This window comes from Tamandua tetradactyla, chromosome 14 (assembly GCF_023851605.1).
Source record: "Tamandua tetradactyla isolate mTamTet1 chromosome 14, mTamTet1.pri, whole genome shotgun sequence".
NCBI classification, from domain to species: Eukaryota; Metazoa; Chordata; class Mammalia; order Pilosa; family Myrmecophagidae; genus Tamandua; species Tamandua tetradactyla.
The window spans coordinates 44,103,238-44,175,326 of NC_135340.1; the positions used below are offsets into that span (position 1 = coordinate 44,103,238).

A 72,089-nucleotide genomic window follows, 5' to 3' on the forward strand; every position below is an offset into this window, starting at 1 on the left:
TTCAGCCCACTCAGAAAGGTCTATCCACATACTTCTTCCCCAGACCTCTTTGTCACCAATTTTCCAATTATGGTCTTTCCAAGTCCCTGACCATCCAGCAAAACCATTAGCAACAGCCCATGAGTCAGTATACAAACGCACCTCTGGCCAGTTTTCCTTCCAAGCAAAATGAACAACCAGGTGCGCTACTCGAAGTTCTGTCCACTGGGAGGATTTCCCCTCACCACTGTCCTTCAAGAACACCCCAGAAAGGGGTTGTAATGCTGCAGCTGTCCACTTTCGGGTGGTACCTGCATATCGTGCTGAACCATCTGTAAACCAGGCCCGAGTTTTCTCTTCCTCAGTCAATTCACTGTAAGGAACTCCCCAAGAGGCCATAGCTCTGGTCTGGGAAAGAGAAGGTAATGTGGCAGAAGGAGTGGAAACCATGGGCATTTGTGCCACTTCTTCATGTAACTTATTTATGCCTTCAGGACCTGCTCTGGCTCTATCTCGTATATACCATTTCCACTTTACAATAGAGTGCTGCTGTGCACGCCCAACTTTATGGCTTGGTGGGTCAGACAACACCCAACTCATGATAGGCAACTCAGGTCTCATGGTAACTTGGTGGCCCATGGTTAAGCGTTCAGTCTCTACTAAGGCCCAGTAGCAGGCCAAAAGCTGCTTCTCAAAAGGAGAGTAGTTATCTGCAGCAGATGGTAAGGCTTTGCTCCAAAATCCTAAGGGTCTGCATTGTGATTCTCCTATAGGGGCCTGCCAAAGGCACCAGACAGCATCTCTATTTGCCACTGACACTTCCAGCACCATTGGATCTGCTGGATCATATGGCCCAAGTGGCAGAGCAGCTTGCACAGCAGCCTGGACCTGTCACAGAGCCTCCTCTTGTTCAGGTCCCCACTCAAAATTAGCAGCTTTTCTGGTCACTCGATAAATGGGCCGGAGTAGCACACCCAAATGAGGAATACATTGTTGCCAAAATCCAAAAAGACCCACTAGGCGTTGTGCCTCTTTTTTGGTTGTGGGAGGGGCCAGATGCAGCAATTTATCCTTCACCTTAGAAGGGATATCTCGACATGCCTCACACCACTGGACACCTAGAAATTTTACTGAGGTGGAAGGCCCCTGTATTTTTGTTGGATTTATCTCCCATCCTCTGACACACAAATGCCTTACCAGTAAATCTAGAGTAGTTGCTACTTCTTGCTCACTAGGTCCAATCAACATGATATCATCAATATAATGGAACAGTGTGATGTCTTGTGGGAGGGAGAAACGATCAAGGTCTCTGCGAACAAGATTATGACATAGGGCTGGAGAGTTGATATACCCCTGAGGTAGGACAGTGAAAGTATATTGCTGACCTTGCCAGCTGAAAGCAAACTGTTTCTGGTGGTCCTTACTAATAGCTATTGAGAAAAAAGCATTTGCCAGATCAATAGCTGCATACCATGTACCAGGGGATGTATTGATTTGCTCAAGCAATGATACTACATCTGGAACAGCAGCTGCAATTGGAGTTACCACCTGGTTGAGTTTACAATAATCCACTGTCATTCTCCAAGACCCATCTGTTTTCTGCACAGGCCAAATAGGAGAGTTGAATGGGGATGTGGTGGGAATCACCACCCCTGCATCTTTCAAGTCCTTAAGAGTGGCAGTAATCTCTGCAATCTCTCCAGGAATGCGGTATTGCTTTTGATTTACTATTTTGCTTGGTAGGGGCAGTTCTAGTGGCTTCCACTTGGCCTTTCCCACCATAATAGCCCTCAGTGCACGAGTTAGAGAACCAACGTGGGGATTCTGCCAGTTGCTCAGTATGTCTATGCCAATTATACATTCCGGAACTGGGGAAATAACTACAGGATGGTTCCGGGGGCCCACTGGACCCACTGTGAGACGGACCTGGGCTAAAACTCCATTGATCACCTGGCCTCCATAAGCCCCCACTCTGACTGGTGGTCCAGAGTGACGTTTTGGGTCCCCTGGAATTAATGTCACTTCTGAACCAGTGTCTAATAATCCCCGAAATATCTGATCATTTCCTTTTCCCCAATGCACAGTTACCTTGGTAAAAGGCCATCGGTCTCCTTGGGGAAGACTTAGAGGAAGGTTAACAGTATAAATTTGTGGCAGTGTAACAGTTTTCTTCCCCATAGGGACCTGGCCTCCCCTTCATTCAAGGGGCTCAGGGTCTGTAAACTGTTTCAAGTCTGGAAATTGGTTAAGGGGCCGTGACTCTATGTTTTTGTAATTCAGGTTAGACTTCTGCTCCCTTAACCTAGAACTCTTTTGTTTATACAGCTCCAACAAGAATTTAGTAGGCTGCCCTTCTATTGTATTTCTAGGCACCCCATGATTTACTAGCCAATGCCACAAATCTCTGCGTGTCATATAATTTTGATGCCTCCTTTGAGTTTGTTGTCTATTATAATACCCACGTCAACCCTGTCTTTGGTGATTAAGTGCTGCCACCTGGCTTCTGCCAACTCGGGATCCTGTCATCCCCATTGAGTTTAAGGATTCCAGCTCAGTGACAGCAGTTCCTACAGTAATATCTGACCTACAGAGAAGTGCAACCACAGAGCTCTTGAGGGATGATGGTGCTAGTCTCACAAATTTATTTCTCACTGTTCTGGTAAAAGGTACATCCTCTGGACATTCCTGGGGTGTAAGAGCAGGCTTTGCATGATAAATCCACTCTAACATCCCAATCTCTCTAAGCCTCTGGATCCCCTCATCTACATTATACCAGGGTAGTTCTGGCATTTCAACCTCAGGTAATGTTGGCCACCTTTTGATCCATGTTTCAACCAACCACCCAAACAAGCTGTTAACACCTTTTCTAACTGCTCTAGCTATAACATTGAATGCAGAATCTCTGTTTAGTGGGCCCATATCAATAAATTCAGCCTGATCCAGCCTTATATTCCTCCCACCATTATCTCACACTCTTAAAATCCATTGCCACACATATTCCCCTGATTTCTGTCTATATAAATTGGAAAACTCACACAGTTCTTTTGGAGTATAACATACCTCCTCATGTGTGATACTTTGTACCTCACCTTTAGGGGCCTGTTGGGACTTTAGTTTAGTTATAGGTCTAGAAGAAATGAGGGGTGGTGGGGGTGGGTCATGAAAAGAATTAGAAATTCTTCCAAGCCATTTGCTTCAGGGCTTTCATTTGCAGTTTCATCTGGTGAAACAGGATTAATAACTCTAGGGCTAATCCCTTCAGGAGGAGGTTTGGTGGCCAATTCCTCAAGGCAGGCTGGAGGTGGGGCGGCTATGTCCTCAGGGCAGACTATTACAGGGTTATCTAAAGAAGGCTCAGCATGGTCTAGGGTTTCAACCTCACCCCCAACATCATTATCAATCCATATGTCACCATCCCATTTTTCAGGGTCCCACTCCTTTCCAATCAATGCCCTCACTTTAACGGCAGACACCATGCAAGACTGAGATTTCAGTTTACGTTGTAAAGTTGCTACTCTAACAATAAGATTCTGAGTCTGATTTTCAGAGATCTCAAATCTACGGCTACAGGAAATAAAATTTTCCTTCAGGATACTCATAGAAACCTCTACATCTTTCAGACGGCACTTAAGCTTCTTGTTTGAAGCCTTAAGCCCATCCCTTTCACCCTTTAATGTAGACAGTGTATCTAACAACAACCAACCAACATCTCTATAACTCTTATTTCTACAAAACTCTGTAAAGGTGTCAAAAACATTATCCCCCAGAGTCTGGCTTCATACAAGCGAAGCATTAGGAGAATCGAATGATGATATTTTAACTATCTCCTTTGCCAACTCAGTCCATGGATTGGGAGTGTCATTCTGATTACGGGAATCAGAGTCCTTAGTGTCTCTGAGCCCAGTCAGAGTAGAAAACCATTCATAAAAATCCATTTTTAAGATTCTGTTCCTCAAGAACCACTCCTGGTACCAAGATGTATTAGTTAGGGTTCTCTAGAGAAACAGAATCAACAGGGAACACTTGCAAATACAAAATTTATGTAAATGTCTCACGTGACCATAGGAATGCAGAGTCCAAAATCCACAGGGCAGGCTGCGAAGCCGATGACTCCGATGGATGGCCTGGATGAACTCCACAGGAGAGGCTCACCAGCCAAAGCAGGAATGCAACCTGTCTCCTCTGAGTCCTCCTTAAAAGGCTTCCCATGATTGGATTTAACATCACTAATTGCAGAAGACACTCCCCTTTGGCTGATTACAAATGGAATCAGCTGTGGATGTAGCTGACGTGATCATGACCTAATCCTATGAAATGTCCTCATTGCAACAGACAGGCCAGCGCTTGCCCAATCAGATGAACAGGTACCACAACTTGGCCAAGTTGACACCTGTCCCTAACCATGACAACCATTATAACAAAAAAGCACTACTGTTGAATTATTCCATCAATCTACCTTTTTCTCTTCTCTTTTTACCTAGTACTACATGCATTTTTCCTAGTTTCTACTGCCCAATGCATTATGCTTGGTTGGAATAGATATTTTTGACAGTGATTACATATACATGGATGTGATATCAGCCATTCACGTGAGCCTCCTCACAATTACTCATGTGCAACACACCAATTTCAGTGTCTCTACTCTAAAGATCATATTGTTCAATTAGAATCTGAGTTTACATTTCTTTCAACTTCCGGCATTTCTCTTGTTCTATTCTCCAACCTTCAAGAGCCGGTTCTCAAAGACCAAACTCAGAAATCGTTTGTGAATTCTCCAAATCTGCCTGAGTCTCCCAATTCCTACTATGCTATTTATTTCACTCTGTCTCTCATGATTATATAATGCTCATCTTTCCAATAAAAATGTGGATTCTCAGGAGGAAAAATCATGTCTGGTTCATATCAATAACCCCTGCCACATTCACAATCACCAACAGTGATCAACAGAAAAGTTTCATACTTGTTGAATTAGGAAGAGATTGATGGAAATGAAGAATGATGCTGGAATCTAAACAGTGTGTGTGTGTGTGTGTCTGTGTGCATGTTTTTATATACCTGTATAGTTCAGTGAAGTTTTTATTAGTATTATGTTTTGTGATGACAATAAGGAATTATCACCTGATTCTAGGTCTCATACCTTTATTGTTAAGCAAAAAAAGTAACATTCATACACGATAATTATCATAAAAAGAATAACTTAAGGTCACAATTATTAGTTTAAAATAGTCAAGAAATGGTTAATGTGTTTCAAAATGAGATAAATCATTTCATTTTATAACCACATATATACCCTCAAAAAAATCTAATTTGTTACAGGAAATACGTCATGAGCAAAAATAAATAACCTCCTCTTCAAATATATGGTCTCTTTTGGCCCCAAAGTTAAAGACTCTGTCACCAAGGTAGTCTTGATATTTTTCAACTACTTTTGCAGTGGATGAAAGAGTACAGAATTAAAATATTGAGTGAAAAGACACAGTACAGACAGTGTTTGCACATGGGGTGAGGAAAGCAATTGAGCCATAAAAATAAAGTCCATAAAAGGAACTAAAGGACAGTTGCCAGTTCTCAGCATGCAGAAGTAACAGAAGATCACAATTCTTCATGGCTAAACTGCCAGAGGCAAACCATCAGAAGTCTCCTGTTCAATGAGATGTTCATGATTTAGTGCAATATCCATGGTTTTTCCATGAAATCATTTATAAGGAAAAGATATAGGAAGTGACCTGTTCTTTACTACAAAGATAATAAGTGGCAGATTTTTATAACAGAATCAAGAATCCCTGATTCCTAGTGAAAATTCTTGGCCTTACTTAGCTTTTGAAATAGTTTCCTACTGCTGCTACAAGAAATTAACAGAAATAGTGGCTTAAAATAACACAAATGGTTTATGTTACAGTTCTGGAAGTGAGAAGTTTAAAACAGGTCTTATGGACTAAAATCAAGGTCAGGGCAGAACCATATTCCTTCTGAAAATTCTAGGGGAGAATCTGTTCCCTTGCCTTTTCCAAGTTCTAGAGGCTACTTACATTCTTTGTCTTCTACCACTGTCATCTCATTTTCTCTTTGAATCTGACTTTCCCACCTTTTCTTTTTTTTTCGCTTTTACCTTTTTTTATTATATTGTATAACATATATACAAAGCAAAGAAATAAAAATGCAATAGTTCTCAAAGCACTCTTTAACAAATAGTTACAGGACAGATCCCATTTTGTCATGGGCCACCACCACACAATCCTCTCGTATTTTTCCTTCCAGTTGTTTCAGAATATAGGAGGCTAGAGGGCTTAAATATTTTTCCATCACCACAATCGACTTTTTCCTTCTTTTTCCTGAAAAATAACATGCAAAAAAGTTGTAAATTTCAAAGCACAGCACCATAGTTAGCCATAGAACACATTTCAGAGTTTAACATGGGCCACAATTCCACAATTCTAGGTTCTTACCCCTAACTGCTCTAAAATACTGGAGACCAAAAGAGAAATCCATTTAATGACTCAGCAATCATATTCATTTGTCAAATCCTATCTCCTCTGTGCAACTCCACCATCACCTTTGATCATTCCATCCTTCTCTTTAGGTATGTTTGGACTATGGCCATTCTAAATTTTTAATATTGGAAGGGTATGTCACTAATATGAGGTAGCGAGATGAAATTATCTGATGTTCTGGAGAGGCTGGGCTATGTTTCAGGATTTATCTGAACTAGGGACCCATATGGAGGCCTGCTTTTCTCTTTTTAGGCGCATTTGATAACTTTGGGCCAAACCAGATAACCCTGGAAAATCTTCTTAAATACCTAATTTAATCAAATCTGTAAAGACCTTTGCCCTTCTGCGTAAAGGGTAAGAACACCTAAAGGAATTCCAATGCATCAAATAGCTGAGGGGTCAAAAACACTTACTTGCTTCCAGTTCAAGTTCCACCCTAAGGAAGACTCACCTCAATGTACTGACTTTTTCCTTTTCTGAATTATTGCATACATAGCTTTATTTTGTTATTTAATATATTTTAGTGTTGGTGAAACCAGGAGCAATGCTCTACAAGAGCTTCCAGGTACGTTAAGCAGAACACTAAAGAAATTGGGACCCAGGCTCCAGAGTTTCAGGAAGCAAGATTTTATTCGTCCATGTGCATGGGGTCCAGCCGAGTCACCTCAAAAGTCTAAACCCCGCACAAAAGGTTACAAGAGATTTTTAGTCAGAATGAACTGGTGGTGTGGGAAGGAAATGATTGGCAGATTTAAATTGGGAAAGGCATGAAGCTGGGTTTACAGAAGTGGATGAGCTAATTACTAGGGAAGCTTTGATTAGTTAATTCAGAGATCATGATGTAAATTTTGGTTATAAATCTTAAAAATGGTTTATACAAAACTCATTTAAGTTGTTCTGGTAGACTTCAAGTCTATCAGAAGCAAGGGGTTTCTTTACAGGAATTTGTCTTACCTTGCCTACATACAGTTTTACCCATTCTCAGGGCAAGTATCCTGTTTACGTGTAGTTCTAACTGCTCAGAGGAATTGGGGGAATTTTTAAAGAGGAGGTAGTTTAAATGAGCAAGGAGGGGTGAGGGGCCCGCCTGCTGCAAGGGGAAATGGCTTGGCCAACCAGGGGCTTGCATGCTGCCAGAGGAAATGGCTTGGGCAAACAGGGGTTGCCTACTATATAAGTGGCTTTCTATTAGGCATGCATTGGTTTTATTGCTCACCATATAATATTAAATATTCAGGGGGAGATTTCATGGATCTTTGTGCTGATTGTAAATTAACTGAAAATTAATGCTGGGTGGAATATTTCTTGGCTTATTCACTCATTCATTCAAAATATTTTTATGGAGCATCTATAAAGTACCTACCATTGTGTTAAGCCTTGGAGATAACAAAAAGGTAGAAATAGAATAGATGTCAATCTTTTTTTTTAAAAAAAACAGTTATTTATTTATTTATTTATTTATTCATTCATTCATTCATTCATTGCATGGGCAGGCACCAGGAAGTGAACCTGGGTTTCTAGCATGGCAGCTAAGAACTCTACCACTGAGCCATGGTGACCCAGATGTCAATCTTGAAAGAGCCCACAATCTAGGATGAATTCTATATATGTTGAATAAATTGAAATAAAAAAGTAAATGCATATATATATGATGGGACAAAAAATAAAAATAAATAAAAATAAATAATAGGGGGAAGAAATGTTAAAATAAATTTATTTTGAAATGCTAATGGTAAATGAAAGCGAGGGATAAGGGGTATGGTATGTATAACTTTTTTTCCTCTATTATCGATTTATTTCTTTTTCTGTTGTCTTTTTATTTCTTTTTCTAAATCGATGCAAATGTTTTAAGAAATGATGAATATGCAACTATGTGATATATTAAGAATTACTGATTACATATGTAGAATGGAATGATATCTTATTGTTTTGTTTGTTTGTTGTTAATTTTTTAATTAATAAAAAAAGATATGTAGTAAGAACCTAGGCAGAACACAAGATAGATATAAAGAAAAGTAAGTTAAAACATGTTTTAAAACAGGAAAGAAAATTGTAGAAAGATGAGTGAAAGGAAGACAATGGGAAATTAATATATCAAATTTGCAAGAGATGCCAGTTACACGTGAAACAAAAAAAGGAAAATAATGATAAAAGAGAAGAGGTGGTGGTGGTGATACAGGTGATACACAATATTAAAAGCCCCCGTGCTCAAAAATATTTTCTCTTCAGACCCAGGATTTGAGTCACTTTAAGTTAATGAACTGTGTGTCCTTGTTTTATATACTGCTAAGGAAAGTTCCTCCCTTAAGCTATTATAGGCAAACAAGTCATCAGATGGCTTTCCTCAGTTCAGATCTTATGCAAGAAATGAGAGTTTCAAAGTTGAAGAAATAAGTGATCTATTTTAACCTCTCATCACTTGTCGGGAGGATATAGTTAAAGCATTTGTAAGCTTGCTCTGTGTTTGCATGTCCTCAAGCAGTGGAAAACCATTGCACTTTCTGCCTGTTTGTTTGTCTTAAGCAGCTTAAGATGTTTGTCTGCTTTGTTGTGTCACTTCCATAACTGTCTGCTTTGCTTATCTCTGGCTTTTGTTATCTGGAACATAACTTCCTACTCATGGGAAAATTCCTACTTTGTCCTTCAAATTAAAGATACCTCCTCAAGGCAAACAGGAACATGCCATGGTGTTCAAAGGATAGCTTAACTACAGATGGCCACTTTACCCAATAAATAGCTAGCAGAAAATAAACTAAAGGCTCTGGCTCTCTCTTGGGATAGAGACTTCCTCACTTTCTGACTTTGTGTCAAAGGTTTTTAATTCTTTTGCTGATTCTTTGCAGGTCAAAGAATAACTGACATAGGTGGTATCAGACACAATTACCCAAGGAGGATGAATTTTGATAGGATGAATTTATGCAGGAGACAGGTTTTGAGAAGTTAAATTTTATGGGAAAAGGGAAAACCCCAGGCATGAAAGTTGGAGATGAGAAAAAGAGGTGAAATGGTGTCAAAGACAAAATGCATATTCTTTGTAACTACTTAAAATACAGATGAAGAGAAAGCAAAATAAATAGCAAATATCAGTAGGTCAGGAGACTTACTCAACTCCTGTTTTCAAGACTTCACATTTTCTGAGTATCCATCTTTGGGCGGGCCGCGGTGGCTCAGCAGGCAAGAGTGCTTGCCTGCCATGCCGGAGGACCCCGGTTCGATTCCCGGCCCCAGCCCATGTAAAAAAAAAAACAAACAAACTAACAAAATATAATAAAATACGAAAATGTTTAAAGATGTTTCCCTTTCTTCCTCCCTTCCTTCCTTCTCTGTCTTTCTTTCTTTCCTTCCCTTCCTCCCTCTCTCTTTAAAAAAAAAAAAAAAAAAAAGATATCAGTTAATATTTTAAAAGTTATTATCATCTGGGACAACTAAATATCAGTAAAGTATCCTGGAAAATCAAGATTTTTAATAATATAAATTTTATGTGCCTACATGTCAGTAAACTCACACTTTTCTCATTTAAGAAATCTTTCCATATATAATAAGTTGGCTGAATACTCTTCTCATTGCCATCTTCATGTCTTAGAGAGCAACAGAAAAGGTTGTAAAGGAAAAAGAACTTGAGACAGAGGTAAAAAGTGAGAAGCAGCTTCTATTTACCCGGCTTCATGAAATGAAGGATGTAGAGGTTTTCATAAAATTCTTAACAATTGTTAAATATTGTTTATTAACATTTGCCATAAATAAAAAGGTTACCAAGCAGTCGTGATAATCTCGTCAAAGATGGATATTATGAACTTGGAGGAAAGCTGCAAGGAGTGTTTTTGTGAAGCCATTCAGAAATGCTCAAGAACTCAATACTTAGAGTTTTAATGTGTGTGTGTGTGTGCACGTGTGTGTGTGTCCATATGAGCAGAATGGGGTATCCCAAAACAGACAGAGACCATAGATAGCTAGAGGTCACATTAAAATTGTTTAAACAAATTACATGCTTGATGATACTGCAAGGAAAGCCCAAAATAATGTAAGTGCAAATTTTATAAAATAACTGACGCTCTTAAGTAGAGAAAATAGGAAGAAGTTGCATCAGAGAACTTAAAATCAAAGTCAGTAATTATAAGGTGAGGGTGAAATTCTTTCCCCCACACACTGATTCTAGTAAATCTGGATTCCAGTAAAAACTCAACCATGCTGTCTTTCATAAGCTTTTCTTTAGAAAATTCCCCCCAACTCTCCCTTCCTATGAAATTTCTGTTCCTTCTGCTCTTGCTATTACATCCTGCCTTTCTAGAGGGACCAGAACCTGAGGATGCAGTTGTGTCTGAGGGAGAGGGTGGTCCACCACATCTTAGGACCCCCTCCACCCCCATCACCACACACTCATATTATCAAAAGTCCTCAGCTGGAGGAATGGTGAAGGAGCCAGAAAATTTACCCAGAGAAGATTTTCTCCTTTACATAAGCATTAACCACTTCACACCACCCACCTTCCATAGGACAAGAAGCTTTATACAACACTGTTATTTTAAGAGAAGTGACTAACTTACTACTGTGGGAGGTGGTGACTGAGTAAGGCTTTAGAGTCCTGGGATTCTGGGATTCTCAGACTGAGATCATAGACAGGGGAATTGTCTGTTAGGAGAGTAAGAGGTGAGAAAAGAGGGGCCTAATTTACTAATGTAAAATAAAGATTTGGTATTTTACTTGTATGCTCCATATCTCTTTTTTCTTATATGACTGAAGGGAATAATTAATGAACAAGAACATGCTGTGTCAACCTTTTCAATGGAAGAAATTGGAAACATTCAAAAAACGGTTTTAGATCTTAAAAATATTGACATACCTGTCAACAAAATCCATTTTTGTGTGCTCTAAACTCCAAGGGATAGCTAAGAGAGGCAAGCATGAGTAATCAAAGGACACTTAGGAAGGGGAATTGTCTGTTAGGAGAGTAAGAGGTGAGAAAAGAGGGGCCTAATCTACTAATGTAAAATAAAGATTTGGTATTTTACTTGTATGCTCCATATCTCTTTGTTCTTATATGACCGAAGGGAATACTTAATGAACAAGAACATGCTGCATCAACTTTTTCAATGGAAGAAATTGGAAACATTCAAAAAACCATTTTAGATCTTAAAAATATTGACATACCTGTCAAAAAAGTCCATTTTTGTGTGCTCTAAACATCAAGAGATAGCTAAGAGAGGCAAGCATGAGTAATCAAAGGACACTTAGGATAATGGAGAAAATGTGAAGGTTCTGGAGCAGCCCTGAAGGGTGAGAAACAGGAATCTCTGGGTCATTTTTTGCTTTGGGTAAACTGAGCTTGTTCTAATAGAACCCACTAAAGCTTTGTTCTTAAAAACAAAATGTTGGGTGGGCCGCGGTGGCTCAGCGGGCAAGAGTGCTTGCCTGCCATGCCGGAGGACCCCGGTTCGATTCCCGGCCCCAGCCCATGTAAAAAACAAACAAACAAACAAAATACAATAAAAAATAAGAAAATGTTTAAAGATGTTTCCCTTTCAAAAAAAAAAAAAATGTTTTCTTAAAGGACATTAAATTACAAAATGGGACTCTTCAACATTGGCTCTGGATATACCACTTCTGTTTCTTGGACTTACATGGATTTGATCATTCTTGCAGGACATATTCTCATCCATTTTGAAGATTATTGTTAAAGAAAATGGAATGAATGTATCTCACTAATAAAGTCATAGAAGTAAACCAGTCAGTAAACAAATAGAATTTCTGATCTTGTCCATAAAATTCATCAGCAGCATATCTAAATCATCTAGGGCATACCACTTGACAATTTAATATCTCTCTTGCTTGACTATTTCTATGCTTTATCACTCTGACAGTACAAATCTTCTTCACTGCTTCCAACTGAGCTTTGTTTATTTATACTAAGCCTACTTCTTCTTTTCTATTATTCCATTGAATTAAAATTACAGATATTATAAGGAACACTCTCATATAAGTCCTGACTCTACTTAAATTCAGGAATCAAATTGTTACCTCATGGGCGGGCCGCGGTGGCTCAGCGGGCAAGAATGCTTGCCTGCCGTGCCGGAGGACCCCGGTTCGATCCCCGGCCCCAGCCCATGTAAAAAACAAACAAACAAACAAACAAAAAAATAAAAATGACATTCCATTAAAAAAAAAAATTGTTACCTCATCCTTTCATCTTTCCTCTTAGGTCTATTTCCAAACCCCTGGATTCCAAAATTTGTCATTCTCTCTTAACCTTATTTACATCTGTTTTACATTATGGTGGCCAAAATTAGAGAAGGAATAAAACACTAAAATCTAACACAGATCATAGCAGATGGATTAATTCCTAGTTAATACCCTTATAGGGGTTTTCTGACATCCAGTTGAAAATGATGGTAGGTCTCTAATTAAACCTACATGTGATTCATATGGATTCTCAGGAAGACAGTTTACAATTAATCCTTTTGCAAGCTCTGTATGTAATTATTGGTGTTAGTCACAAGAATTACTAAATAAATAGAGAATATCTATCATAGCAGTTTATCTAACCAGCCCTCCATTGGTGGGCATTTAGGATTCTTTTCCAACTTGTTGATTTTACAGTATAACAGTAAAAGTTTTAGATGTCATCTTGTTACACATGTGCAAATGTTTCCCAAGAATATATAATAATGAGTGGATTTTCTAAAAATATTGCATGCATATTTTAATATTTGATATAGTTTGCTAAATAAACAGCCTCATATGGAAGTCCCATGGCTATAAATGTTTTAGTTGGTCAACAGAAAGCATACATACAGATATTTTCACCTGTAATATACTCACTGGTTAAGGCAAAGGACAAATTAGATTAGTAACCACTTAGTAATTTCAGCTTGTGGATGCCTTCCTTTCCATGAGTTTGTGGATTCATGTGGCCAGTAAAACGTGGAGCTACAAGGTCAGAGGAGAACTGGATCTCATCATTTTAGGGCTTGATTCCCTTATGTACTGAGAGCACTCATCACCATCTTAGCCTATAAACCTGTGTTCTAGCTACCATATCACTTGCTCTGTGTTCAGGTTCAAAGAATGGAATCTCTCATGTCAGAGAGATTAGGAACTTTCCAATCCAGGTTTTATAAGATACATATTTTCTACACAGCTGTTCTAGTTTGCTAGCTTCTGGAATTCAATATACCAGAAATGGAATGGCTTTTAAAAGGGGGAATTTAATGGGTTGCCAGTTTACAGTTCTAAGGCCAAGAAAATGTCCCAGTTAAAACGAGTCTATGGAAATCTCCAAGCAAAGGCATCCAGGGAAAGATACCTTGGTTCAAGAAGGCGGATGAAGTTCAGGGTTTCTCTCTCAAGTGAGAAGGCACATGACAAACACAGTCAGGGCTTCTCTTTCAGCTGGAAAGGCACATGGCAAATACCGCATCATTTACTAGCTTTCTCTGCTGGCTTCCTATTTCATGAAGCTCCCTGGGAGACGTTTTCTTTCTTCATCTCCAAAGGTCACTGGCTGGTGGACCCTGCTTCGTGGTGCTGCAGCATTCTATGCTTTCTCTGAGTCTCTCATTCTCCAAAATGTTTCCTCTTTTATAGGACATCAGAAACTAATCAAGACCCACTCAAATGGGTGGAAACATGTCATCCCCTAATCCAGTTTAACAACCATTCTTAACTAAATCACATCAACCAGGGAGATGATCTCATTACAGTTTCAAACATACAGTATTGAATAGAGATTATTCTACCTTTACAAAATGGGATTTATATTAAAACATGAATTTCTTAGGGGGCACATATCCTTTCAAACCAGCACAACAGCATATGGGCTTCTCAACTTGGAGACTGGTTTTAACTTGAAATTATGAGAGTAAGAAATAAACTGGGACTTCCGGAGAAGATGGCGGCTTAATAAGACGCGCGGATCTTAGTTTCTTCTCCAGGACAGCTACTAGGGGAGTAGAAACGATACAGAACAGCGCCCAAAGCCACAACAGAGATAAAAAAGACAGCATACCCCATCCTGGAACAGCTGGCTGGCTGAGAGAAGCCGCTTGGGTGAGATCGCCGAGGCACGCGGGTGGCGCTCCCTTCCCCCTTCCCAGGCCGGAGTAACTCCCTTCCCCCTTCCCGGGCCGGCTGGGAGAATTGGAGAGGCGGTCCCCTGAAACTGCGGAGGCTGGCGCCCACACCACACGCGGCCCCCCGGACCAACTGAGAGAATTGGATCGGAAATCCCCAGGCCGTGGAGAACGGTGACGGGCAGGGGAAGCTCCTTCCAAACGCGTGACTCCCCGGAAACATGCACTCTCCTGGGTGGGCTGCTGCCACTGGCGCCCTCCCGCCATGCTTGTCGCCCGGGCCCGACTAGGAAATTCGGACGGGCGCTTTCCCGGGCTGCGGCGGCCAGCAACCCTCTCTGCGTTTGGACCCCGGGCCGGCTAGAACTCTTCCAAGCCGCTTCGGCTAGCGAACCTCCTGGACAGCGAGAGTTTTCCAAAGTTAAAGGTCCCACAGCACCTTTTACTGGTGGGACCCGCAGACAACTGTGTGCCACGAGCGCCACCTACTGGGCAGGATAAGAAAAACAGAACCCAGAGATTTCACAGAAAAATTTTTCTAACTTTTGGATCCAATACCCAGGGAAATCTGTCTAAATGCGCAGACGCCAACAGAAGATAACGGATCACGTTCAAATAATTGAAAATATGGCCCAGTCAAAGGAACAAACCAATAGTTCAAATGAGATACAGGCGCTGAGACAACTAATGCTGAATATACGAACAGAAATGGTAAACCTCTTCAAAAACGAAATCGATAAATTGAGGGAGGACATGAAGAAGACATGGGCTGAACATAAAGAAGAAATAGAAAAACTGAAAAAACAAATCACAGAACTTATGGAAGTGAAGGACAAACTAGAAAAGATAGAAAAAACAATGGATACCTACAATGATAGATTCAAAGAGACAGAAGATAGAATTAGTGATTTGGAGGATGGAACATCTGAATTCCAAAAACAAACAGAAACTATCGGGAAAAGAATGGAAAAATTTGAACAGGGTATCAGGGAACTCAAGGACAATATGAACCGCACAAATATACGTGTTGTGGGTGTCCCAGAAGGAGAAAAGAAGGGAAAAGGAGGAGAAAAACTAATGGAAGAAATTTTCACTGAAAATTTCCCAACTCTTATGAAAGACCTAAAATTACAGAATCAAGAAGTGCAGCGCACCGCAAAGAGATTAGACCTAAATAGGCGTTCTCCAAGACACTTACTAGTTAGAATGTCAGAGGTCAAAGAGAAAGAGAGGATCTTGAAAGCAGCAAGAGAAAAACAATCCATCACGTAAAAGGGAAACCCAATAAGACTATGTGTAGATTTCTCAGCAGAAACCATGGAGGCTAGAAGACAGTGGGATGATATATTTAAATTACTAAAAGAGAAAAACTGCCAACCAAGACTCCTATATCCAGCAAAATTGTCCTTCAAAAATGAGGGAGAAATTAAAACATTCTCAGACAAAAAGTCACTGAGAGAATTTGTGATGAAGAGACCAGCTCTGCAAGAAATACTAAAGGGAGCACTAGAGTCAGAACCGAAAAGACAGAAGAGAGAGGCATGGAGAAAAGTGTAGAAAGAAGGAAAGTCAGATATGATATATATAATACAAAAGGCAAAATGGTAGAGGAAAATATTATCCAAACAGTAATAACACTAAATGTCAATGGACTGAATTCCCCAATCAAAAGACATAGACTGGAAGAATGGATTAAAAAACAGGATCCTTCTATATGCTGTCTACAGGAAACACATCTTAGACCCAAAGATAAACATAGGTTGAAAGTGAAAGGTTGGGAAAAGATATTTCATGCAAATAACAACCAGAAAATAGCAGGAGTGGCTATACTAATATCCAACAAGTTAGACTTCAAATGTAAAACAGTTAAAAGAGACAAAGAAGGAAACTATATACTAATAAAAGGAACAATTAAACAAGAAGACATAACAATCATAAATATTTATGCACCAAACCAGAATGCCCCAAAATACATGAGGAATACACTGCAAACACTGAAAAAGGAAATAGACACAAATACCATAATAGTTGGAGACTTCAATTCCCCACTCTCATCAATGGACAGAACATCTAGACAGAGGCTCAATAAAGAAATAGAGAATCTGAATATTACTATAAAGGAGCTAGACTTAACAGACATTTATAGGACATTAAATCCCACAACAGCAGGATACACCTTTTTCTCAAGTGCTCATGGATCATTCTCAAAGATAGACCATATGCTGGGTCACAAAGCAAGTCTTAACAAATTTAAAAAGATTGAAATCATACACAACACTTTCTTGGATCATAAAAGAATGAAGTTGGAAATCAATAATAGGCGGAATGCCAGAAAATTCACAAATACGTGGAGGCTCAACAACACACTCTTAAACAACGCGTGGGTCAAAGAAGAAATTGCAAGAGAAATTAGTAAATACCTCGAGGCAAATGAAAATGAAAACACAACATATCAAAACCTATGGGATGCAGCAAAGGCAGTGCTAAGAGGGAAATTTATTGCCCTAAATGCCTATATCAGAAAAGAAGAAAAGGCAAAAATTCAGGAATTAACTGTTCACTTGGAAGAACTGGAGAAAGAACAGCAAACTAATCCCAAAGCAAGCAAAAGGAAAGAAATAACAAAGATCAGAGCAGAAATAAATGAAATTGAAAACATGAAAACAATAGAGAAAATCAATAAGACCAGAAGTTGGTTCTATGAGAAAATCAATAAGATTGATGGGCCCTTATCAAGATTGACAAAAAGAAAAAGAGAGAGGATGCAAATAAATAAGATTAGAAATGGAAGAGGAGACATAACTACTGACCTCACAGAAATAAAGGAGGTAATAACAGCATACTATGAACAACGTTATGCTAATAAATACAACAATTTAGATGAAATGGACTGGTTCCTGGAAAGACATGAACAACCAACTTTGACTCAAGAAGATATAGATGACCTCAACAAACCAATCACAAGTAAAGAAATTGAATTAGTCATTCAAAAGCTTCCTTAAAAGAAAATTCCAGGACCAGATGGCTTCACATGTGAATTCTACCAAACGTTCCAGAAAGAATTAGTACCAATTCTCTTCAAACTCTTCAAAAAAATCGAAGCGGAGAGAAAACTACCTAATTCATTCTATGAAGCCAACATCACCCTCATACCAAAACCAGGCAAAGATATTACAAAAAAAGAAAACTACAGACCAATCTCTCTAATGAATATAGATGCAAAAATCCTCAATAAAATTCTAGCAAATCGTATCCAACAACACATTAAAAGAATTATACATCATGACCAAGTAGGATTCATCCCAGGTATGCAAGGATGGTTCAACATAAGAAAATCAATTAATGTAATACACCATATCAACAAATCAAAGCAGAAAAATCACATGATCATCTCAATTGATGCAGAGAAGGCATTCGACAAGATTCAACATCCTTTCCTGTTGAAAACACTTCAAAAGATAGGAATACAAGGGAACTTCCTTAAAATGATAGAGGGAATATATGAAAAACCCACAGCTAATATCATCCTCAATGGGGAAAAATTGAAAACTTTCCCCCTAAGATCAGGAACAAGACAAGGATGTCCACTATCACCACTATTATTCAACATTGTGTTGGACGTTCTAGCCAGAGCAATTAGACAAGAAAAAGAAATACAAGGCATCAAAATTGGAAAGGAAGAAGTAAAACTATCACTGTTTGCAGACGATACGATACTATACATCGAAAGCCCGAAAAAATCCACAATGAAACTACTACAGCTAATAAATGAGTACAGCAAAGTAGCAGGTTACAAGATCAGCATTCAAAAATCTGTAGCATTTCTATACACTAGCAATGAACAAGCAGAGGGGGAAATCAAGAAATGAATCCCATTTACAATTGCAACTAAAAGAATAAAATACCTAGGAATACATTTAACTAAAGAGACAAAAAACCTATATAAAGAAAACTACAAAAAACTGTTAAAAGAAATCAGAAGACCTAAATAGATGGAAGGGCATACCGTGTTCATGGATTGGAAGACTAAATGTAGTTAAGATGTCAATCCTACCTAAATTGATTTACAGATTCAATGCAATACCAATCAAAATCCCAACAACTTATTTTTCAGAAATAGAAAAACCAATAAGCAAATTTATCTGGAAGGGAAGGGTGCCCCGAATTGCTAAAAACATCTTGAGGAAAAAAAACGAAGCTGGAGGTCTCATGCTGCCTGATTTTAAGGCATATTATGAAGCCACAGTGGTCAAAACAGCATGGTATTGGCATAAAGATAGATATATCAACGAATGGAATCGAATAGAGTGCTCAGATATAGACCCTCTCATCTATGGACATTTGATCTTTGATAAGGCAGTCAAGCCAAGTCACCTGGGACAGAACAGTCTCTTCAATAAATGGTGCCTAGAGAACTGGATATCCATATGCAAAAGAATGAAAGAAGACCCATATCTCACACCCTATACAAAAGTTAACTCAAAATGGATCAAAGATCTAAACATTAGGTCTAAGACCATAAAACAGTTAGAGGAAAATATTGGGAGATATCTTATGAAACTTACAATTGGAGGCGGTTTATGGTCCTTAAACCTAAAGCAAGAACACTGAAGAAGGAAATAAATAAATGGGAGCTCCTCAAAATTAAACACTTTTGTGCATCAAAGAACTTCATCAAGAAAGTAGAAAGACAGCCTACACAATGGGAGACAATATTTGGAAATGACATATCAGATAAAGGTCTAGTATCCAGAATTTATAAAGAGATTGTTCATCTCAACAACAAAAAGACAGCCAACCCAATTACAAAATGGGAAAAAGACTTGAACAGACACCTATCAGAAGAGGAAATACATATGGCCAAAAGGCACATGAAGAGATGCTCAATGTCCCTGGCCATTAGAGAAATGCAAATCAAAACCACAATGAGATATCATCTCACACCCACCAGAATGGCCATTATCAACAAAACAGAAAATGATAAGTGCTGGAGAGGATGTGGAGAAAGAGGCACACTTATCCACTGTTGGTGGGAATGTCAAAATGTGCAACCACTGTGGAAGGCAGTTTGGCGGTTCCTCAAAATACTTAATATAGAATTGCCATACGACCCAGCAATACCATTGCTGGGAATCTACTCAAAGGACTTAAGGGCAAAGACACAAACGGACATTTGCACACCAATGTTTATAGCAGCATTATTTACAATTGCAAAGAGATGGAAACAGCCGAAATCTCCATCAACAGAAGAGTGGCTAAACAAACTGTGGTATATACATACAATGGAATACTATGCAGCTTTAAGACAGGATAGAATTATGAAGCATGTAATAACATGGATGGACCTAGAGAACATTATGCTGAGTGAGTCTAGCCAAAAACTAAAGGACAAATACTGTATGGTCCCACTGATGTGAGCAGACATTCGAGAATAAATTTGGAATATGTCATTGGTAACAGAGTCCAGCAGGAGGTAGAAACAGGGTAAGATAATGGGCAATTGGAGTTGAAGGGATACAGACTGTGCAACAGGACTAGATACAAAAACTCAAAAATGGACAGCACAATAATACCTAATTGTAAAGTAATCTTGTTAAAACACTGAATGAAGCTGCATCTGAGCTATTGTTTTTTGTTTTGTTTTGTTTTGTTTTGTTTTGACTTTACTATTATTACTTTTATTTTTGTCGCTATATTAACATTCTATATCTTTTTCGGTTATGTTGCTAGTTCTTCTAAACCGATGCAAATGTACTAAGAATTGATGATCATGCATCTATGTGATGATGTTAAGAATTACTGATTGCATATGTAGGATGGTATGATTTCTAAATGTTGGGTTAATTTCTTTTTTTCCGTTAATTAAAAAAAAAAGAGAGAAGGGGTAATTGGAGCTGAAGGGATACAGACTGTACAACAGGACTGGATATAAAAGCTCAGAAATGGACAGCACAATACTACCCAATTAATGCAATTGTGTTAAAACACTGAATGAAGCTGCATGTGAGGTATAGGGTTTTTTTTTTCTTTCTATTAATGTTTTAATTCTTATTCTGTTGTCTTTTTATTTCTTTTTCTAAATCGATGCAAATGTACTAAGAAATGATGAATATGCAACTATGTGATGTTATTAAGAATTACTGATTGTACATGTAGAATGGAATGATTTCTAATTGTTTTGTTAATTCTTTTTTTAATTAATAAAAAAACTATTAAAAAAGAAATAAACTGAACATCTAACTTACTGCTTTTCTATTTTAAACTGCTTAAATGTCATAAAATATAAACTGCTTCTATATTTTAATAGTCTTAGTATATATTTATTTCAAGAATCTTTTTACTTTTAGTTTAAAAATCAGTAGGCATGCATTTTTTGAATAAGAAGTAGTCTAACTCTAGTTTTTTATTTCCTTAGATTTGGTTCTTAATAGATCTGAAGTGGCCACTGTGCTTCAACACAGCTGTGAAACACAGGCACAAGTTAGAATTATGGACTTGGTAAAATCAAGAGTTCTTGAAAACCATTGAAAGGGATATTGAGTCTTAGAACCTGATTCCTTGGAAACATAATTAGAACAAGTTTACCATAATGCTGGTTCCCTCATTAGTGAATGATATAATTGACATATGCTCACTTTATATATCAGTCATGTTTTTAACTTTTTGACATTTATACTTTGTTTGGGGGGGGACACATCAAAATATCCAAGTGGACTCACCTTCTGGGGTCTATTACACAAACTTTACTGCCCAAGAAAGGCACATCATGGGGTTATTTCAGCCTCTTCATGCCTCTTCTTTTTATTATAGTAAATCCCAAGCAGCAATAAACTTTTACCTTCACTGACTTCACTGACTCAGATTTCTGCGTTGTTTTTCTGTGTTGGTGTTTTATTTTATTTTTTCCTGATTTTGGCCAAGTTTGGTTTCTATTCTAGTTTTCTTATGATCAATAAGTTATTCCTCATTGTTGCAGAAAAGATTGAGAATTTTTTATTTAAGATTGAGAATTTTATATCACAATTTGATATCAAATTTTGGTAACCTCTATTGGGATGGTGGGGACCTATCTATCAAATGAGAAATAATAGAAAATATAGTTTGTTTCTGTTTTCTATTTGTCTATTTGTGCAAGGTTATATATTGTTTCTACTGGAAATAAAGCAGCACTTTGAGATCTGGTGGACTTTATGTGTATCTGTTTCTACTTTTGATTTTTTGGCAAGTTTTATTCTATAGTTAAACTAGAGTTGAAGTTGTAGAACTGAACCTAAATGTTTGTCTGTGGTTGTGCTTCTGTAATTAAGAAGCCTTTTTCTCTCATTGTGTGTGAGTGAAATATTTGCCTACCTCAAAGAGACATTAAATTGGATATAATCTTAAAATAAAGGAGTTCTATTAATACTGGTCATAGAAATTAATGAAAACAGGAATCTATTGTTCCCCAAATTCCAAAAAAGTAAAGAAAGAAAATGAACTTCTAAAATTTCCACTATGCTAACTTTTTTCAGGAAACAACATTTTTTCATAGAAATTTCTAGCTTAGAAATATTTTTATATAAAAATTGAAATTCACATAATCAAAATAAATTCTTGGGAAATTCAGAGTGTTTCGATAATTTTTTTATAAAACAATTAAAATATATCTCCAAGATGTCATTAGTTTGGAGGATACAGCAAACATTAAAGGTTATGAAAAATGTGGTTATATGGGTGGGCCACGGTGGCTCAGCAGGCAAGGATGCTTGGCTGCCATGCCAGAGGACCCAGGTTCGATTCCTGGTGCCTGCCCATGTTAAAAAAAAAAGTGGTTATATGTTCAATCAATTTGGATTATAATTCTGACAGTCCTGTAATAAGCTCATTTGAAAAAACTTATAATTTTAATGTTATTTTAAGACATTCTTAATGTTAAATACAGCTGATTAGTAAATATTCTTCATATAATTTTTTAATGAAATTGAATATTGGATCTTGATTCATTGGTCAGGGTGTGTGTGTATCACTTTACCTATTCCTTTACTGAGTGTCTGTATTCTTGGAACATTTATGAATGTGTTCGTTTTTGCTACTTTAAGAATGATACATTTTGTGATGAAGAAGGTGTAAATAGGGTGCATGTAGCTGTAGGTACTTATATTTTGTGTGTTCTTGAGTTTGCTGATCTACTAAACAAAATGTATATGACAGAAAATTGTCAGTACCCACCTTCAGGTTCTCTCTGTGAAACAGAAGTCAGTTATTTTGGTTATAAGTTATTATTTTGGGTGATGGAAATTGTACAAGAATTAATAGTGGCCAAAAAATATGACTGAGCATGCAAAGTATTATGATCTGGTTTTGTTTATCAAGGAAAGTAGAGTAGACATTCTAAAATAAAATATGTTTATTCCAGAACATGAAAGACAATAGTAGAAGATGAAAATGAGTGGCTATACAACTTTACAAGTAAACTCATTGCCCTTCCCTGCTATGTGGGGCACGATTCCCAGGGGTGTAAAACTCTCTGGCAATGTGGTTCCTGACTCCTGAAAATGAGGCTGGCCCTGGCATCATAGGATTGAGAAAGACTGCTTGACCAAAAGAGGGAAGATAAAAGAAATAAAACAAAGTTTCAGTGGCTGAGAGATTTCAAATAGAGTTAAGAGGTCATTCTGGAGGTTATTCCTATGCACTATATAAATATCCCTTTTCAGTTCTTGGTGTACTGGAGTAACTACAGGGAAATTCCAGAAACTGTTGAATTGTAATCCAGTAGCCTTGATTCTTGAAGATGATTATATAACTATATAGCTTTTATAGCATGAACGTATGATTGTGAAACTTGGTGACTAACAGTCCTTTCACCCAGGGTATAGACAGATGAGTAAGAAATAAAGTCAAAATTAAATGAATAAGGGTGCATGGGTGGTTCCATGGTAGAATGCTTACTTCCCATGCGGGAGACCTGGGTTCGATTCCTGAACCATGCAACCCCCACACACAAAAAATTAAATGAATAGTAGGAGTGGATAGGTATACTTTGGATGTTTTTTGAACATGAATTTTTATTTTTATTCTTAATTTTATTGTGCTTAGAGTAATGAAAATTGTTCAAAATTCTATTATGATGATGAATGCAAGACTATATCATGATACTGTGAACAAATGTCTGCATACTTTAGATGATTATATGATCTATGAATATATCTCACAAAAACTGCTTTTATAATAGGAAAAATTAGTGGCTACAGAAAGCTATAAAGGTTTTCAGAAGGTAAATTCTTTTTTCCCTGGTTTATCTAAGCATCAAAAAATTAGTATGAAAAAGAAATAATGAGATATGCTAAAATTTCAGCAAAGTTTTCACAGCTCAGCTTTGATGGGTTTATTTTTTAAAAACTTAGACATACATTACTGTCAAATACATTAAAGCCACCATAGAAATCAGATTTTCTCTTTATAATAACATGAAAAAATTTATCTTGGTATTCTCATTTTGTTTTAATTAGAGGCAGTAAATGTTCTTCTTTATGTTCTGGGTAATCTTCCTAATTTAAGAGAGTTCCAACTCATGAGAATAATATTTTGCCTTTTATACTGATTTTATGTGCCTCATTATTTTTTTATAAAGTTAATTGCCTATGAAAGACCTAAGGTTCCTTATGTTGTTTATTTTCAAATATTATATTGTCACTCTTATAAATAAAGTGCTACAAACTGTTCTTGTTTCCAGATATTTATACTACATACATGACTACCTCATCCAGGTGACCATTCTTTTTTTTTTGTATGGGCAGGCACTGGTCTCTGGCATGGCAGGCAAGAACTCTGCCACTGAGCCTCTGTCACATCGCCCCATTCTCTTTTGATAAGTAATTTCTGATAGCTCTCTTTATTTTGCCTTCCCAAGATCAGACCCTAAATTCAGGAAAAAGTAAAGACTATAAAAGCAGTAAGGAGACCAAGGAGATGTAACAGATCACAATGAAAGCACAAGATAATTTAGTGGATGTAACAGGACATTCCACAACGAATACGCATGCAGGGAATTTATCAGAGAGTTCAATATTTGCTCTTCTAAGCATCTCCAATCATTTATTACATCAAATACATTTTCTCTAAATTAACCCCAGCCTGCCTTTTATCTTGGTGACCTATTTACCCACAGTAATGAAAAGAAAAACAAGACACAATCCTCTGCACATCCACAACATTACTTCCAACCAGGTCCTCCAAGGCAGTCACATTTCATTCATGAATTATGAAGTCAATTTAGTGGTTTTGTGTTCACAAGTTTTTAACAGAAAAGAAAGGGGAAGTAAAAAAATAAAATATAATAAAATTTCCTAAACATAGGTATTATAAGAAACTTTATTTCAGATACATAAGTTTGCAAGCAAGGGAGAGGAGAGATACTATATTCCTGAATATAGGTCGCTGTCAAAAAGCGTGAAAACCACTGCTCTTAGTGACTCCCCCTTGCCATTTAGCCACTCTCCCCTCACACTCCAAAAGCTGAATCCTTCTGACAAACACCCAAAAGTTTATCAGGACATGAGCTTGTATAATAAACATTGTATAATAACTAAAACAAAGCAATTTAAAAGGGGCAGCAGTAAAGGAAGGTTAGAAAGAAATAGAGCAGGGAATGAAAGAGATGAGTGGGAAAAGAAGGGAATAGAACCGAGCAAGGAGGAAAAGAAATCCTGGAAGAGGAGCAGAAAAGAGAAAGAAAACCTTCCTAGTCCAGAGACCACTGAGCTATTGAGTGAGAAGAAAATGGAAGAAAGGGGGAATGAAACTTTAATAGGTTTGAATAGTATGATGCAAATTGTATTAGATAGGGTTCTCTAGAGAAACAGAATCAACAGGAAATATCCATAGATAAAAAATTTATAAAAGTGTCTCATGTAACTGTGGGAATGTAGAGGCCAAGGTCTGTAGGGCAGGCTGCAAACTGGCAACTCCGATGAAAGTCTTCAATGAACTCTGAGGAGAGGCTGGCTGGACAACTGTGAGAATGGAAGAGTCCAAAATCCACAGGACAGGCTGTGAAGCTGGCAGCTCTGATGAACAGTCTGGATGGACCCCACAGGAGAGGCTCACTGGCTGAAGCAGGAAGAGTGACTGTTTCTTCTGAATTCTTCTTAAAAGCCTTCCAGTGATTAGATTAAGCACCACTCATTGCAGAAGAAACTTCCCTTAGCTGGTTACAAATGCAGTCAGCTGTGAATGTACCCAACAGAATCATGACTGAAATCCATGAAATGTCCTGAGATCAACAGACAGGTGGGAGCTTGCCCGACCAGACAACCAGGCTCCACCACCTGAACAAGTTGACACATGAACCTGACCATCACACAGAACATGGAGAAGCATCATGTTTCCCACTTCTTACTTTGTATACCAAGAAGAGCTCACACCCCCATTGACTGCAGTGTGTAAACTCTAAAGTGTGGTAGGGACCAATAGCTATTTTCAGCGAGGAAATTCAGTTCAAGCTCCCTTAGCAAATGTCCCATTGATTACTGACAGGAATTCCTCTTTATAACACATACTCCTATTTAAAAAAGACTTCTCCCTGTGAGAAGACCTTAAAGAAGCTTGCCTGCTTTTGCATTTCAAATAATTGCTTCATATAAATGCTATTCCCTAGGAATTGAGACTCAGATTTGAGACTCTTTGCTTTGTAAATACTCTATATGAACCCCCTTCTCTATTTTCAGGAGTGAATGCCACTCACTCCTAAATGAATGGCAAAATAAGACTCTTTATTAACATGAATTACCAAATTAAGATAGGGGAAAGAGAAGCTTCTCTCTGACTTTGACCAACAACAATGGAACTCCAGTAGTCAAGGAAAAGACTTCCAAAGGCAGGCAATCACTTAAGAGATCTTCCTATAACTTACTAGCTGTCTGCACACTTTCCTCATTGCTAATTTCATTTCTTGATTCCTGAATGTATAAATCATAGGATTCAGGAAAGAAGTGAGAACTGCATCAAAAAAGACCAGAAACTTATCCAGAGGTATGGAAGGAGATGGCCATGTATAAAGGTATATCAAAGGACCAAAAAACAAAACTACCACAGTGGTATGAGCCGAAAGTGTAGACAGAGCCTTGGATGAACCAGCTGAAGAGAGTTTCTGAACACTGAAAATGATGACAATATAGGAAATGAGCAATATGAAGAAGGAACCCACAGAGATGAATCCCCTATTGGTTGTGATCATAAACTCCAGTTGGTAGGTATCTGTACAGGCAAGTTTGATTAACTGAGGAAGGTCACAGTAAAAGTTGTCCAACACATTAGGGCCACAAAACAGTAAGTTTATTACAAAAGCCAACTGAACCACAGAATGAATGAGGCCAACCACCCAGGCAGCCACTTAAAAGAAAATGCACATCCGTGGGCTCATGATGGTCAGATAGTGGAGGGGCTTACAAATGGCCACATATCTGTCAAAGGCCATGGCTATGAGCAGCACCATCTCCACACCACCAATAACGTGGATGAGGAAGATCTGAGTGATGCAGCCTCCAAAGGAAATGACTTTTTCTTTCTAAAAAGGTCAAAAATCATCTTGGGAGATGCAACAGAAGAAACACCCAAGTCAATCAGGGAGAGGTTGGCCAACAGAAAGTACATGGGGGAGTGTAAGTGAGGGTCAGAAGTCACCGTGAGCAGAATGAGGGAGTTTCCCACCATGCTTGCCACATAAAACATGGAGGAGGATACAAAGAGGAAAAGTTGCATTTCCCATTAATTGGTGAGTCCCAGTAATACAAACTCTGACACCACAGAGTGATTTACTCCATCCATTGGCTTTGTTACCAGGGCTGCCTGAAGAAAGAGAATGGGAAAAAATATAAATTATGACAATGACACTTATGAATATCATTTCTATAAATGACTAAGAAGGAGAAGCCAAATTTTGACCGCCTGAAGCATTATATATGAGCTTATATGCTTATAGCCTCTGAAATTGTGTTCACATCAATAAGGTAGTGACTGTCATGTGCAGCTGCTTAAGTTTGTATTTTACAAAAGAATCATTACCTGAAGAAGTAGAAACTAAAAACAAAAAACAAAATACCTGGACCTTCACCATACATGATTTGGTATGCATTGCCTGAGAGCAATCTGCACATGATCTCAAAAGCTTAAAACGTTGAAGAGCATCAGAGTGCGTGGAAAAAGATTTTATTCAAAACTCTACATGAGTGTTCACGGTATCTTGTTTTGTTTGCTTTTATTTAGGAAATCATAACATAGTTTACCCACTGACAGATCAACCTTGGGTAAGTTACCTATACTCTTTGAGCTTCAGTTTATCTATGAAATTGCAACTAGTAAAATAAATTGTAAAATAAATTATGTATTTTAATTATAAGACTACATTAATATTCATTTGATGTTAATTATGCTTCACTTTCTTTTAGATGCACAAAATAGCACTGAATATATGAGATTAAATTAATGAATGATAAGAAAATGTGGACGTACTGGCCAACAGAAAGCATCAAAATTCTGTTTCAGAAAAGATATTCCAATAATGAATTATGGTTATCTCTTTCTATAAATGCATATACTTTTAATGATATAAATTAAAACCATCTTGTACAAATTAAATTAATTTTGTCTTAAAAAGCTATATATTTCTTAATTGTATCTACCACGAATGTAATTTTGGGAATATACCTGTCTTATTCACTAATGCATCCTGAAAGTTTGAATCACTCCGATTACATAACAGGGATAAATAACTGTTAGCTGAAAGGATGAATGCAATTTTCATCTGCTTTAGATTAGAGACTGACCAAGTCAAAAAAGGTCAAGTCAATAGAACACAGAAAAAGGGAAAAATTTGTCTGAAAGGAGGACCAAAAGTAGGAAAATGACTAAAATGAAGTATCCTAAACCTATTCAAGAAGAATGAAATCAATGAGATCAACTTTGGGTCCTACTGATAAACTCAAGATCCATAATTCAGGAAAATCTCTACTTATTATACAAGAGTAAAAACATATGTAAATGCATTAAATAAATTGACCAAAACCAGACGTTTACTTCATGTTAGAGCTTAGACTAGAACACAGATTCACTGACTCCAAGATCAATACCCTCACCAAATCCCTAATTTACCTCAGTTAGCCATGGCTCCCTGAAAATTCAGCCTGAACAAAAACATGTGATAGAGTGATGACAGAAATTGTTCATGAAAGATGAATGCTTTGAATAGCTGATGACTGCCACATATCATTATACCAGTGCCAAGTACCTCAGCCTACATGATGATAATCATCTCTGACAACTGTCTGTCAACAAATGAATGCAGCTCAGTGTTTGGGAAACTTGCATTTGTTAAAACACTTATTCTTATACTAATTGTTCAAGAAAATACTCCACAGTGTATTGATATTGATCATCAATCTCAATGTGGATGGAGGAACTCCAGACTTAATCTAGGGTTTCATATGAAAGATTTTCATGTGTGGCTGTACATTCATTGATTTCATCTCTCAGGGAGTTTGAAAATAGCAAACAAAATCTAATAGAAACTATTTCTATTATTTTGAAATAAGTTTCATGGCATAATGAAATGAGTTTAAGCTTCAGTATCTGAAAGACCACATTTCAGATTTCACATCCAGCCACCTAAAAACTCGGTGACATTGTGTAACATATATTTCATTTTTGTGCCCTCTCTTTCTTCTATCTGCAATATGGAAATAATTCATGCCATTTAATGCACCTGCCATGTATCTGCTCCTTTCTCTTCTCACTGACCCTGAATTTATCAGCTCTCACAAGCAAAGCCTCACCAGAATGCTCACTTTCCTACATAGTGCCAATGGTTTAATTGGTTCTTTTTGCTTCCAGATGAACAGCAAACTCCTAAAAAAACATTCAAACCCCTTTCAAATGTAGGTCTTTCCAACCTCATTTCTCCTACTTTTTTTCTTTCCTCTTATGATGCAACATGATTATATGAATGATTCTCCACCCTGCCTTTGGTAACAGATGTAATTCCAGGCTCTGCTGAATTCAAAACATGACAAAGCCGTTGGCCTTTTTCAAGTATCTGTAACATAACTCTAGAAACAGTGTAGTTCTAGTTAAAAATCAAGGGCGGGTGGGCCACAGTGGCTCAGCAGGCAGAATTCTCGCCTGCCATGCTGGAAACCCTGGTTCAATTGCCAGTGCCTGCTCATGACAAAAAGAAAAAGAAAAAGAAAAATCAACATCAATTAGCCTTTTCCAAATATCAATTCTCTCACTATTATCCAATTGTACTACTCAATTCCTAACTCCAGACATCATCTAAAATGCAGAAAGAAAACACCCATGCCCCTTAGGATGTGATTTATGTACACAGCATTCCCAACAAAAGAATTCTATCTGACACTAAATCTATTCCTACTGCTAAATTTACACCCATAATTCCATTTTACCTGTTAAAGAGAAGAACATATTCACAGAGACCATGATTTGCTTGTACTATCTAAAACAAAACGCCATATTAAATATTGTCATTGGAAGAAATGAAAATAATTAACAGCTCTAGAAGACAGTGACCAAATGATAACTGTAAAGACATGAGTTTACCAGGAGCTCATGGGTCAAGGGATTTTTGCCTCTAGGGATATAACTGTTTTGACCAGAGCAACCAACGTTTCTGCAAACTTATAATAAGACACTAGAGAGGAAAAAGGAAGAGTGAAACATTTCTGCGTAATATCTTTGTGCTGTTTTGTTGACTAATTTACAAATATTTGTTATTGCCCAATAAAAGAAACCTCTCAAAATGGATAAATATTAACTCAAATAACTTCACTCTAAACGTGTTGAGTATCCCTAGGAAAACAAAGTGCATAAATTTTTTTTATTTGCATGGGCAGGCACCCAAATCTCCAGCATGGTGGGCAAGAATTCTACCTGCTCAGCCACCATGCTGAGCCCTTGCATAATTTCTATATACTTTAAAGGTTGGAAGCATGTACACATATGTTTCATACTTAAACAAGCATATATTGAGTAATTATGGATGTGCACAAAGACTTACCAGTAGAGAAACCCATTCCAGTGAATAGGACTTAAAGCTGGAACATCTAACAACTGATGACATATTATGCTACACCAATACACTGAAATTTTCTGCAACCACTAAAAATCATTTTTAAACTTTGTACAGTTAAAAGACAATCATAGTTTGATTCTCAGTGCCTGCCCATGCAAAAAAAAGAAAACAAAAAAAGAGACAACCATAATATATTGTTGAGTGAAACAGTGGATAGCTAAACACCATAGGTAATATGTTACCAGATATATAGAAATATAGACAAATAGATAATCTTTTTCCATAAGTATGGTAGGACAGTTGGATTACCAGTTAAGAAAACAAAGATTTTTTTTCCTCTAATCTTTGTACACTTGTATCATTTAGCATCCTGCCAGGGCAAGAGATGGCACATTCAACTAGATAGCCTAAGGAGAGCTTAAAAAGGAAACCTTGATGAAGCAATGTGTTAAAAAACAAAGAATGTTACAGTACACCAGGTTTGGAAGAACAGAAGCAGACATTACTATTCTTAGGACTAATTGTGCAAGATCAGAGTAGATTAAAACCTAGAAATAAAGAGCTTTGTAGAAAGGGCCACTCACAAAAACCACAGCCAGCCCACTGAGATCCTGCATAGAAGGAATAAATGCAAATGACCAGATCTCAGTCACCACCCTCCCTCATTTGGATCTCTTGCTAGCATTCCACATTGTTTAAACCAATCAGAAAACCCAGGACAAGGAGGCTGTTATCTCATTCAGGTCAGGCTCCCCAAACACAAAGTAGGGTGCAGAAGGATTGAGAGTAGGACAAATGGAAGCTCTCCCTTTAATCTCTGCATCCACTCTTACCTTTTATCCAGGGGATGAATGGGGCAAGGTGTTGTATTCAGAGTAAATGAAACTGAACATCATAGAAGAATGATTAGTTATTGCATCATTGTAGAAGGATCAAAACCAAAATGTTATCCACCACTGGTGTTCTTCTTATGAATTACCTAGGGTTAAAAAAGGAAGAAAAATAAATGAATAATTAACATAAAATATGGCTATCAAAATCCTTGTTTCTATAGCAGCCGTGAGGCCTACCTGGAGCCTGTGCTCCTCCTTCTAGACCATATTCAGGGTTCTCCCAGGAACTTCTTTTGAAACATCACCTAGTCCACAATCCTAGGTTTCAAGGATTTTTGTGTGTGAATACAGATATAAATATAAATATTTTGCATATATATAGCTATCATATTTTTATGAATATAGAGAGATAGAATATACTTTCTTAAGAATTTGCTAACTTGATGGATAACTTTCAAATATTTCAACATATGATTTGTGGGATTCATTTTTTACTCTTGTCCCAGGCCCCCAGTTTTGAGGGACAGGCCCTGTTCTACATGTTGGTTCATTAACTTGAGTTGAGCACAGTGATCAAAGGACAGTCTCAATTATACTCTTTAGTGAAGACCTTCTTCCTGGAACACTAAGACCTCTAACCTTCCAAACCTAAGTTCACAATAATTGGAGAAAAAATTACTCCACAAATTATGCGGGTCTGATAGAGTGACTTCCTCCACCTTGGATTCATGCATTCTGACTATGAGAAAGATGACACATACCTTGACCACATGTTTAAGGTATGTACTGCATTAGAACAGTATTCCAAAATTTCAACATGTTTCTCTCCCAGTTGGTACAAAAACTAAGCATTAAACAGGTTATTCCACCACTCTATCAATTCAGTTGTTTCTGAATGAATGTATTAGTAAATTTGGTGGATTCTTATGGGTGTAAGCCCATTGTCACTGTTCATTTCCTACAAAAATGTGTCCAGTGACATTGTTGTCTATGGTAACCACAGTAATACAGAAGGCAGAAGAGGAATTTTATAACCACGTAAATGGTGGGGCTGGAAGAAGCACTAGAAAGATAACTGAGTTCCCAGAATGTATGTGTAACTATGAAGATAAGTTTCTACCCGCTGCAAAAAAGAATGGCTTAAATCTATGTGACCTGCCACAAGGTGGATAGTTAGTCCACTCAGTGTATGGCGACCTATAGTACTACACAGGGGGTAAGTCATTCACCTTTGCTTTGGCAGATTGGGCAATCAGCAAAGATGGTAACCAGATAAGCATTAGTGAGGAGATATTCATGTTGTTCATTCTATGCAGAGATTTAATCTATGCTGCCATGTCCTTATTTCATAGACCTATTCAGCAGTACTAAGAAAGTTTGGAAAGGCTATTGACTAACATTCAAAGGGACAAGTCAACTTGCCCCTGTGCTGTGAATAATCTCTAATACACTTCTACTTGGGGCATGCATATCTTCATTCTCTGTGTCTTTTCAGAAAATCCAGCTACGTTCCTCTCCCCAGAACTCCATGTCATAATTCTACAGTCTTGTTCTTTCTTAGGCCCAACCAACCAGCCAAACCCATCAGCCTTGCCTAGCAATTAGTGTGAACCAGGACCTCTGGCAATTTGTCCTTCGAAAGGAAGTATTCACTGACATGTATTATCTGAAATACTTCCCTTTAGAAGAGTTTCCTTTCAGCATTATCTTTCATAGTAATCTCTACATAGCATTTATAATTCAGTACAAATCTACTTCCAGCTGGTGCCAGGATAACATGACAATCTGTTCATAAACTAGATCCATCTTTTCTCTTTCTTTGTTAATTGTCCATAAAAATTTCCCATGTGGGAAGAGAGAGTGGTGAGGGAACAAAAGGGAACAAAGGAAGTCTGCACCACCTTGATACATGTACTGTTACTTTTCAAACTTTTCTTATTCCACACCCAACTCAAAACTGGCAGTGTTATGAATTATCCAATTACCAGGCTGGAGGAACACACAGAAGTTTGGCATATGTTGCCTGCAAATTGCAAAGAAATTCACCGAGGATTGAGATTCATCCTCTGTAAAGGGCATTTTAAGATACAGCAACTTTAAAAGGTTTATCTTCAAATACTCCCAAAACACTTAGCGACTTCACTGATGTATTAAGCCCCTGAAATTTTCAACAGTCACGTTATACCATCTGGCACACATGCGTCTTAAGCATCTAGGATACTTAACTATTCTAGCTCACCCGGCCTAATTAGCATAATTTCACCAGCATAACAGACCAACATGATATTCCATGTGATAGTAAAACCTGCAACATCCCTTCTGAAAAAAAGATTAGAGAGATCATAAATTTGGGTCAAAAGTTTGGTTTCTTAGGAATCAGAAACCAGGAGAGAGATCAGCTCACAGGAAATTTATTAAGGAAAGCTGTCAGGAACAACACTAGTGAGGGGTAAAGAATTTAGCAGTATTTCACAGAAGGAAAATTTGGCAGCAGCGTATTTATAAGTCTTCACAAGATCCTGCAAAGAGTTCTAAATCTGGGGTGAATATTTATATTCTTGTCAAATTGGAGTGTTAACCACTCATTGTATGCAAACTACCACAGGAAGGGGACAAGGTCAGGAGGAGCCAGTTAGTTCTCTTTAGCCAATTCTCAAAGACATCTAACTAATAAGAAGTGTCAGAACAACCCTCACAGCAGCTGAGGGAATAAATTTTTATGAACTGAAGAGGGGATCTCCCTGGCACAGCATGGCATAAATGAACCCACTCCCTAAGCCACTTACTACTACTTGCTTTATTAGGGTTCTGGGAGCAGCTCCTTCAGGACTCTAGTGTGCCTCTTATCCTGGGAAAAACCTAACAAAAGGAAACTTAATAGGATGAAATGCAACCATTGCTCCTAAAGTGGGCATTGAGAGCACAAGTAGCATTCATGTCCCAACTCTAGTATATATTCTAGATTCCTGAATCACCAATTCCACTCTCCTAGGTGGCTCACCTATTAAGGGAATTAGACCCTCATCCATGAGCACTACAAGCCCCATTTTTACTATTCCCTTCTCAGGAAATGGCTGTCATGCTTGGCCATTTACCATCAAAATTGCTATACATTGTTCCCACCTGTTGTGCAAACCTGGACTTCTAGCCCCAGTCCTAACAGTTGCTGGGATGGAAGCTCTATTTTACCAGTAATAATGTTCCTCCTAGACCCATGTATACTACCTAATGAGAAGCAGTGCCATTTAATAGTTGTTGATTTAGTATATATACTACATCCTGGAAAATGGCACCCCAAACTCAAGATGTCTTCTTCAAGCTGGTGCTTTAGCTACATCTGCAACAAATTACTCCATTGCTCATTTAGGCCAGCAGCTTCTTTATGGTGCTGCAGGTGATAGAACCAGTAGATCCAATGATCATGTTCCCTCTCTCCTCATTGCTTTAAAGTGTGCCTGTTATATGACATGACATTTTGTGGGTGTTCTGACAATCTGATATTCACATTGTTGGGAAAGAATGTAACCCACCCTAAATACAATGAAGGAGCTAAACATTTAACACTTATCACTGATGAGAATTGGAGAACTTTTTAGTCAAATATACTCACAGCCAAGAGAAGGAGAACACCACATACCAGGCAAGTACATACCATGGTTGCAGAGAGAAACATCAAGGTAGCAGGCTCTGTAATGACAAGAAGGCTGCCTGTAACTTGGTTTCCAATAGAGGATGTATTTGGTTTGTATGAAAGATTTCATGGGTTGGCAGGCCCAAGACTGAGTATAGTGGAATACTGCATGTCTGGATGATAGGGGAACTAACTGGACTGTGAACTTTTCCCACCAGGTGGGAGACCTTCTATCAAAAGATCAGAAGTAAGACTCTGGGGCATCAGGAGCTCAAATATATCAAGGCAGTACTTTAATATTGCATTTTAACTTCAGGCTTTACAATAAAGTGGGATGCTATATTGATATATGATGTTCTGCAAATCATCAAGATGGCCCAGACCTCTCAAAACTTACTATGGAGTAGAGGAACAAGGAGGTGGAGAAGAGATCCAGATTACAGGGATTGGGGTACTGCTGCAGCTATGTGGTCCCATGTCTTTTGGGTTTCTATCAATGTGAACTCCAACCAATATCTTGTATCTTCCTTCCCTTCCCCTTCATTAACAACTGTAAAATTCTTCATTGATGGAAAATTTCTTGAATCAAAAAGTGATAGACAGATTGATACCAAAGACCCAGCCACCAATGAGGTAATTGCTGAAGTCCCACAGACCACCAAGGCTGAAATGGATGTAGCCTATAAATGTGCTTTTCTCACATGGGCAGGCACTTCACTATTAAGCTGTCAGCAGGTCCTGCTCCACTATCAACAATTTATTAAAGAACACTTGAAAGAAATTACCAGGTTAATCATGTTGGAATAAGGGAAAAATCCTGACAGAGGAAGGAGATATATTTCAAGGCCTTCAGGTGGTTGAACATGCCTGTAGGGAAACATCCTTCAGGCTGGGAGAAACCACAGAATCCATCACCAAAGACATGGACATTTATTCCTTCCATCAACCACTGGGAGTGTGAGCAAGCATTGAACCATTCCATTTTCCTGCCATAATCCCCTTTTGGATGTTTCCTGTAACCCTGATGTGTAGAAATACCTGCCTAATGAAATCATCAGAGTGAGTGCCTAGAGCAACTATGCTTCTTGCTAAATTGCTGCAGGACTCTGGTGCACCAGATGGAACATGGAACATCATCCAAGGACAACATGAAACTGTAAATGTTATGTGTAATCACCCAGACACGAAACTGTCAGGATTGTGGGATCCAAGCATGCAGAAGATTACATCTTCAAGAGGAGGTCAAGAAATGACAAGAGAGTTCAAGCTAACATGAGAGCCAAGATCCATGGAGTGGTCGTGCCAGATGCCGATAAGGAAAACACTTTGAATCAACTGGTTGTGGTAGCATTTGGAGCAGCTGGTCAGAGATGCAAAGCTCTTTCAATAGCGATTTTCTTGTGGGGGATACCAACAAATGGCTTCCAGAACTCATGGAGTTTGTCAAAAACCTGAGTACAAATCCAGAAGACTAGCCTGGACCTGATCTTGATCCTGTGATAACCCTCCAGGTTAAAGAGTGAGTCTGTAATCTGATAGTGGAACAAAGGAGGAGATTCCATCCTCATTGATGGATGAAAAATTAAAATAAAAAGCCATGAAAATGGCAACTCTGTTGAACCAACCATCATCTCAATTGTTAAGTAAAATAGGGCCTGTGACAAAAAATGATGTTTGGTCCAGTTTTTATAGTCCTTGAAAAAAAAAAAAACATTGGCAAACATCAAGATCATAAGTGAAAAACCATACAGAACCCATTAGAATCATCAGTGGAGCCATGGCTCAGAGATATTCCCACTTAATTGATTTCGGACAGTGTAAGAGAAAGATAGATTTGTAGAATCTGTTCTGTTCAACTGATGTTGCCATCACGTGACCTTAGTGATAAGCTGTTGAAATAAGCACTCCAGCTAGGAGAACTGGCTATCCTCCCAGGAGATGCACTTTGGTAAAAGTTATCTAGGCCCAGGAAGATCCTCTTGGTCCCTACTCAGTTCCCAGAGGACCACCTGGGCCCAGTCACCTAAGCTAATGGAATTCAGCCACTATTGTGCAAAAATACCACATAAAGTGCATGCAAGCAGTTAGAAAAAGAAGGAGGAGGAGGAGAATCTCATGAGAGAGAGAGAAGGAGAATATTATCTGAGAGGAGAGAAGAATGCTTTGCTCAGGACTTGCCTAGTCTCTGGATTCTCAAGCACTCCTATTCAGGTGTTGGTACTGTCCTGCCTGGTGATGTATCTTTATCTCATTTTTAACAACCTTTTAATTACCTTCCTAATAAATTCCATTTTTATATTACCAAAGTCTGTGTTGTCTGCGAATCCAAACCTCTAAATTAAATGGCCACAAGCATCATATTGCCTTTTGTGCAACATATAGGTGGGCATAAACGTCCCCATTCCAGTGCCTTTGCCAATGTTCTCATTAATAGGCTCTCAATCTTCCTTCAGAGGAGGTACCAATTTCTATGGCAAATACAACATTCAGTTCTACACTCAATTAAGGTCCAACACTTCCAGTGGAAAGAATAAGCTGTTATTCTCCACCCCTGCTGAGTCTTGCCTATGATGAGCCATTAGAAACAAGTTTATTCCAGACTCAGTCCATCATGAGGAATCTCCCTTTATTGCTGACCAACTTCACTTGCCAACTTTGCTCAGATAATTAACACTTCCCTGTGACTGCAAAACCTTGTAACTCAGATCTCTTTCAGGACCATTCCCCCAGCAAAGTTGCTATAGGGAGACTCCTAATAAAACTTGCAAACCAAATTTTCACTTGCTCTTCATACCTTTTTTTATTGTTGGTTTTTTTTGTTTTTGAGGTAACTGTTGTAACTGTGAAATGCTTATCTAGAATAAGAGCTTAGATCTGCTTTTAAAGAATTTTAAAAGAATTTAAAGTATTCTCCCCTTTTCTGAAGACTGGAAAGAGGGGGAGGTTAATGAATATTAAGGAAGAATCCTTGGATGCAGATAAAGGATAGAAACAATTCAAGATTGGTTTGTCCTCAAACACAGCTCTACATAGGTGCTGAGGGAGAGCCCTCTGCAAGTTTTCCCAGGCCTCTAATTTATCCCACACTACACAAAAAATAATAAATTTCTTTTTTTCCCCAAATTGTGACAATTGGAACTTTCTTTTCTGCAGATTTTCACTATGTTGACATAAAGATTCATGAGTATTTTTTAAATTTAACATTGTCAGCATTTTCAGCTCCTTAAAATCATCACTTCTCAAGGATTCCTCAGAGTTCATTGGGTAAATCAACTTTTTTATTATGTGTGCCAAGAGTTAAGTCTTGGGGTTTGCTTCAGCAATCATTAATTAATGCTTCAGCCATTAATTAGTACCTCAGAGATGAAAATTTTAGCCCAGAAATCAAGGGGTGTTCTACTCATGTTAGTGGACAAGATTCTTGCCTTAAGAAATCTAACTTGATATTACTTGCCTTACTAGAATTTTATATATTCTTTCCTCTTTTTTTGCATTTCTCATTAGTGATACTTTTAATTTTCAAAATCTTTAACTTAGAGTAATTGATAGGGGGCTAAGAAATCTCAAAGCTTTTCATGATATAAAATAATAAAAAAATTTGTTGACAGATTCTACAGCTACCAATAATTCAAGTGCCCTTATGCTTTTTTGTTTCTTTGAGATATATAAACCATAAGACAGAATAGAAATTGATGTCCTAGTAGGATGGGTTCTTTCTTTCTGAAAAAGAAAAAGCAGTGAGTTAGGAGAAGGCTGATGGTTCTGAAAGAGTAATGCCTGTTCCTCAGCCAGAGCATAGGCATAAGTCATTTATATTTCTGCTTTCTGATTACTAATTTGGATAGTGCTAATCTACAAATTTGGGTTTTTCAGGAAATAAAAATGATGAAAAACTTTTAAAATAGTTGTGTATTCTCTGAATCATCTTAATACAATCTTAATACAATCATCTGTTAGATAGAATTCAGAATCTTAGATCACTTAAAGTGACTGGAAATTTTAAAATGGACTTAAAAATGGTCTCTTCTTTTTTGATTTAATCTTCTTTTAGGTGTGGTAATAGAAATTTATATTTTGGGAACTGAATACCCCTTGTTTTAACTCTGTCACAGCAGGAAATTGGTAGTGATATTTAATCCAATTTAACGGTTACAGAATGGGTTGGATTAAAGGTAGTATTGTCTAAATTCCAAATTGAATTAAATATAATCAGAGAGATACTTAAGTTTCTCTTACATCTAAGGAGATGGATTCTTGGATTCAGTAAAATTAAGTGAGTAAGATATGACCAGGATTTTATGTATTAGCTAACTCCTACATGCCCCATGCAAGCAAAAAGGCCATAACGATACATCAGGACTCTAGATGTCAGCGTCAGCTCAGACTCTATGTCCAACTGTCCATAAAATGTTGCAATATGCCTTTTCTCCTGGTATGTGATTATGCAAATGAATGACCACATGTACCTTTGGGAAAGAACTGAGAGAATCATTACCTGTATATTACTGAGTAATATCATAACTGTATTTTACTGCACAGTCCTTCTACCTGGAATTTTTATTAAGCAGACTTTGTAAATAGAATGTCCTCCAGGCCCTACTAGAGGGGAAGAATTGGGGGTTGTGGGTACGCAGGTCATACCTGAAAGAACCTTCCAAATATCTCCTACAGCCTCCTCTACTGTATATCACAAAATTCGGGCACTACAACTTCCTTGATAATAGAGAGTATATTGAAAGCATAGAGTGCTTTGTTTGTGGTATGGACACAGCAAATATTTGTAAATTTTTTGAACACATAAATGTGGGACCTTGGTAGTAATGGGGTCAACCAAAGGAATGGCCCAAACATAGAAGTTATTTCCATGTGAAGGACATTTCTGATACATTTACTTCCAGAGATGCAGTAGAGTGTAGGGGATAAGAAGAGGTCCTGGATGCAAACTGCCAGACTCTTGGTCTAGGCTCACCTCTTAATAGACCTTGAGCATATTTAATGTCTCTGTGGCTCAGATTCCTCCTCAGTAAGGTGGAAGAAATAACATTATTTGCTTCAAAAGATTCAAGGTAAAGCTCTTAGAAAAATACTGGCATATAAGATGCACTACATTAGTGCTATCTGTTGCTACCTGCGGTGTATGGCAGAAATGATGACAGACTATTATCACTCCCTAGGATATGGAGGTTCATTTCTCCTCTTTAGTAACAATGATAATAACAAACTGCACAATCCAGAGAAAGTGAAATTTCATACATGTTTTCAAAATGTTTCACTTTCTATTAGCTGAAATACTTGAAAATTATTCCTTTGGGAAATAGGCACAAAGATCTTAGTATGACTTGAGCAGAGAAGTGCAGTGGGCCAATCCCATTTGCTTCCCATAAAAAATGGAAACCATCAACTGTAAGCATTTGGGGGACATCATACTTATAAAATACAAAAGCATTCTGCTTAGTAATAGAACTGTAATTTTTTTTCATAAGTAAAGCATTGGGTAGGAAATTCAGCTTTGGTAAGACCTAAACAAGAAATGAATGCTGGAGGTTGAAATAAGGGAAGGATTTAGAAATGATAAAAAGAAGCATAAATGCTAATGATGATTTAAATGGGAGGGGGGGCAGAATGTAAAGAGAACTATGGAAATCTGTTCAAATAGAGTCAAAATTGACCTTAAGGAAAAGCTGAAGTGTAGAATATGAGCAGAAATTCAGAATGCAAAATTGATTACTTGGAGAAAGGGCAAACAGAGACATGGTTTTGGGGGCCAGAGTATCTCCAGTGATTTTATGATTGTGTGCCTTTGGGAAATTATAGTCACCCCTCAATTCTGAGAGTGAAACTTGAGGAAATTAAAGTAAATTATATTGATGATCAATTCTAGTTTTAGATTGTAGAATTAGAACATAGGATTAACAGTTTGCCATAATCTCCCTGAGAAATTTCATAAATAGACAAAATATGTAGAGACTTCTGCCATAGAAAGCAAACAGAGATGGTGCAAAAAAAAGATTGAGGTAGTAAATTAAAATCAAGTAGGTAGAAACAGATTAAGGGCAATGTGAATACAAAGTCTGCCTACAAATAGAATAAAAATATATCGGAAAAAGATAAACTATTATTTGCTCAATTACATGGCACTCTCTTAGACTTGGAACATTCAAAGTGGTAGCTTATGAGGATATAGGGTTAGGCTTGTAAATCTTTGATTTACTGAGGCTCAAAATAACATCCCTTCTAATTTAATGGCAAAATATCATAATTTAGTAGATAGTAGATTTCTAGGCATACAAAATGGCCTATATTTCCCAGAAATTTCAATAATGTCTTTTTTTGCAAACAGCATGAGGAAGAGTCTATAGTTCCATGTCTTCATCGTGGATCCATTTGCAAAATCTTTCTGTAATGCACAAGGTGACTACCCAGTCTCTTCATTGCCACTTTCATCTCTTTGTTCCTGAAGGTGTAGATGACCAGATTCAGTAGAGGAGTGATAAAGGCATCAAAAATAGCAAGATACTTATCCAGGTGTGATGTGGGAGAAGGCCATGTGTAGAAAAACATCAGTGGCCCAAATAACAAAACCACCACAGTTATATGAGCTGATAAGGTGGAAAGGGCCTTGGATGAACCACCAGGAGAATGTTTCCGAACAGTGAACAGAATGAAGATGTAAGAAATGACCAGTAGGACAAAGGAGCCCACTGAAATGAGCCCACTATTGATGGTCACCATGAACTCCAGTTCTTGGGTGTCTATGCAGGCAAGTCTGAGGAGCTGTGGAAGGTCACAGTAAAAACTGTCCAATAGGTTAGGACCACAAAAAGGCAAATCTACCACAAAAAACAATTGAACCATTGAATGGGAAACACCAATAATCCAAGAAGTAACTAAAAAAATAGACACATTCTTGGACTCATGATGGTAAGGTAGTGGAGGGGCTTGCATATGGCCACATATCTGTCAAAAGCCATGACTATGAGCAGTACCATCTCAGTGCCCCAAACCATATGATTGAAGAAGATCTGGGTAATACATTCCCAAAAGGAAATGGACTTATGTTTCTTGAGGATATCACATATCATCTTAGGGGCAGTGATTGAACAAAATAGCATATCAATGATGGAGAGGTTAGCCAGGAGCAAATACATAGGAGAGTGCAGATGAACATCCAAGGTTACAGTGAACACAATGACAAGGTTTCCCGTCATGCTTGCAAAGTAGAGCAAAAAGGAGAAAACAAAAAGGAGAAGCTGAATCTCCCATGAATTGGTAAGTCCCAGGAACACGAACTCTGATACTACAGAGTGATTTGTCCCATCCATTGTTTCAGACCCAGACCATTTTTCATGTAACTTAAAGGAGGAAAGAAAATGAGAAAGAATTACCTTGGCAAGTACCAGGGTTCAAGAAAGAGAGATGCTAGTCTGTGAAAACTTATCATATTAACATTTCAAAAGGCCAAATAACTTTCACCACATGCACAATGGACTTCAACTTTGAGAGGTCAGTTATTTTCCATACAGCATTATAGCTTTAAAATTGCTACTATTCTATTGGTATTTGCCTAGTGTTGATGGGGATAGGGGTCTTGGGTAGTGATTACCAAATGATAATGTGTTTCTTCGGGGGGTGATGAAAATGTTCTAAACCTGACTATTGTGAAAGATGCACAACTTTTTTATACTAAAATCATGAAAATACATAAATGGAATGTATATGAATTATATCCCAATAAAATCATTATAACAAGAAAACGTACTACAATTAAATTATTCTATCACTTTAACTATTTCTCATCTGTTTTTACCTAATGTTGCATGCATATTTCCTATTTTCTACTGCACAGTGCATTATGCTTGGTTGGAATAGACAGTCATCTTCAAATACTTCTTTGATGGTGATTACATATAAATGGATGTGATTTCAGCCATTCACATGAACCTCCCCACAATTACTCATGTTCAGCATACAAATTTCAGTGCTTCTACTCCATAAATCATTGCTTTCAGTTAGAATCTAATTTTTCATTTCTTCCTTCAACTTTCAACATTTCTTTTATTCTATTCTCCAACTTATAAGAGCCAATTCACAAAAAACCCCAACTCATACCTCATTTGTGAAATGTCCCAAATCTTCCTGAGTCTCTACGTTCTTAATACACTATTTATTTTACTCTTCCTCCCATGGTTATTTAATGCTTATATTTCCAATCAAAATGTGGATTCTTGTAAGCAAGAATCACGTCTGGTTCATATGAATAGCCCCTGCCACATTCACAATCATCAATAGTGATAACAATAGTGTTTCACACATGTTGAATGAAGGAAGAAATTAATGGAACTGAAGAATGACCCTAGAGTCAAAAGATTGTGTTTGTGTTTATGTACTTGTATATATTCAGTAAAGCTTATATTAATATTATGTTTTGTGATGCCAATAAGGAATTTTCACAAAATCCAAAGTCTTATTCCTTTATTGTTAACCACACAAATTAACACTCACATATGATAATTGTCAAATAAAGACTTTGGGGTCTCGATTATTTGAAATAGTCAAGAAAGGGTTAGTTAGTATGTTTCAAAATGAGAGAAAACACTTCATTTTATAAACAATTCATCCACACGCTCAAAAAAATCTCAATTTGTTACAGCAGTGTGACATGAGCAGAAATAACTAATCTCCTCTTCAAATAAAGATATATACTCCTTTCACCCCAAATTTACAGGCTCTGTCATATAAAGGCAGTGTTGATTTTTTTCAAAATGCTTTTGTAATGGATGAAATAGTGACAGAATTAAAATATTGTCTAAAAATAGAAAGTACAGACAGTGGTTTGCACGTGGAGAGCGTACAACAATTGAGCAGTAAAAATAAAGTCCAGAAAAGGAACTAAAAGACAATGGGCAGTTCTCAGCATACAGAAGTAAGGCAAGATCACAATTCCTCATGGATAAAAAGAATGCTAAGACAAACCATCAGGAGTCCGACGTTCAAAGAGATGTTACTAATTTAGTGCCATAGCCATGGTTTTCCAGTGAAATAATTTATAAGGAAGAGATACAGGAAGTGACCCATTCATTACTAAAAAGATCATTGGTGGCAGATTTTTATAACATAACCAAGAACACCTGAATCCCAGTGAAAGCTCTAGGAATTAAATAGCTTTTGGAATAGTTTCTTACTGCTGCTACAACAAATTATCAAAAACAGTGGCTTAAAACAACACAAATGTGTTATCTTACAGTTCTGGAAGTGAGAAGTCTAAAATGTGTCGTATGGGCTTAAATCAAAGTCAGAGCAGAACTGTGAATGTCTGCATTCCTTGCCTTGCAGCCCCTTCCTCCATCTTCTGCCTCTGTTATCTCATTTCCTCTCTGACACCAACCCTCCTGCTTTTTTCTTATTAGGCCCCTTGTAATAACTTTGGGCCAACCCAGATCATCCTGGAAAATCTTTTCTCAAATACTTAATCACATCTGCAAAGTTTCTTTTACCATGTAGGGTAATATATCCATAAGTTCCAGGGATTTGGACAGGAACATCTTTGAAGGGTCATTATTCTGTATACTGCAGTTCTTTCATGTGCACTTGTATTTTGGGGGGAAAATAAAATCTTAAAACTAAGCCATGAATCTGATAGAGGGAACTTCAGGCAGCCTGTCAGAAAGGTGGGAGGGATATGGAGGAGGGAGTGATAGACAGCACCTCCTAATGTCATTCCCAGAAATGCACACAAGTGGATTCTGATGTCAGCAACATGTAGGACCAAGCTTAGGTAAATTCTGTATATGAATAATAGAAAGGAAACTATCATAATCAGCTAACCCATATATTGTTAGACAAGAAGCTATACAAAGTATATAACTGAAACTTAGTGGTTCTCTGGATGATTTTTTTTCATTCATACAATAAATATTTTTGAGTGTCCAGAAAGCCAAATCTAGTCTGATGTTGTGTATATATTACTGACATGAATGAACACCTTTGTGAAGTCTATATTGATGACTGAAAATGCAGTTTTGTTTTGTTATATACAGATCTTTCTCTTCCATAAAGGGTAACAAGACTTGAGGGAATTCTAATGCATCAAATACCCGTGGAGTCTCAAACACTCTGCTTACTTCTAGTTCATGTTCCAACTTAAGGAAGCCTCTCCTCAGTGTACTGACTTCTTCCATTTTCTGAATTCTTGTATGCATAGCTTTTATTATTCTATTTAATTTTTTCAGTTGTTTTCTATTAAACATGCATTGATTTTATTGTCCTGCATATATTATTAAATGTTCAGGGACAGATTTCATGAATCTTTGTGCTGATTGTAAAGTAACTGAAAATTAATGCTGGGTGGAATATTTTTTAGCTTATTCACTCATTCATACAAAATATACTTATAGGGCATCTATAAAGTGCCTATGTGTTAAGCTTGGAGATAACAAAAAGGCAGAAATAGAACAGATGTCAACCTTGGAAGAGCCCATAATCTAGGATGAATTCCATATATCTATGTTGAATAAATTAATGAAATGAAAAAGTAAATGTACATATGTATAAGAGGGGGCTCCTAAGGTTATAAGAACAACTTAAATGAGAGTTACATAAACCATTTTATGATTTATAAAAAAGATGTATGTCATCAACTCTGAACTAACTAATCAAAACTTCCTTAAGAATGAGCAGAAAAGCAAGGCAGAAAGATTACTTTCTGAACATTAGGACAGAAATATGTTTCTATAAAAATCTTTTTTAAGATTTCCTAGAAATATAAACAACAGTGTGAGAATGTACTATGAAATGGGAATGATAGTGGTGCTTCCTCAAATTCAAATAGCAGTTAATGAAATTAAGGGACTATTTAGTGGTATTGAAATGATTAGGGGACTAAAAGTTAAGTTACAGTAAGGCACTTAGAGAGTAGTAATGGTGGAAAGTCATTACCACCCCTAGGCCTGAAAGGGCAAGGAAGAGCCCTGTAATGGGAAGCTCATCAAATCTATACCTGAGGAAGAGGAAAAGCCAAAGAGGAGCTGCTGTTATAGGTAGAGGAATGCAGCCACTCCCCAAAAGGTGGCCTGACAATAAGCACTCCAAGCTTCCTCTCCTGCCATCTCATCATGATACCTCCACTGACCAAAGCTAACCAGAAGGAAGAAGGTAATGAAGCTAGGTTATGCAGGGTGCAGAGGTAAACCCCAAGGTATAAAATCAGGGTAGGAAAGGATGAGATGGATCAGGATAAACAAGAAGAGAATAACTTGCAGAGTCCATTTAATGTTTTTATATTACCAGCCCCTCACCTATAGTGAAAACATTAAAAATATGTATGGGTGATTGAATGAATGATTCCCACAAATCTTCTTCTATACTTCTTATTATTTTAATCCATAATTTTTAATAAATACAGTGTAAATATAGAACTACATGTAATTTAATTTGTAAATCTTTTGTGATATTTTCAAATAAATAAATTAACACATCCAAACAAAAAAAAATTCAAATAGCAGGAAAAAAAAACAAATCAGATTAACTAAGAAAACGTGGTAAACATGACTAGTAATAAATTTTTAAGGAAGAAAATTATAAAAATTATAATACAATTTATTGCATCATTCAGAAAAAAAGATGTATGAGATTCTGTGTAAAAAACAGATGAATGAGATTCTGTGTAGTTAAAAATATATACGAAGAGCCTAGCCAGAACACAAGGTAGATGTAAAGAAAAATAAGTTAAATACAATTTTTTTCAACAGGAAGGAAATTCATAGAAAGATGAGTAAAAGGAAAACAATGGGAAATTAAAACATCAAATGTGGCAGGAGAACATGATGCCAGTCAGATGTGAAACAAAAAAAGGAAAATCATGATAAAAGAGCAAAGGTGATTGCAATACACAATATTAAAATTCCCTGTGCTCTAAAATATTTTCTCCTCGGACCCAGGATTTGAGTCACTTTGTTTTAAGTTAATGACTGCATGTCATTGTTTTCTTACACTGCTAAGGAAAGGTCCTCCCTTAAGCTATAATAAGCAAACAAGTCATCAGATGGCTTTCCTTAGTTCAGATTTTATGCATGTGGGAAATGAGAGTTTCAATGTTAAAGGAATACGTGATCCATTTTAACTTCTCATTACCCAAGGAAGATGAACTTTCATAGGTTAATGCAATAGACAGGTTACCAGAAGATAAGCTCTATGTAGGAAAAAGGAAAACCCCAGGAATGAAAGCTGGAATTGGGAAAAAAAGGAGAAATGGGGACAAAGACAAAATGCACCTGCTTTATAAATCCTTAAAGAACAGACAAAGGGAAAGTAAAACAAATAGCAAATATCAGTAGTTCGGGAGACTTACCAAACTCCTGTTTTCAAGACTTCGCATTTCTTGAGCATCCATCTAATGACTCTGAGCAATAGTCCTTGAATGGCTTCAAGAGGGAGACAGAGGTAATGGATTTTTGGTTAATCTGAAACATCACAGATCATCCATGGAAAGATGATGTGTTCTGCTAAACTATTGCCAATAGGGGTATTCTGTTTTAACTTCCCTGGTTTTTTACTAGTTATTGCTCTCAAGAATTATAATGGCATGACATGAATTTTAGCCACATTTATTTAGATTGCTTAAATCATTATGATATATGACAAATACAGGCTCTTCAGCAATTTCAGGGAATCATTTCAGTATCTTGACCCATGTGGAACTGGATGTGGGAAATCTCTTAGAAGAGAGTCAGTCATTTTACATTTTATGAATTTTTGAAAAGAGAGAGATGCTCATTATCTCTAATTAATAAATAATCATTGAGTTGGAAGTTATCTAAAAATATTTTTGACCCAGTTTCTTCCCTCTGTTTTTCTATCCAGGACATGTCAATTCTTCCTCATTTACAAGACTTGAAAATTCATTTCCTTCCTTGGTTCCTGTTTTTTTTTTATTGTTTACATAATAGTCTAAAGGACTTCCTTATGAACAGAAAATCTCTCATCCTTTCAAATAACCTCATGTTCACTTAATTCTGTTTCTGTGAATATAAAAAAGTTGTCAAAAACTCTCTCATGTAAATGTTTAATATCCTTGAAGTGAGTAAAACAAATAAAGATCATTCATTTCTACACTCTAGTTTTAATTACTTTAATTCCTTTAATCATTTCTCATAGGATTCATCATCTACCATTTTATCTCTGTACCTCTTATCTAAACACTCCCATTTTAACCCCAAGCATCTCATTGCAGTGATATAGAAAAAAATTCTAATACTGGTTTTGAAAATAAATACAAGAACAGGAAGTTTGATTGTTGTCCATTAAAATTCAGTTTTGTACTTTTTTCCTCCACTCCTCCATACTAATATTACTGTTATTACATTAATTTAGTTTGGTGTGGGTTGGATTCCTGGATGTTTGTCTTCTAAGCAAGGTTTCAGTCATTTTTTATGAATCTTGATTCTATGAAATTAGGCTTTTGTTTTATAAAACTTGAATCTATGAAATTGGGCTTTTTTTTATAAAACTGCACTTATCACTAGTATCTATAATTATAGCTTGGATTTTCTCTAAAGACAGAAGTAAAACAAGCAAGAAGTTTGTAATGAAGACAACAAGCATATTGTCTTTACTCTCAGTGCTAATAAATCTCCCTAATGACCCCTGGATGCAGTTAACAAGTACCCTACATACTAGTACTGACATAAACCATGGCAGCATGCAGACTCCAGAATCTGCAACATGCCTTCAGTTGTACCTTTGGATCCCCAAAACATTTCCATGTGCTTTTGAAAACTGAGACTTAATTCTCATTCCCCATAACCAGAATCATTGATATTTATTCTCCTGTTGAGCTCAGCATCTTCCCCACTACCCACACCTCACTTCTTCCTGCCTGTAGGTCAAAGTTTAGCTGATATGTGCAGAAAGCAAACAATTACCCACGTCTTACTTGTCACTGAATTTTATTTAGTTTAATATCTTCTTCCTGTTATCAACTTCATCCCCAACCTTTTCCCTGTACCTATTTAGAGACAATTATCTCAAGCACACAGAGGTATATAAAATGTTTCCATAAATAGAAAAAATATCTAATTAAGTGCATTGGAGAAGAGTGACCAAATAATGTAATAGTGACCTGGGACTGCCAAACTAAATTTAACTAGTCAAGGAAATTATCTCCTAGAAATATATTTGGTGTGATCAAAACCACAAAGGGAATATGCTGATAATGGGTTATGTAATGGGAGAATGACACTGAAATAAAAAAAAAAGTAGGGCGGGCAGAGTTCTTCCCTGCCATGCAGGACACCCAGGTTTGATTCCCAGTGCCTGCCTATGCAAAAAAAAGTAATCTCTGCCATTTGTTTATGATTTATCTTTTATCATGATGAATGAAAGTATCCTTGAGTAATTTGACAGTATTTGCTTTTCAAGAAATTACTGTCAATAAATGAAACATTCCTATAAATATCAATTTTCTCTATTTAAATAAAGAAGGTTTTGAAAGAATAAGCAGCAAAAATATCTAACTAAAAAATAGCCATAGTTTGTGGCCTTAATAAATAACAAACACCAGATTCTAAGCACTTGTTTGAAGGTAAAATTTGTCTGACATATATTTGGTTCTTACAAAGCAATTTGTAGAGTCTCCTGCAATCAAAGGAGCCTGACATATAGTTGTTAAACTTAAACAAATAATCCAATTGTCAACTAACATTGTCCTTTCCTGGGTCTGTGGTTTGGAAGCATGGATAATGTGTTATGTGGATACAACTCAAAATATTAAGAGGAAGTAATGAGACTTATTTCTGTCCATTTTAACATCAGATGCAGAGGACAGAGGTAGTTACATTTCTTAGTGCATGCAGCATCAGTTTACAAAGGTCCCCCCTTTTGTTTTACTTATTTCCTTTTATCTCCATCCCCCATTCCCATTCCCTTTACAACACAGTCAACCATCCTAATGAAATTAATGTGTTTCTGTTGTTGTATGTGTTATTGTAAAGGAAGTATTATTGCTTTGTATGCGTGCACATAAAAGTTTTGTAATGTATCTAATTCTATTCCTTGTTTTAACTTGGTTCCTGTTGTTATTATTTCTAAATATTGCATGGGGGTGCACGGTGGGTGTGCACCACTCTTTTCCTGTCCAATGACTTTATGAAGGACTCCCAGGTTACCTCCAAGTTTTTCAGGGCCTCATCATAAGATTGTTCAAAAGTTGGATGAACCTACTCCCAGCTTCCTCCAACCCCCATCCAAATAATGCTATTATCCAGCTGGAACACACTATGAACATAGCAGTTGTTACAATACTGAAATTCTCCTACATTCATTAATACATAGCCACGGTCACAAGTCTCTTGAGGTTCCATCTACCACCAAATCTCTTGTCTGAGAACTCATCATGCATCAGTTACTAAAATGTTAATGTCTGAAAAAAGGGGGGGGTCTTGAGAGCCCTACTCTAGCTGTGATATCAGCATCTATTCAGGTGATTTGGTACCTATACCAGGCAGTTGTTTCATACTTTGAAAATCACACCTGCCCTTTACCAGAAGCAGCCCTGCAAAAAAAATGATCGTATGTCTCCTTTCATATCAGCATACACTGAATTTGACTGAGCCCTACTAGGCTGCTCTCAGAAATGTATGTCAACAATCCTTCCAGCACCAAACAATTTCTACATGCTCTCGCTTTTTCCAATACCTGACATTGCCCAGCTATTTAATTTCTCTCACTGTAATTAATTTGAAGTGATGCCTCATTGCTGTTTTAATTTTTATTTCCATAATACCTAATAAATTTCAGCATCTCTTTGTGTATTTAGTACACTTGTGAACTTTCCATTCTATAAATTATAATCTTTGCTCACATTTTTCACTTCCATTTTTCATGTTGATTTCTATATCCTGGATCAATTTCCCTTGTCAATTTTCCCATTGCAAATATCTTCACCAAATTTAATATTTATTCTATTAAGAAAAATCTTTTGCACTTAAGAGACCTTCCATGTCCATAGGTAACAAAGAAATGCTCCTATTTTCATTATTTATTGTTTTCTTTTCACTTTTGCATTAAAGATCGCACTAGAATTCACCTAAATACATAGTAGTCATTCAGTTTTGTGTGTCTGGATAATGAGCCACTCATACTATTTATTCACAATTCATCTTTCCTCACTGATTTATGATGTTACATTAAATCTATATTGATTCTACTTAATATGTGGTCTAATGAGGTTTCTCTATTCATACCAGTTATCCATTTGTCTATTCTTATGACATCACATTGTTTTCTTACTATGGTTTTAGAATTCTTAATGCCAAGTAAAGTTCTTCAGTCTTCAAACATTTTCTCAAATTTGACTTAACTATTGCAGATATTAGTCTTCCATGTAAATTTTATAGTATGTATATTGCTGTACACCAAAAAATATTCAGTAGAGTTTACTGGAATTATACTGAATTTTTATATAAATCTGGGAATAATTGATAGCCATATAATGCTAGGCATGGAATTGATTTCTAAAGATACACAAATTAAAAAGTGTTAAGCACTTTCTCTAGTCACTGCCTTTACAATCTTTAACTAAAAATAACAGTAAAAAGACATGTTAAACCTACTTTCTGAAGTCCTTGGTTCAGTCCCTGCATTAATCAAGATGGTGGAGCTTGGCACTTCAGGGCTGTATCCCCACACAGAGACTTAGAATACACAAGAAGAACAGGCAGAAACATGTATCCCAAAGTTCCAGATAACAGTTAAAGGGATGTTGTAACAGGGCAAGCACGGAATTAAGAAAAATGCTGCTAAAAACAGGTGGTTCTTGTGGCATCCTGGCTGGCCTCTTCCCTACCCCTTGGCAGGCTCAGAACATTGCCCACAAGCGTTCTCAGTGCAGACCTCTTGTCCCAAATCTAGAAGGAGCAGAATAACCCACATGCATATATTTGTGGTATGTGTGGCCCACTCTGCCTGTGATGCCTGAGGCACACACCATTCTAGAGCTTGCCTTACATGTAGCCCTTCTTCAAAATGCCAAGGGAGAGCAGTAAAGTCATGCTGCCTCAGGCAAGATACTGCTAGCTGTAGGACATGCAGTCTAGTACCCAATACCAAGAGAAAATACTTTTTTCTGAAAGAGTGGACATTTGTAAACATGTAAACAGAGGAATTCCTAGGGCCACATGTACATTCCAAGACAAGACACAAGTGCAAAAAGGATCAGGGAAGCTTTTATGCTTTGGCCTGTAGCTTTTCTCTAAAGTCATTGTATGGATACCCTCTGAAGAAGAATGCTTGCAGAGACCTACTTGCATAGATGTTTTATTTTCATTCTTGTGTGTGTGTGTGATTGTTCCTGCTTTGCAAGGAAAACTTTGTCATAAGATTAGCTTGAGGCAAGCTTAAGTATTAGGTGCTTCAGAGCCTAAATCCAGTGATAGAACATTAAAATATCAAAATGTCCAGGTTCAAATAAAAGATTACAAAACACAAAGGAATAGCAAGCAATGGTCAAGACAAATGAGATGAAAACATTAGAAACTATCAATGAGAAAGATCAGATCTGGAAGACTCTTAAGAAGTGGCCCTAAATATGCCCAAAGAGCTAAAGGAAAACATGAACAAAGTACTAAAGGAAATGAGGAAAATGATGGAACGACACAAAAAGAATATCAATATAGAGATGGAAATTATGAAAAGGAACCAAACAGAACTGAAGACCACAGTACCAGAAAAATAATTGATGGGTCCTGCAGCATATTGGATTTGGCTGAAGAAAAAATCAATGACCTTGAAATAAAACAACTGAAATAATGCATTCTAAGGAACTGAAAGAAAAAAGAATGAAGAAAAATGAATAGAGCCTGAAGAATATGTGGGACACCATGAAACATACCAATATATGTATTATGGGAATCCCAGGAAGAGAAGAAAGAGAAAAAGGGGTAGAGAGACTATCCAAAAGAATAATGGCTGAAAACTTCCCAAATTTAATCAAAGGCATGAATATACATACCCAAGACTCAATAAACTCCAAACGAGATATGCCCAAATGGATTCATGTTGCACTATATTATTATTATCAAACTGTCAAATGCCAAAAATGAAAAGAATTCTGAAAGCCACAAGAGAGAAGCAAAATGCCATATACAAATAAATCTCAATACAATTTAGTGCTAATTTCTCATCAGAAACTATGGAGTGAATGTTCTAAAATGATCACAGTGAAGATCACACAACTATGTGATGATATTGTGAGTTACTGACTGTATAATATGACTGGACTATGTACATGTGTAGATATTTCTCAATAAAAACCTTTTTAAAATAAAGAAAATTTTAAAATATAATTTTAAAATGAGAGAAATATATAATCACAGAAAAACAAAAGCTAAGGGAGATCATCACCACTGGACCAAACCTACAGGAGATGCTAAAGAGAACTATGCATGTTGAAAGAAAGGGACACTACAAAATAGATCAAAGTCATATGAAGATATAAAAATCTCCACTGACAGTCATGATATAGGTAAATGTAAACACTAGTACTGTCGTATCTTTGGTTTGTAACTCCACTTTTTGCTCTCTGCATGAGCTGAAAGGCAAATGCATAAATGCAGTGATAAATTAGTGGTTTTAGATTCATAATGTATTAACATGCAATTTGTGACAAAAATTACATAAAGATGGGGGATGGCACAGTACAGGAACATAATTTGTTTATACCACTGAAGTTAGGATAATGTCAAACAAACAAGGTTTTATAGATTTGGGAGGTTAAATTGAAGCTCCTTGGCAACCAAAAAGGAAATATCAGAGAATATATGAACTCATAGAGACACAAAGTAGAATACAAGTTGCCAGGGACATAGAGCCAAGGGAATAGGGACATAATGCATAATGGGTAAGGGTTTAGGTTGGGAGAAATGGGAACTTTTATATGGGAAATAGTGAGGATACTGCATTATTATGAATGTGGGGAACTTCCTTAACAAGATGCGCATTGTACATCAGCCTGGAATGGGTGAAGGACCAATATCACAGTCTCTAACTCTAAATAAATTCTTGCACACTGTGGAGGCTGCTGCCTCTCTCCTATTAGCATTAAAGGTTGACATGGAGGATCTTCCAAGTGGGAAACAGAAGCCCTCTCTTCTAGGAGCAGGAAGGCAAAGTCAACCAAACTCCTATTGTGCATTTGATTAACAAATTTGGACTGCAGAATACCAGCTGTGAGCACAGACATATCTACAATGCAAAAAAGAAAGAAATGGATATCTAGAGCAGCCCCTCCACCAGTAGTGAGGAAGCAGGCTGATGGAAGTAAAAAAAAAAAAACATAGGTTTATGGTGTTGGTTGTGCTAGAATACTAAAAATGGGCTGAGATCCAAGAAAGAGGCTACAAAGAGTTGAATACCAACACAGATTCTAGATTGGCAAACTTGAGCTGTGTACCAGCACTGAGAAAGATATTTATTCTTTTCATTTCTTTTTTTAGGAAGCCCATTGATTAAAGCAGCAGGCATTCTCAATTTTCAGCCCAGCCACAGGCAAGGGTGGAATTAAGGAATGACTGCAAGAAAAGCAACTAATCCAGTGAAGGAGACAGTTTCCTAAAGGGTGCATCTTTGCAGATAAAAGTGGTGGGAGGGAATAGGCTAAGCCTACTTAAAATTAGGCCTAAAGAGTCACCCCCAAGAGAACCTCCTTTGTTGCTCAGATGTGGCTTCTCTCTCAGCCAACACGCAAGCAAACTCACTGCCCTCCTCCTCTCTACATGGGACATGACTCCCAGGGGTGTCGACCTTCCTGGCAACATAGGTCAGAAATCCCAGAATGAGCTGGGACTTAGTATCAAGGGATTGAGAAAACCTTCTTGACCAAAAGGGGGAAGAGAGAAATGAGATAAAATAAAGTGTCAATGACTGAGAGATTCCAAACAGAGTCAAGAGGATATCCTGAAGTTTATTCTTACACATTAAATAGATATCACCTTTTTAGTTAAGGTGTAATGGAAAGGTTGGAGGGAACTGCCTGAAAATATAGAGCTGTGTTCCAGTAGCTGTGTTTCCTGAAAATGATTGTAAAGTGATTTAACTTTTGTAATATGACTGATTGTGAAAATCTTGTGTCTGATGCTCTTTCTATCTACCTTATGGATGGATGAATAAAGCATGTGGATTAAAAAAAAATAATAGGGGGAAATATGTTAAAATAAATTTAGTAGATTGAAATGCTAGTGATCAATGAAAGGAAGGGGCAAGGGGTGTGGTATGTTGCTAGTGATCAATGAAAGGGAGGGGCAAGGGGTGTGGTATGTTTCAATTTTTTTCTGTTTTCTTTTAATTTCTTTTCCTGAATTGATACAAATGTTCTAAGAAATTATCATGATGATGAATATACAACTATGTGATAATCAAAAACTAAAAATAAATTTAAAATATTAAAAATGGGCATTGCCTACATATCCCTAAAGATTGAGAGAATGATAAAATCAGATAGAAGAGGTAACTGAGAAGTTAGAATTTAACAAGTGATTAAGACTACTGACTCATTGTTTTGGTTTGTTAGTGTTGCCAGAATGTAATATGCTAGAAATGGAATGAAACTTACAGAGTGGATTTATTAGGTTACAAACATAGTTCTAAGGCCATGAAAATGTCCAAATTAAGGCATCGACAAGAGTATATCTTCACTCTAGAAAGGACAATCACTTCCAGGATTTCTCTGTCACATGGGAAGACATGTGGCAATGTCTGTTGGCCCTTTGCTCCAAAAATTCATTGCTTTCAGCTTCTGGTTCCAGTGGCTCCTCTCTTAGCTTCTGCAGGCCCTCACTTAGTTTATCTGGGGCAATTTCTGGATTTCATCTCTTAGCTTAGCATCTCCAAATGTGTGTGTCTTAGTTTCATTTCTTTGTTCTCCATGACAGTTCTCCAATCATCTGTGTCTGCAACTATGTCTGTGTCTGAGAATTCTTTCCCCCTCCATGAAATCTTTTAAGGACTTCAGTAAACTAATTAATATCTACCTTGAATAAGGGAGGCTACAGATCCATCTAATCAACAGGTGCAACATGCAATACAGCGTGGCTCATCTCCACAGACACAACCTATTCAGAAGTCCCCATGCTACAGAAGGTCTACCCCCACAAGACTGGATTAGGATTAAAAGAACATGGTTTTTCTAGGGTATATAACAGTTTCAAACACAACACTCATTTCAAAGATATTTCTTCTTAGTTTCTGGTGTATTAGAATAGTGAGAACTATAATTCAATAGACTTGATCTTTGATAATGATTTTATAACTACACAACTGCTATCAGGTGATTGTCTGATTGTAAAAACCTTGGAGGTGATACTGCCTTTATCCAGTGTATGGGTAGTTGAGGAATAAAATAAAGACATCAAAAAAAATAATAATGTTGGAATATGGAGAAAAATATATAAGCTATGGGCAATAGTTGCAGTACTATTTTTATAAATTGTTATCATTGTAACAAATGTCACTACTATTAAAATATAGCAAAATTGCAATGAATCATTATATTGATATTTCTTTTTAGTCTTCAGTGACTTAGAGCAGCTAGAAGGAAACACCTGAAATGGTGCAACTGCAACTGATAACATAATTGATATTTGTTCAAAAACTATTTGTTAAAATGTACTTGGAAATTTATTGCTTTTTTTTTAATTACAGGGATCATTTTATTATTTTTTTATTAACAGAAAGGAAAAAAAAGAAATTAACACAACATTTAGAAATCATACCGTTCTACATATGCACTCAGTAATTCTTAACATCATCACATAGATGCATGATCATTGTTTCTTAGTACATTTGCATCGGTTTAGAGGAACTAGCAACACAACAGAAAAAGATATAAAATGTTAATATAAAGAAAAGAAATAAAAGTAGTAATAATAGTAAAAAACAACAACAACAAACAAACAAGCTTTTTTATGTATCTTGTATTTCACATAAAAATGTTTTAAAAATTAGTAAAATTACAAAAATAAGTTTTAGCATTTGTAACAAACTCCATATCAGTGCAACTGTTGGTGGTGCCATGGTGTATGAGAATCATGTATTTTATGCATGGCTGTTCTGTAAAGCAGGAAGTTCTCTAAAAAATACCATTTTTAATTACAAAATGCACTAAATTCCCAGAGTCTGTCCATGCCAAAAAAAGTGCTAGATTCATGCAATAGCAAATTTGAACAGGCAATTGAATAATCAATGAAATAGAAGACATTACATTAGTAATCATACAGTCAGAAAAACAGAGAAAAGAACAAATTGGACAATACCTCAGAATACTGAATGACAGCATGAAGCACACAAACATATATTTCATGGGTGTCCCAGAAGAAGAAGAAAAGATAGAAAGTGGGCAGAAATAATATTAGAAGAAATAATGGCCAAAAATTTCCCAACTCTTGTAAAAGAAATAAATATGCGTGTGTGTGAAGTGCAACATACTCCAAATAGAATAAATTCCAATAGACCTACTCTGAGACTCATATTAATCATAATGTCAATTGCCCTAAAGATAAAGAGAGAATTCTGCTAGCAAGAGAAATGCAATCTGTCACATAAAAGGGATACTTAAGAAGACTATGAACTAAATTCTCATTCGAAACCATGGAAGCACAAAAGCAGTGGTGTGATATATTAAAAATACTTTAAAAAAAAACTGTCAGCCAAGATGTCTTTATCCAGCAAAACTGTCTTTTAAATATGACAGAAGTTTAAAACATTCACAAACAAAGAGAAACTGAGAGCATTTATCAACAAAAGACCTACAGTACAGGAATTACTTAAGGGAATTTGGCAGGTTGAAAGAAAGAGACAAGAAGGAGTGGTTTGGATTAGTGTGAAGATATAAATATTAACAGTGAGCAGAACTAAAATGGTAAATGCAAAATCCAATAGTACTCTGTTCTCTGTACAACTCTGCTTTTTAACTCCTATGAGATCAGAATATAATTTAAAAAGAAAAAAGTATATTTCCTGATAATGGAAATGCAGAATTTAAAGTGGTAATGAGAGAGAAAAACAGCATAAAGAAAGGAAATAGATGGATATTGGGTCACAGAACATATATGCTATTGAAGCTAAATTGGTAGTTTATCAAATTAGTAGATTATGAGAAATGAGAAAGGGATCCTTCAGATAGTCCATGAAAGATTACCTATACAGAAAAGGAAGATGCAAGAAAGGAAAAGGGAGGCAAAAAATAGAACACAAAAAAATTAAAACACAAAATGGCTGACCTAAATATGTCTTTACAGTAATAACACTGAATGTTAATGGATTAATCTCCTCAATCAAAGCACACAGATTGGCAGATTGGATTTAAAAAGCATGATCCACATTTAAACAATCTAACAAGGAGCTCAGAATAAGAACTAAGGCTTTTAATCCTGTATAGCTTAGTGTACTGCCTGGATACATCCCAGAGTATATTAAGCAGGGAATTTTAAAGTATTGGCAAAGTTCCTTGAGGAGTGGGAGAAAAAATGTGGAACTATTAAACTTTTCCACCAGAGTAACCACTGATATTAGTGTCAATCATTAGGGACACTGAAATCAAAAGGCCAACCCCTTGATCTTGAGGCTTACTCTTGGTAAGCTTATGTATGTAGAGAGAATTTAGCCTACCTTTAGGTATACCTAAGCGTTACTTTGGGAGGATCTCTTGTTGCTCAGATGTGGCTTTTCTCTCTCTAAACCCAATTCTGCAAGTGCAATCATTGCCCTCCCCCCTACATGGGACATGACATTTGGGGGTGAAAGTCTCCCTGGCAGCATGGGAGATGACTTCCAGGGATGAGTCCAGCCCTGGCACTGTGGAATCAATAATGCCATACAGACCAAAAATGGAGAAAGAAGTGTAACAAATAGGGAACCAGTAACAATAATTTCAAACAGAGTTGAAAGGTTCAAATAGATTTGTGAGACTACTCTGGAGGTCACTCTTTTGCAAGCTTGCTGCTTATCATAGCTTGCCAAATCCCAACCAAAACCATTCCTGACAATCCTAAATAACACCAAGGGCATTATATAAAATTCTACAAATGTTTCATGAACTAAGGTAACTTTCCAGAAACTTACAGCTCTCAGACGGGTGCCTGGACAGATAAGTCCTGAAATGCAGAAGGACCAGCTTCTCCAGAACATCAACTAATTCCATCCCCTTATCTTATATTGTTGACAGCCCTTTCCAACATGAAAAAATTACGGTCAGTATTGCCCAAATACTCATAGAGTGGGAAAAAGATCAAAAGTGATGGTGGAGTTATACAGAGAAGGTAAGGTTTAACAAATGAATATGATTGCTGAATCATCATATTGATATTTCTTTTAGTCTTCAGTGTCTTGGAGCACCTAGAAGTAAAAATGTGAAATTGTGGAATTTGTAGCCCATACCAAACACTGAAATCTGTTCTACAACTAATTGCTGTGATGTGCTCTGAAATTCATTGCTTTTTTGTATATGTTGTTTTCCATAAAAAAAGGGGAAAAAAAGTCGTTCGTGTTAATTAAAAAAAGCATGATCCAACTATATGTTGCTTACAGGAGATTCACCCTAGTTGGAAAGACAAAAAAAGGCTGAAACTGAAAAATATTACCCTGCAAATAGTGCCAAAAATTAGCTGCAGTGGCTATACTACTACTGAACAAAACAGATTTTAATTCAGAAGCTGCTATAAGAGACAAAGCAGGACATGATACAATCAGAAAAGGTAGGGGCAATAGATTCTTGTTGTTTTTTCTTTTGTTCTGTTTTTTGGAATCTACAAAACTGTCATAATATGAAAAAATATGCACCTATATAGGGCAGTGTACATACAATATATCTGAATTTGATTGTAGAAAATGCATTCACTGGTTTTTTATATACCTTGATTTTCAATTTCCTCATCACTGATTACTTAAAAAGTTGAATTATTAAAGTTATGTACCTTTGTTTACATTTATTTTCTTATTTTATTCTTTGAAAAATGAAAAAAATAGAAATGGAAAAAAAAAGAGAACATGATCAAAGCCAAATATTGTTTATGAAAAAGGCAGTAAAATTGACAAACCCTTAGTGAAACTGACAAATTAAAAAGGAGAGAATACTGTTACATGATCTCACTGATTCAAAACAATTAGAATAAGCAAACTCAAAGAGTCAGATACCAGAATATAATAAACCCAGATGGAGAGGGGTTAGGGAATGGGAAGTTAATGCTTCGCTGTATGCAGTTCTTATTTAGAATGATGGAAGTATTTTGTTAATGGATGGTGGTGGTGATAGCACAACATGGTTGATGCAGTTGACAGCACTGAAGCATATGTCTCAAAATGATTAAAAGGGAAAATGAAAGGTTGTGTATATATAGGAACAATGATTTTTTTAATTCATGACCTACACTGCACAGTTAAGTTAAACAATAGCTTATAATTAATAATATAATTATCAAAATTGGCTTTCATCAATTATAGCATATTTCACTCCAGTACAAGCTTTCAGTAGTGGGGTGTATATAGGAATCCTTTGTTTTACCCTCAATTGTTCTTCTGTAAACCCACAATTTCTCTAATAAAGAACAAAAGTATCTTACCTATAGAGGAACCATGATAAGAACTACACAAGACATCTCATGTGAAAATGCACAAGCAAGAGACAAACACTACAGATATCTAAATTGTTGAAAGAAAAAGAATCCTAGAATTCTACATTCAGCAAAATTATCCTTCAAAAGTGAGGGAGAGGGCAGGCCACAGTGGTTCAGCAGGTAGAGTTCTTGCCTGCCATGCGGGAGACCCAGGTTTGATTCCCAGTGCCTGCCCACGTTAGAAAAAAACAAAAGAAAAAAAAAGTGAAGGAGAGATGGAGCCTGCCCATGCCAAAATAAACAAATAAATAAAAGTGAAGGAGAGGTCTATGCAATGGTGGCTCAGTGGCAAAATTCTCACCTACCATGCCAGAGACCAAGGTTTGAATCCCGGAGTCTGTCCATGCCAAAAAAAAAGTGAAGGAGAAACATGACTTCAGCAGATTAAAAAAAAAAAAACCTGCAGACATTAGTTACCAGCAGGCTTGTCCCACCAAAAAATATTAAAATAGCTTCTCCAGGAATAAGAAACTCCTAACTATATGGGTCATAATCTCGAAATAATGAAAGAATGGATGAGCTTCAGAGAAGGAAGGAATGAATGAAAAATATTTTATTTTATTTTTTTACTTCTCACTGATCTTAAAAAATACTGTCTAAAGTAATATTGTACAAATTTATTTGGTGAATTTTGCATGTGAATAAGTGAAATGAGCAATGTTACAGGGGAAATAGGAAAGAGGAACTGAGAAAGCTCTAAAGATCTCTACTAATGTGCAGCAATACAGAATTATTTAAAAGTATACTTGATGTGGGAGACATGGGTCCATGCACTTCCCAAAAAAACAACCACAAGCAAAACAAACAAAAAACAAATAAATACTCAACAAGTGGTACTGCAATAACAGGATACTCAGATAGAAAAATAATGAAATGTGACCCCACCAAACAGCATACAAAAATTGGAGTAATTGAAATGCATATAGCAAATTCTAGGTCAACCAATGAAATAATTTTAAAGAGGGGTGTAATTGATATGCTAAGAGAGGATAAAAAATAGAGTCTTGTAAAATTCTCAATTAAGACACAAGAAGGCATAAGAAGGGAGGAAGAAAAAAATAAGTGATAGAAAAGTTACATGATAAATAAAATATTGACCCAATTATATGAATACTCATTTTAAATGTCAAAGGTCTAAATAGGTGAATTAAAATATAGGCACTGTGATATAATTAAAATAACACACAGATAAATGTTGGTATAAGAAACACAAATTAAATATAATAGTTCAGTGGTAAATCATGCTGATGTTTGCATTTTTTAAAGCCCATTTTTTTATTAATTAAAAAAATTAACTAACACAACATTTAGAAATCATTCCATTCTACATATGCAATCAGTAATTCTTAATACCATCACATAGATGTATGATCATCATTTCTTAGTACATTTGCATCGATTTAGAAAAGCAAATAGCAAGACAACAGAAAAAGAAATAAAATGATAATATAGAGAAAAAAATAGAAATAAAAAATGCAAAAAATATATATAAAAAACACAACAAAAAAAACTATAGCTCAGATGCAGCTTCATTCAGTTTTTTTATTAATTAAAGAAAATAAGATATTAACACAACATTTAGAAATCATTCCATTCTACATATACAATCAGTAATTCTTAACATCATCACATAGATGCATGATCATCATTTCTTTGTACATTTGCATTGATTTAGGAAAAGAACTAGCAAAACAAAAGAAAAAGATATAGAATGTTAATATAGAGAAAAAATAAAAATAATAATAATAATAATAAAAGAAAAGGAAAAAGAAAGAAAAAAACAAAAGACACAAACAAACAAAAAAAATAGCTGAGATGCAGCTTCATTCAGTGTTTTAACATAATTAAATTACAATTAGGTATTATTGTGCTGTCCATTGTTGAGTTTTTGTATCTAGTCCTGTTGCACAGTCTGTATCCCTTCAGCTCCAATTACCCATTATCTTACCCTGTTTCTAACTCCTGCTGGTCTCTGTTAGCAATGACATATTCCAAGTTTATTCTCTAATGTCGGTTCACATCAGTGGGACCATACAGTATTTATACTTTAGTTTTTGGCTAGACTCACTCAGCATAATGTTCTCTAGGTCCATCCATGTTATTACAAGCTTCATAAGTTTATCCTGCCTTAAAGCTGCATAATATTCCATCATATGTATATACCACAGTTTGTTTAGCCACTCATCTGTTGATGGACATTTTGGCTGTTTCCATCTCTTTGCAATTGTAAATAATGCTGCTATAAACATTGGTGTGCAAATGTCCGTTTGTGTCTTTGCCCTTAAGTCCTCTGAGTAGATACCTAGCAATGGTATTGCTGGGTCATATGGCAATTCTATATTCAGTTTTTTGAGGAACCGCCAAACTGCCTTCCACAGTGGTTGCACCATTTGACATTCCCACCAACAGTGGATAAGTGTGCCTCTTTCTCCACATCCTCTCCAGCACTTGTCATTTTCTGTTTTGTTGGTAATGGCCATTCTGGTGGGTGTGAGATGATATCTCATTGTGGTTTTGATTTGCATTTCTCTAATGGCCAGGGACATTGAGCATCTCTTCATGTGCCTTTTGGCCATTTGTATTTCCTCTTCTGAGAGGTGTCTGTTCAAGTCTTTTTCCCATTTTGTAATTGGGTTGGCTGTCTTTTTGTTGTTGAGTTGAACAATCTCTTTATAAATTCTGGATACTAGACCTTTATCTGATATGTCATTTCCAAATATTGTCTCCCATTGTGTAGACTGTCTTTCTACTTTCTTGATGAAGTTCTTTGATGCACAAAAGTGTTTAATTTTGAGGAGCTCCCATTTCTTTCTTTCTTTCTTCAGAGTTCTTACTTTAGGTTTAAGGTCCATAAAACAGCCTCCAATTGTAAGTTTCATAAGACATCTCCCTACATTTTCCTCTAATTGTTTTATGGTCTTAGACCTAATGATTAGATCTTTGATCCATTTTGAGTTAACTTTTGTATAGGGTGTGAGATACGGGTCCTCTTTCATTCTTTTACATATGGATATCCAGTTCTCTAGGCACCACTTATTGAAGAGACTGTTCTGTCCCAGGTGACTTGGTTTGACTGCCTTATCAAAGATCAAATGTCCACAGATGAGAGGGTCTATATCTGAGCACTCTATTCGATTCCATTGGTCAATATATCTATCTTTATGCAAATACCATGCTGTTTTGACCACTGTGGCTTCATAATATGCCTTAAAGTCCGGCATCGCTAGACCTCCAGCTTCGTTTTCTTCCCTCAAGATACTTTTAGCAATTCGGGGCACCCTGCCCTCCAAGATAAATTTGCTTATTGGTTTTTCTATTTCTGAAAAATAAGTTGTTGGGATTTTGATTGGTATTGCATTATATCTGTAAATCAAGTTAGGTAGGATTGACATCTTAACTATATTTAGTCTTCCAATCCATGAACACGGCATGCCTTTCCATCTATTTAGGTCTTCTGTGATTTCTTTTAACAGTTTTTTGTAGTTTTATATGTATAGGTTTTTTGTCTCTTTAGTTAAATTTATTCCTAAGTATTTTATTCTCTTAGTTGCAATTGTAAATGGAATTCGTTTCTTGATTTCCCCCTCAGTTTGTTCATTGCTAGTGTATAGAAATTCTAAAGATTTTTGAATGTTGATCTTGTAACCTGCTACTTTGCTGTACTCATTTATTAGCTCTAGTAGTTTCGTTCTGGATTTTTCTGGGTTTTCGATATATAATATCATATTGTCTGCAAACAGTGATAGTTTTACTTTTTCCTTTCCAATTTTGATGCCTTGTGTTTCTTTTTCTTGTCAAATTGCTCTAGCTAGAACCTCAAACATGATGTTGAATAATAGTGGAGATAATGGACATCCTTGTCTTGTTCCTGATCTTAGGGGGAAAGTTTTCAATTTTTCCCCATTGAGGATGATATTAGTTGTGGGTTTTTCATATATTCCCTCTACCATTTTAAGGAAGTTCCCTTGTATTCCTATCTTTTGAAGTGTTTTCAACAGGAAAGGATGTTGGATCTTGTCAAATGCCTTCTCTGCATCAATTGAGATGATGATGTGATTTTTCTGCTTTGATATGTTGATATGGTGTATTACATTAATTGATTTTCTTATGTTGATCCATCCTTGCATACCGGGGATGAACTCTACTTGGTCATGATGTATAATTCTTTTAATGTGTTGCTGGATTCGATTTGCTAGAATTTTGTTGAGGATTTTTGCATCTATATTCATTAGAGAGATTGGGCTGTAGTTTTCTTTTTTTGTAATATCTTTGCCTGGTTTTGGTATGAGGGTGATGTTGGCTTCATAGAATGAATTAGGTAGCTTTCCCTCCACTTCGATTTTTTTGAAGAGTTTGAGGAGAGTTGGTATTAATTCTTTCTGGAATGTTTGGTAGAATTCACATGTGAAGCCGTCTGGTCATGGACTTTTCTTTTTAGGAAACTTTTGAATGTATGATTCAATTTCTTTACTTGTGATTGGTTGGTTGAGGTCATCTATTTCTTCTTGAGTCAAAGTTGGTTGTTCATGTCATTCCAGGAACCCGTTCATTTCATCTAAATTGTTGTATTTATTAGCATAAAGTTGTTCATAGTATGCTGTTATTACCTCCTTTATTTCTGTGAGGTCAGTAGTTATGTCTCCTCTTCCATTTCTGATCTTATTTATTTGCATATTCTCTCTTCTCCTTTTTGTCAATCTTGGTAAGGGCCCATCGATCTTATTGATTTTCTCATAGAACCAACCTCTGGTCTTATTGATTTTCTCTATTGTTTACATGTTTTCAATTTCATTTATTTCTGCTCTAATCTTTGTTATTTCTTTCCTTTTGCTTGCTTTGGGGTTAGTTTACTGTTCTTTCTCCAGTTCTTCCAAGTGGACAGTTAATTCCTGAATTTTTGCCTTTTCTTCTTTTCTGATATAGGCATTTAGGGCAATTAATTTCCCTCTTAGTACTGCCTTTGCTGCATCCCATAGGTTTTGATATGTTGTGTTTTCATTTTCATTCACCTCAAGATATTTACTAATTTCTCTTGCAATTTCTTCCTGGACCCACTCGTTGTTAAAGAGTGTGTTGTTGAGCCTCCATGTATTTGTGAATTTTCTGGCACTCCACCTATTATTGATTTCCAACTTCATTCCTTTATTATTCGAGAAAGTGTTCTGTATGATTTCAATCATTTTAAATTTGTTAAGACTTGCTTTGTGACCCAGGATATGGTCTATATTTGAGAATGATCCATGAGCACTTGAGAAAAAGGTATATCCTGCTGTTGTGGGATGTAATGTCGTATAAATATCTGTTAAGTCTAACTCATTTATAGTAATATTCAAATTCTCTATTTCTTTATTGATCCTCCGTCTAGATGTTCTGTCCATTGATGAAAGTGGTGAATTGAAGTCTCCAGTTATTATGGTATATGTGTCTATTTCCCTTTTCAGTGTTTGCAGTGTATTCCTCATGTATTTTGGGACATTCTGGTTTGGTGCATAAATATTTATGATTGTTATGTCTTCTTGTTGAATCGTTCCTTTTATTAGTATATAGTGTCCTTCTTTGTCTCTTTTAACTGTTTTACATTTGAAGTCTAATTTGTTGGATATTAGTATAGCCACTCCTGCTCTTTTCTGGTTGTTATTTGCATGAAATATCTTTTCCCAACCTTTCACTTTCAACCTATGTTTATCTTTGGGTCTAAGATGTGTTTCCTGTAGACAGCATATAGAAGGATCCTGTTTTTTAATCCATTCTACCAGTCTATGCCTTTTGATTGGGGAATTCAGTCCATTAACATTTAGTGTTATTACTGTTTGGATAATATTTTCCTCTACCATTTTGCCTTTTGTATTATATATATCATATCTGATTTTCCTTCTTTCTACACTCTTCTCCATACCTCTCTCTTCTGTCTTTTCGTTTCTGACTCTAGTGCTCCCTTTAGTATTTATTGCAGAGCTGGTCTCTTGGTCACAAATTCTCTCAGTGACTTTTTGACTGAAAATATTTTAATTTCTCCCTCATTTTTGAAGGACAATTTTGATGGATATAGAATTCTTGGTTGGCAGTTTTTCTCTTTTAGTAATTTAAATATATCATCCCACTCTCTTCTAGCTTCCATGGTTTCTGCTGAGAAATCTACACATAGTCTTTTTGGGTTTCCCTTGTATGTGATGGGTTGTTTTTTTCTTGCTGCTTTCAAGATCCTCTCTTTCTCTTTGACCTCTGACATTCTAACTAGTAAGTGTCTTGAAGAACGCCTATTTGGGTCTATTCTCTTTGGGGTGCACTGCACTTCTTGGATCTGTAATTTTAGGTCTTTCATAAGAGTTGGGAAATTTTCAGTGATAATTTCTTCCATTAGTTTTTCTCCTCCTTTTCCCTTCTGTTCTCCTTCCGGGACACCCACAACATGTATATTTGTGCACTTCATATTGTCATTCAGTTCCCTAATCCCCTGTTCAAATTTTTCCATTCTTTTCCCTAAAATTTCTGTTTCCTTTTGGAATTCAGATGTTCCATCCTCCAATTCACAAATTGTAGCTTCTGTCTCTTTAAATCTACTGTTGTAGGTATCCATTGTTTTTTCCATCTTTCCTACTTTGTCCTTCACTCCCATAAGTTCTGTGATTTATTTTTTCAGATTTTCTATTTCTTCTTTATGTTCAGCCCATGTCTTCTTCATGTCCTCCCTCAATTTATTGATTTGGTTTTTGAAGAGGTTTCCCATTTCTGTTCATATATTCAGCATTAGTTGTCTCAGCTCCTGTATATCATTTGAACTATTGGTTTGTTCCTTTGACTGGGCCATATCTTCAATTTTTTTAGTGTGATCCGTTATCTTCTGCTGGCGTCTTGGCATTTAATCAGATTTCCTTGGGTGTGGGACCCAGCAGGTTGAAAGATTTTTCTGTGAAATCTCTGGGCTCTGTTTTTCTTATCCTGCCCAGTAGGTGGCACTCGTGGCACTCACCTGTCTGCGGGTCCCACCAGTAAAAGATGCTGTGGCTCCTTTAACTTTGGAAAACTCTCACTGTAGGGGAGGGTCACCGGCTGAAGCTGCTTGGGGGAGTGCCAATCCAAATCTCCCATCTGGCCCAGGAATCCACGCATGGGGAGGGTCGCTGGCCTCCGTCGCTTGGGGGAGCGCCTGTCAAAATTTCCCAGCTGGCCTGGGGTGCCAAGCGTGGTGGGGGGCGCCAGCTGCCGCGGCTTGGGGGTGTGCCTATCCACCATTCCCAGCCGGACCAGGAAGCCACATGTTTGGAAGGGACCCCGGTCGCCTGTCTCCGTGGTTTGGGGGATCTCCGATCCAATTCTCCCAGGTGGTCTGGGGGTCGCACGTCAGGGGGGCGCCAACCACCGCAGCTTGAGAGAATCACCTGTCCAATTCTCCCAGCTGCCCCGGGAAGGAGGGAGGGAGGGACTCCAGCCGCCTGACGCCCCAGCCCGGGGAAGCGCGTGCCCCTCGGCGATCTCACCGCAGCAGGTTCTCCCAGCCAGTCAGCCATTTCAGAATGGGGTACGCTATCTTCTTGGTCTCTGTCGTGGCTCCGGGAGCTGTTCTGTATCATTTCTACTTCCCTAGTAGCTGTTCTGGAGGAGGAATTAAGACCCAAGCGTCTTACTAAGCCGCCATCTTCTCCAGAAGTCTGATGTTTGCATTTTTGATAAAATATAGCAAAATGGTATTTTCCATTTGTGGTTTTCTTCCGCAAAACCCCATATCCTGATATAATAATGATAAAATATATAAATCTGAGTGGAAGGACATTTTGTATAATATCTGACAACTAGTTCTCAAAACTGTTTAGGTCATCAAAAACAAATAAAGCCTCAGAAAAGGTCACAGCTAAGAGAAGTCAATAGGACATGACTACTAAGTGTAATCTGATATCCTAGATGAGATTCTGGAATAGAGGGACATAATGTTAAGAAAAAGATAAGGAAATCTCAATAAAATATGAACTTTAGTTCATTGTACAGTATAAATATATGTTCCTTAGTCATAAAAAATAAATAGATAAGGTACTAATGTGAAAAATGAATAATATGGAAGCTTGGTTTGAGGGATATGGGAAATCTCTACAATATTTTCTCAATTCTTCTATAATCCTAAAAGTGTTCAAAACATAATAACTATTTAAAATTTTAAAAACAATTGCAATTTTGCTTTGGATGCTTTGTGTCCATGACTAAAAGAGTTTGAAGGTAGTTTCTGTTTTGGAACTTTATCTTTACAGCTTAGCAAACCATCATCCACATATAAAATGAGGATAGAATTACACTGCAACTCAAAATTCTTGAAGTCTTGAATAAGAACTTACAGAAAGTAAGGGAGAACTTCTATGACTCTCTGTTGAATGGCATGTATACTAATAATTCTTATAAATAAAAGTGAGAAAGTATTGACCATCCAACCTTAGGGATCATTAAAGACAAAGAACATAGGTCCAAAACTGTAATATAAAGGGCCCAAGAAAGATCAAAGAGAAAAGCAATATTTGGATTTAACATCACCAAAAGAGACATAACAATCCTTTTAATAGTCATAAAATCTTGAACAACTCTTGATCCCCATCTTAGGTTTCCTAACAGAGAGGATACTCATATTATAAATGTAATTTGCCTTTTTTTCTATTAGTGTTACTATGTCACTTAAATCCTTTCTTCTTACTTCTGACTTAAAGGGAATTGAACAACCTTTGGCACAAGAGAGGACACATCAATCTGAAACTTGCATGAGCTAAACCTTTATATGATCTTTATGCTACATGGACATCTTCTAGTTGCCTGGTATTACCACAAGATTACTAGCAAGACTATATTAAATTATTTATTATCTGAAAATTAATAGAGGATTTCCCCTGCGTTATGTTGACTTCTAGCTTCTTCCCATGACTTTCTCTCTCTTTCTTTCTTTCACCTTAACTGAAGTAACATCTTCAAGACATTCTATTTACAATGGGTCTGTTTTAGTTTGCAAAATAGTGCCAGAATACCACATATCAGATATGGAATGGCTTGTAAAGAGAGAATTAATTAAGTTTCAAGTTTACAATTCTAAGGTCATAAAAATGTCCAAACTAAGGCATCCATGGATGCATAGATTGACTCAAGAAAGGCTGATATCTCTCACAGAGGAAGGCACATGGCAGACATCTACTGGTCCTTGTTTCTGGTCCCATTGCTTCCAGCATCTAATATCATTGGTATTAGATACCAATGGTTCCCTCTCTAAGCATCTGTGGACCTTCACATAGTTCCTCTGAGACAAAACTCTGGGCTCTGGCTCCCATGTATCTCGTGGGAAGGCACATGGAAACATTTAACGGGCTCTGCATCTACAAATGTCTGTGTCTAGTCATCTGCTCCCTCTCTGTCAGCACTCCAATCATCTCCAAATGTCTTTGTCTCTGTCAGCTCTGAAGTAACTGTGTTTTCTTCAAAATGTCTTCCCTTTTAAAGGACTTCGGCAAGCTAATCAAGACCACCATGAATGGGTGAAGTCACATCTCCATCTAATCAAAAAGTCACACCCACAAATAGGTGTGTCATAGCTCCATGGAAGTAACCTAATCAAAATGTTCAACCATAAACAATATGTCTGGTCCCACAACATTTGATCAAGATTAGAGCATGGCTTTTACTGGGTACACAATAATTTCAAACTGGCACATTCCACCCTCTGGACCCAAAATGATATATCTCAATATCTCAAAAGACTTAAACCATTTCAATAACAGTACAAATAACAAACAAATTCAGAAACAGTACTAAATCTCATCAAAGTCAGTTGTAGGCATGTCTTTCTTCAGGCAAAACTCTCTTCTGGCTCTGGAACTGTAAAACTCAGAGCATGCTCTCTGCTGCCAACATAGAAAAGAAAGACAGTGATAAGATAAATTTACCATTACCCTAGAGAGAAATTGGAAGGATCACAGGAGTCACTGGACCCAAATATTTCCTAAAACCAATAGAGCTAATTCCATTAGATTTCAAAATCTAAGAGTCATTTATCCTTCGGGCTTTACAAAGTGGCTATCCTACCCTTACCAAAGGCCTATACAGTGTCCTTGTTTTCTCCAAATACTGAGGCAAGGGTTGCAACACTGGGGCACATTGGAGAGACAAACTTTTTCTCAGCTCTCAAACGTTGGGGCACCACCCAGGCTCTCTGCCTTCTTTCAGGCACATGTTCAACCCCTTTAGAACAATATATTGGCTGTAAGTCTTTCCCTAATTCCTGTGCAATGTGTTCCACACTCTCTGAAGGCCCCACGTGGCAAAATTCTTCCAGATGAATGAAGTGGAAGGACCACCATCTACTTCAGGGCAAACTAACCCTCTCCATGTGTACAAGTGGGTCCACTCCTCAGGCCTGAGATTTAATGGTTCCATACTTCAGCTTCCACTTTTCTGCATCTGAAGTAATTTTTTCTTCAATTTGTACCTTTTCTGTTACTTTTATTCCAGACTGACAGTGGTTCCATTTCTTGCAAGAAACTTGTCAGTTTTTTGTGCAGTATACACAGATCACACCCATTATATTATGGGACCTGCCATAAACCCTTTCTGAATAACTCCATTTCTTATTCTGGGTTTCTCTAAAATTACTAACTGATTCCATGTTCAGTTAAATCCTAAAATGGTGGTGGGAAAAAGTGGTTCAGTGGCAGAGTTCTCACCTGCCATGTCAGAGACCCAGGCTTGATTTCCGATGACTGCCCATGTAAAAAAAAACAAAAACAAAATCCTCAAATAGGACACTATTCTCTGGGGTGAATTTTCCAGACCATCAGTTTCTGGTTTCTTTAAACTCAAGAGTTTAGTGCTTAGCTCGTCCCTTTCCTGTAACATTTCACAATAAGATGCAAGGAGAAACCAGGCCACACTTTACCCATTTAATGTGGAAATCTCTTCAGCTAAGCATCCCAGCTCATGGCTTTTAAATTGTGCCTTCCATTCAAAACCAGTAGACAATTTTGCAAATTCTTTGCCACTTTAAAATGAGGATTGCCTTCCTTCCAGTATGCAATAATACATGCATCATTTCTGTCTAAGTATTTATTAGAAGTATCTTTACAGTCCACATTACTACCATCAGTCTCTTCAAAACATTCTAGCCCTCCTCTAAACTTCTCAGGTATAAAAATCTGTTTCAGTTCACAAAATGCTGCCAGAATGCCATATATCAAAAATGCAAAGGCTTTTACAAAGGAAATTTATGAAGTTATAGGTTTACAATTCTAAAGTCATAAAAATGTCCAAATTAAGGCATCCAGGGAGCTATACCTTGACCTAAGAAAGACCAATGTCTGTCACATGGGAAGGCAAACGGATGGTTTCTGCTGGTTGCTGTTCCTGG

The 72,089-nt window shown here is 36.8% G+C and overlaps 3 pseudogenes; 1 reads left to right on the forward strand and 2 right to left on the reverse strand.

The window, feature by feature from the left end:
- Positions 1-26,405: 26,405 nt before the first annotated feature.
- Positions 26,406-27,343, reverse strand: LOC143655047 (olfactory receptor 4F3/4F16/4F29-like; annotated as a pseudogene).
- Positions 27,344-35,438: 8,095 nt separating this feature from the next.
- Positions 35,439-37,637, forward strand: LOC143655414 (methylmalonate-semialdehyde/malonate-semialdehyde dehydrogenase [acylating], mitochondrial-like; annotated as a pseudogene).
- A 3,798-nt stretch (positions 37,638-41,435) lies between these two features.
- On the reverse strand, positions 41,436-42,388 carry LOC143655415 (olfactory receptor 4F15-like; annotated as a pseudogene).
- Positions 42,389-72,089: the final 29,701 nt, after the last annotated feature.